The 72,089-nt window shown below is 44.6% G+C and overlaps 1 protein-coding gene across 1 annotated transcript; it reads left to right on the top strand.

Moving 5' to 3' along the window:
• The first annotated feature begins 39,113 nt into the window (after positions 1 to 39,113).
• Positions 39,114 to 71,768, top strand: LOC8042851 (solute carrier family 41 member 1). The gene is made up of 10 exons (XM_002415824.5): positions 39,114 to 39,212; positions 42,391 to 43,099; positions 48,019 to 48,126; positions 52,833 to 52,904; positions 53,929 to 54,073; positions 54,671 to 54,817; positions 58,801 to 58,948; positions 65,746 to 65,819; positions 67,647 to 67,778; positions 70,315 to 71,768. The coding sequence occupies exons 2-10, from the start codon at positions 42,524 to 42,526 to the stop codon at positions 70,686 to 70,688; spliced, it is 1,776 nt and encodes a 591-aa protein (XP_002415869.3). The 5' UTR covers positions 39,114 to 39,212; positions 42,391 to 42,523; the 3' UTR covers positions 70,689 to 71,768.
• Positions 71,769 to 72,089: the final 321 nt, after the last annotated feature.

Raw genomic sequence — 72,089 nt, 5'->3', positions numbered from 1 at the left:
GGAGGGATACAACGTTGTTTGAGTCATTCGAAGGGACGCTTCGCTAATGTAATAAGCATCTTCCGCGTATCATAGAGTACAAAAAAATAACTATCCGGGCAGCGCTGTATTGTCACAGGTGGTACAAAAACCAAACAAAACCTTAATTCAGCGCGTGCGCGACCTCCTGATAACTTCCGAAAATCTCGTTCCGATGGTCAAGGTAGGTCACGGCCGCTTTGGCATTGAACAAAGCAGTTTCATGGGAACTGGATCATTCTGTCAATGTTTATACTTTTTTTCGAGCGGTTCGCAGGCGACGCCTAGTACAAAACATAAATGAGCCGGCGGCGCCGGGAGTGTCTGCAGCACCTCTGTCCCCTCGCAGTAAGCAACAGTCCCACTGCTCACACAACATACAAAATACACGGTGGTCGCTGCAGACATGAGGGGATTATCTGCGGACACGCCTTACACATGTTCGAAACATGTTTGCCTCACACATATGTATGTTTCGAACAAGTCTAAAGACAGTTTTTGTATGAGCAATGTAACAGCGCCTTCATGTAATGTGACAGCCCTATTAGAATAACACAGCAGGCCTGATGTGTTATAGGATCTTATCGCTTCAAACCCCTTCAGCCCATAAACCCCCTCAGCCCTCCAAACCTTTTCAGCCCTTCAAATCCCTTCGGCCCTTCAGACCCTTTAGCTTTTCAGACTTTTTTAGCCACTCAACCCTGTAGACACTCAAGTGACTATGAACAATTGACAAAAAATGCAGTTTAAAACGTTATTGGCATATGCTTTCAGACATAATTTTGCATGCATGTTGTAGCTCAAAATCCGATAAGAACCAACGTTTGCTCAAACCCGGGCGCCATAAGCTGTACACAAAAGCGATCAGCCCAAAAATGGACAACCAAGCTCGTTTTCGCAAAACACATCTTTCACGGTACTCACAATGCACATGGGTAAATTCCTTAGATGTACGCTTGTTGAACTACTGAAACCGGGCAGGTGCACCACACGGACACATACACACTGTAGGTAGCACGTTTAGCGAAAACCACGAATGCGCAACCAACATCCGCCGCCGTTGAGAAATCCTGAGCACAGTCACGGTGTCGTCTGCGGTGCCTTTTCCGCTCGCTGGATGCTTCTGAAGCCGGACGGACGAAGAGGCGCAAGAAACAAGGCATTGAGAGACCTTGATCCGCACACTTATTAGCTGCTCTAGAAGAGAGGTCTCAGACATAGGACGGGAAGCCAATACTAAGCATCCGTTCAAAGTTGCGCATGTAATTTGCAATAATTGACGGACAAAACCGGGCGACCAGCTTCTGCATGCAAAAGGCTGTATTTCGACTGACTAAAATTTGTCATCTTGAAACAAACTGCAAAACGTCCTCCACTCATTTTCCTACCAACCCTTTCTACCTCGTGAGGAAAGACTTGGCGAAGAAAGACAGTGCGAGTGGGAAAAAGCAGAAACTGGGAAAGGTAAACTGAAGAAGAGCCATTTCCTTTCTATAGCAATATTTTCGGGCTCGCCCTTTTCTGCTCCCTATGGCCGCGTTAACCAAGGATTCAGGCTAGGGACGTGGGAACGTCTCCTCAATTTTCAACACTCGTTGCGGTCGCCTGATACAAAATGGCCAAGCAACTTCCCCGACACATATATCCTAAAGGGTCATGTGATCTCTCGCATAAACCCGCTAAAACGATTTTGATGGGTACTGTGTTTTCATAGGAAGGATTGGGACAGACCCCACAGGCCTCTCAGAAAATTATGACAAATTTCTTACACCCTTTGGAAATTCCTAAAAAGTGCGAGGCCCCTTAAAAAACTTCGACGAAAATCTCAAACACCTCAAAACATTTTGAAGGATACGTCAAAACATTTCAGAAATCCTGGTGAACCCAGTCGACGGCTTTAAATGGGGATGATCATTATACAATAAAACTTGCCACAAACAGTGTCTGCACACTGTCTTTTGTGTGACGTAGACGAAGTGTGCACGCAGTTTCAAGAGAGTTTGAGGTGGCGCGGCTGCCAGCACGCTCCGCTTTGTGGGTTTAAAACACGAGACTGCTCTCGCCCGTGCGACCATCACACTTCCTCTTCCAGCATAGCATAGCATCGTCCAAAAGAGCGGGATACGGTGTTCTCGTAGAAACAAAAAATAAAACAATGCATGTTGAAGTTTCACGTTCAAGCTCTGGAAAATGAAAAACACACGAAACGGCGATGAATCTCCCATAGTAAAACTGTTACGCACTGCGCGCTCAATCCAGATAACAGTCCAGTAGTGGCCACCCAGAAATGCAGAAATGACTGGGTTTTCGAAAAATCCAGGGGGACAATAAATGACGGTATATACATTAAAATAGAACCGGTCGGGGGGCCTACTTGTGGACCGGTGTATACTCGGGGAAATTAGGCATGTATGTGTGCCTTCTCCGCAAATCTGATGCTGCGTTGTCTGCCTGCTTGGTTTCTCTCACGAGGCGACACGCCGGTTGCCGCCGATAAAAAGATATCGGCGGGCGTCTCCAGGGATTTTATCGTCTGACTTTTCATGACGACATCAACGGGAAAACAACTATAAATGGAAGCAAAGAGATGACATATATTTCGGCGCTAGCTAAACTAATACCCTAATTACACTAGCGCACTCAACTGTCATTAAGCTAACGATCGTTGACATCTCCCAGCTGTCTTTGAGATCATCAAAGTTGTCCGGTGTTACACGGTACATAGGCCTCACAACCCCAGTTGCAATGAGATGCGCGTCAATGGACAGTGATGGGACCGAAACAAAACTAAACGTGATGCGTATTTTTTTAAGCGATGCAAATGAATTATATGCGCACTTTTCGTTTAATATAAACGTTTCAGACAAAACAACTCATTCTTTTTTTTTTTAACTAAGAAAAAACGACAAGCAGGACGTTTCACAGGAATACAAACAGGAGAGACAAAACGGAAGTCTTATTGGCACCGACATTACAATGGCCGCCCTCGCAGAACTTAAGCTTCTGCGACTTGTCATGGTCGTTCTAACGGCAGCTATGGAACCGAATCATACCCCTTCCGACAATATCTGCTGCTATGATACTTTCTAGGTACCTCCCCCAATATTCCGCAATAGTATTTAACGCTTCTCTGGCACTGGCCATGGGTGGCGATGCGGCGGTCGCCGCCATCTTTAGCTGTATTGGGGCGAACCCCCGTCAGCTATACTCCGTTTCACCTTATGCTGTACTGCAGCAAAGCTAGGAACGTGAGATCATTGCGTTGGCAGCTGTCCTTAATGCACGAGAGCTTGTGCCGCCGAGATGTGCCCTAGAGCAAAGAGCACGCGCTTGAAGCCTTTCCTGTGGTACATCATAAGTCGAAAGAGAGATAACTGAGCTAGGCGAGCACAGTTTAACTTAATGATCGTTAGCTGCACAATTACGGTTGGCGCCGCCGTGTAACTCCGGCCTATTGCGATTGAGTCATCCGCCGTTCTCTTAATGATAGTTAAGTCGCAAGTGTAAATAGGGTATAAGATAGTTGCGCAAATAACTTTGAGTTCCCTCGGTGCCGTGCATACAAAAAGAAGATACATTATGAATATCTTACGAGCGTTTTTGTATCACTCACTATGATCTACACTAGACAGCTGACTGTTATATTATAATCCGTTTTAAATGAGTTATTGAGTTTCATTTACAAGGCACAAGGCGTATTCGTACGTAAAGTTCAATGCAACAGACGCGGCATTGCAAGCATTATTAGCCGAAAAATACCAGCTCTTTTCATTCAATTTTGTCAACACGCGTGGCGCTGCATTGTGTTCGACACATGAGTTTCCCACGACCACTCGGACAAGCAAGCAGACACTTTTCGCGCTCTTGACACGTCAGTACTTGAACGAATTACTATTTAGCCGAGTGGCCGACATTTCGAGACATTCAGTTTTAGCAGCGCTCGGCGGTATCGCAATATAAATGTATCACGATAGTACCTTGATTGTACGCTGAACTGTTTGTATCACTCTACCGAGATACATTTAAAAAATGTAGTGAAAAACATTTCACACGTGTCGATTGTATCGCGATACTCTGCCACAGGTAGGTATTGCGTTACATTTGTTTTCGTTTTTATAATATAATAAACATCTGTTGGATTTAAGAGTTCCAGATGTTATAATATCGAACAGCAATCAACTTTTTATCACAGTAACAAGCATAAAAAAGTCACAGAGATCAACGCAATAAAAATGGTGGTTTAAAGAATTTTACATTGAAGAATAACATGTTAAGGTCCTTTCACAAGGGTCTCTAAGTTTGTTCTTTTTTTTTTCAATTTAAAAGTGCGAACCCTCTCTCAGGCACTGAATAAGCTCCTCTCTCAAAGCTCGTCACTCTTCCCATTTTAGAAAAAAAAAAAGAGAGAAAACGCTGCACAGAAGTTTTGTGGAAAAGAGGAAAGAACAAATTGAAAGTATAAAGCTTGCGGAGAGTTTTCTTTTATTTTCATGGTTCAGCAGGTTTCTTGAAACCAAGGTTTCCATGGTGCGGCCTGGTCAAGCTTTCTTGTCCAGTCTCCGGACTTTGTTTGAAGCGCATAAGACAACAGTTTAACAGGAACCCTCACTACAAAACAGTTCTAATTTTGGGCAGACGCTTTTTGTCACGCTTGACAAGCAGTCATTTTTCTCCAGTAGCTACGCGGTTCACTGGGCGTGACAGAGTTTTTAGAGGCATTAGGTAAGAAAATTCTGAATAGATGAAGAGTTCTAAAAAATTGGAGGTGCTAAAATGACAAAAAAAAAACAGGTATTAATTACCATTTGCATTTGCCATGAACCCACACTCGCTCCGCCCACCACCGTTCGGGAACATATATATTTTTATAACTATCTGTCTCTCTATTCCGGAATATGTTTTGCCATTTTTACAGAAGTATGTCATAAATATCTCTTTACATAGACGACAAATGCGTCTAAGTATTCGTATTCTGGGCTTAAAATGCATGTATTGCTGTATTTGTATTCCCGAATACTGTTTTTAGTATCTCCGACAAGCCCCGAGTTTTAGCTTTACTATTAAAATTAAGTCGTGGTGTCTGGATGTTAATGGTGTAACAAATGGCTCAGGTCATCGATCTTATGGCAATGAGCGGTGTAAAGGTTATCTGGCTTCATTATGTCAGTGTGCACGGGAATGATAACGTTAATACAGCTTCTATTGTGATCAATATTAAAACGCCCAGAAGAGTTGAATATATTTACTCGAACAGTTCAAATTACAAATTACTTTTGGAGATTCCAGAAATTCAGGAATCTCCAAAAATTAAGCAATAAGACTCATTGCAAACATATGTCAGGCCTAGGAATAAAAGTATGCGTTTCTATCTTGTAATTCCTGTGATTTGGTACCCTAAATGTTTTTCCCGAAGTACTACGATTAATGCAGTTGTCTGGCCAGAATGCCAAGAATATATTTCGGTTTGTCTCAAACAACAACAAGAGAAAACCTAGCCTGAATTAGAATATTTTCCCCCAAAAAATATTGACGATTTAATTTGCCAGATTTCGACCTTGTGTATCACAATCATAAACAAAGCATAAGCAGGAATTCTGACAACTTGTGATCCTAATTATAGAGCGCCTAAGCTGAAAGCGGTCGAAGAAAACATTATTTCTTGTATTACTACGTTTTTGGGGCTGCAAGAATGTCGCTTTACACACGACCCATTTTCTTTATCTTGACATAGATCATGCGTTCATCCGTTCAAATTTAGCGACACGTAAGCCTACATGGCAAGTAACACCCAGACCTTCCTATGTTACCCACTATCTCCAGGACGCAGCCACACATGAATCCTCACGAATAGAACGTATACTACGTGTTACAGGATTCGTCGGTAAAACGCACCTGCTGCTCCTGACTTGGTTTTAGAAACACCAAGCTTGGCACCAATTTCGTCTTATTTTTTTATTATTTTCCCCCATAATTTACTTACACCGTTGATATTTCTGTCCAACTTGGTGAAAACTTATCCTTGTTTTCCGTCACTTTGTTGTAGCCCGCACGTGGCCGGATGGTTTCTGTCAAGTCCCGTAGCCCAACGGACGGCAGCAAGCCTGCAGCGCGACTCTGGAGTTGGAGGCTTCAGCTCTGGACGTACCCCTGACATCAGGTAGGTTCACAGATATTTTTTACTATGGCGCGTCCCTAACAGTTCATTTTCATCGTGACATAAGAAGCGTGAAGGCTTCTTATCTCGCGATTACGAAGGACATGCTCTCTGTTCTTTGAAACAGTGTGCTTTATGTCATTACAAAATAAAATTAACAATTGATTATAAAACCCTACGCCACACGCGATTCCTATTCTCTCCACTAAATGGCAATCGCAAAAAGTAATGATAAAAATGCAAGCAGCATACAGCTTTTAGACCTCCCAGACTGAATAAGCGGCCACATGATCTCGTGCCGATTATATGCCGCCAATGTTCATCCTATCCACGCATTGGGGTTGGCAAATCACATGGCAGTTGCTGAGCTCCAGACATTATTAGAATGCGGCTGTTCCCGTCACCATAGCGATTTGACAGGAGCCGCTACCGTAATGAATGTATACTTGGGTGGCATTAGTACCAGAAAGGTTGTAAACAGTTAAATTCATTCGAACCCAATGCCGTTGCAAGGCCTTGAAAGTTCCAGGGACTATATGTACAAGCATCCCAGCCCCCACAACCCCAGATGTTCCGGAATGATCACTTCAGAAAAGATAGGCTAAGGCCCTGGTAAGTATTTAAATTCAATATACTTTAGACAAAATGTTGTAGAAATTTCATTTTTATTCAAATATATTTTGTCTCAATATGACTAGCGCAGTATATTACGAAGGTCAGCTGTAGTTTATACATCGTTAAAACCTGGCGGCACCAGACACCTGGCCAGATGACCTGTGTCTTGGCGACCAATCCTTTCCTATCTTCCTCGCGAGTTGCCAAAAACTTTAGCCGGGATAACGTAGAGATTCACGCCAAAAGAACCACTCAATCCCAGACTGCCATGCGCACCGACGCTGCTATCATCGTCTGCTCGGTCTTTTTGATCTCATCCATACCCTGGCCTGCTTCGCGTCTGCCCCCAGTCAAGGCTCGTTTTTGATGGGATCGTTGCCCCCACAAGATTGCACGCGCAATCAGAGCTGGACGCGTCTCCAGAAATTTCGACCCTGTCTAGTTCGCCGCAATGTCCTTCATTTTTGGGTAGTACCTGACGTCGGCAGCACGCGCTCTCTGGAAAAGTAAACACAAAACAGCCGATAAAATTCCGAGGACAACTAAGATATTCTTATAAGTTGGGAATGCGAAAGCATCAACGTCGTTCTTCCGCTCCCTTAGTTTGTATGCGCCGTACTGGCGTGGGCGGTCGCGTTTCGCTAATACCGAGGTTGCGGCCGACGGCCACTCCCGCGCTCTCCTGAAGTGACCGCGCCGCGCTGAGCTCGGCCGTGCAGCCACTCCGGTGTTTGCCCGTGCCGGCTCTGATGGCTCGGTAGCCAGCCGCTCTCTCTTACCGGCGGCCGGGCCGCTGCGCCGCCAAGGAGCGGGGCCTCTCTGGTGGCGTTCCTTGGAACTACGCCGCGCGAGAGCCAATGGAAGCCTCGATCGTTTCTTGAAACTATGACGCGCGCCAGCCAATGGGAGCTGTTTATCAGATTGCTGCTACAGACGACAGGCTTCGCTCTATTGGGAGTGGGGAGTTTAGGTGCCGTTTGGCGTGGCTTCAAAAGCTAATAACGCCGGTTCGCTCCATGAGACCAGTAAATGCATTCACATTAAAAAGTCCCGCCATACCACTGTCAATACATTGAAATCGTGGCTGGAGACGCACTTTCATGAGCTCCGGAACAAAAAAAAAGAAACAAAGCCGTTCGGAACAAAATGGTCAGATGCCATCACTCTGAGCAAAGTGCATATAAAGACAACCTACCCGGTGCCATTTTCAGCATTCATGCATACAGCGTTTGATATGCTCGCTAAACAAAGTCCCGCTATGACGACCAGCTCTAGACGACGCTACCGTCACAAGTTATAGGGCTTCTGCCACACACCGACTTGCTGCTGGCCAGGCAAACGTTTGGCTCCGAATCTCACCTTCCCACCCACGGTTCAGGCAGCAGTAAACGCCGCAATAAATTTGGGGCAAACAACCGCGTTGTGACGTCAGTGCCATACAATCCCGGTTGTCTTCACTAAATGTAATGACGGCGTCCAATGACTGAGTCGGCTTATTGGTCCAATAAACCAGGGTGTACTTTGTGGTCATTCCTATTTTGGTCAGACTCCGCTGCATCTACCCAAAATACAGATGTCCCCTCCTTCCCGTTTTACCCTCCTTGTTCAAGATTCATGTCCGTGTGCCGCCACGCGAGTCTAACACTAAGCCTCTCCGCTAGGATATGTCTTGCCAACAGCAGATAAAGCAAATGTTGCTTCGCGGTCGGTTCCCGGATGCCCTGTCTTTTACCAAGGACTGAAAACATTTGTCGGAAAAAAAGGCACAGGAAATAGAACTTCTTCTACTCGTCCTTCGTCGGTTTTTCCTGCGCTGTTCCCACCTATTAAGGAAATAGAAGCCTGATCCTACAGTGTTATCGACACGGAAGCGACATCTGCCTCTGCGGCGAGTACGATGAGCCTTTCATCATGAACGGATCTTTCATCTAAGGCATCACAGCATGTTGGTACATTCCAATTAAACCAGCACAGAAAAGGCGTGCCATACTCTGTCGTCACCTGGGGCAAGTAATTTTAGGCAATCTTTTTTCGTTGGTTTTGATATGGCTCACTCTAAGCCTAATTTACCAATGGACGGCGCAGGGCACAGTTAGTCCATTTGTTCGAATGCTAATACCAGCTATATCATATCTTGACGACATACAACGAGTGTTTAATTGAACTGTACCACCATGCTAAGATGTCCCATTTTTTTTTTTACTGGACATTAGTTTATTGTGATGCAAATTATCAATTTACAATATTTATTTCACGTATGCAGTGAATGGTAGCGTTCTCCTGAGCAAAATATTATTTTTTACTGCAAATGTTATTTTCGAAGTGTTAATAGACGTAAGCGAAACACCCCGTATGCATAATGCAACCTGCATACCAAACGATTGGACGGTAAATCAAAGGAGCGCCTTAATGTTTTGCGAAATTTCAATATCAGGCGAGTTTATCGGTTCAATTAACTTGCCTGATCGTTTCTTGTCGCATCTGTCCCTCAAAGCGTCTTCACGATGTCGGTATCGCTATTGGTAGCAGCGTTTATGTATTAATTCAGAAATGTTAGACGGCTCTATCGCTGCTTTGCAACGAAAGTGTTTAGTAGAGACCGAGATGCGATAGCCACGCAAAAACAGGGATGGACAGAATTTCAAGTGCAAGCAATTGAAATACGTGCCTAAACTACATTTGGTATTTTGTATTCCATTCCTCATAGTGATATATGTTTCTTGTTCGCATATATGTACTAAGAACGGCTGTTTTAAGCAAAGAAAAAAGATGGCAATTAAATCAACTAAGGGCGCTGTTAGTAAGATCTTGTCTAAAAAGCAGAGCATCCCTAATTGCAGTAATTCAAGCGGGAAGGTGGTTCCAGTCGTGTGATGTACGAGGTATTCACGAGATCTCGAATGTGTGAGTGTTAGAGCTTAATATGGGGCCAACCTTATAAATGTGATCGAAACGAGCTGGGTGATTAGGTTATTTCAAGGACGCGTTTCTGGCGGATGAATCTGTTATAGTGATAATGGCTGTGGAAAACAAACAAACAGAAAAGCATTTCTATGGCGGGAAGACAAATCAGTTAATCCTATTGTTACTTTCATGTAGGTTACACTTGCCGTACGATGAAAATTGTTTAGGATGAAACGAGCTGCTCGGTTTTGAATGGCTTCCAATGTAGTGATCAACGTTTGATGATAGAAATCCCATTTTGAAAACCCGTATTAAATTTTTGAACGGTCTAGGACTCTAGGCATTTAAACAATTTATTCCAGGTAGCCAAGCATGCGATTTGCATTGCCTGTAACATGCCCTACATGCGTGTGGCACAAAGAATGTGAAGTTCTGTAGACCCCGAGGTAATTTTAAGTTGGTACAGGTTCCAGGATTTTATTAATGTGATATGTAGGGCATGCAGTGTTATAACGGGACACTGCCCAGTCCAGGTCATGTCCAGATCATGCATCTTGTCTCAGTTTGGGCGCAACATTGGTAAAAATGCATTAATAAAATATAAGAACAATTAATGTGGGGACGGGATATAATTGCAAACTTCATGGCTGGGCCACTTCCATTTTTGTGTCTGCAATATTTTGTGTAAAAGACATGTTGTTAGGGAAGGCTACGTCCCTTAGGGGTACTTGAAAGATTATTGAACATTCGCAATTAAGCTGGCAGTGAACTTATATACCGAAAATAAATGGTTTTTCCTCATGTTGTGCACGCACATCCTGCACCGAACAAGTTGTATTTCTAAAACGGCAATTTTGTTTTACGTACTTTATTGTCCAATACATAGGCTCAACTCCTGGTCCGAGTATTGTTCTTTGTAACTCGAGAAAACTTTAAGTATAACGTGTCGAACTATTGATGATGAAATATACTTGGAAAAATATTTCAAGGTGATCAAATACCTCTCATATCTGTATTTAGAATTAAAAAGCTTTTTCTCGGAAGTTTATTTGCCTTTGCAATTAAATTGCTTCTGTCAATGCATTTTGCACTTGTATTTTGTACCTGTATTTTATTATGTTTTTTCAGGTATTTTGCTCATTCCAGCATCATGTCTCATTGGTCATCCTCCCTGCCAACTAAATCAGATCAAGAACAAAGTCATTGAACCGTCCAATTAACGAATCAACCAAATAAGCAATTACCGAAATATCCCGAACGATGCTCCATCCGCAAAGCCCACTACTATTTTTGATAAGTCGAAATATATTTTCTTCAAAAACACCAAAAGATAGCCCACTTCTAGCAAGTGCAGTGCCTTGGCCAATGTTAACATCGGCCGAAGTGGGATTAGCTCTTTATGACGGGAGAGACGCAAGCATTTGCGACTGGGAAGGACAGTTGACTGTGCTCCATGGCCCCTCAATATGATCACAAGTTTGGTAAATTACAAAGTCCAAAAGTAGCGTTTAAAGCAAGTGATCTTGATCGCAAATCCAAAGTTAGCCCACTCCCCATTTTCTTCCCATTCTCGCTTTTAGGAGGGCTGCATATTGCGGTACGTTTTTTTTTCTTTAAATGCAAGGAGTGTTGAGCTGAGGTGACCAAAACCATCTTGGAGGTTCCATTCCCTGTTACAAAATTAGATAAGTCGCAACATGCAAATATTGACACTGTGCTTGAATACACTGATTTAAAAAATGGACAAATTCAACTTACATCTAGAATAAAGTGACGTGATTCAATTATGGCACTAGCCTTTAGTCAAAAGAACGAGAGATAGAAACCACCAATATTAATATTACAAAGTCACTCTACTAAAGTCTAATGTCTTTTTTTAACTCAATAAAGTAAAATATCTAGTATTTCAGGAGGTCAGTTGAACAATTTAGCTATCAAAAAGAGTAATTGTTGTGACCCGTAACTTGTACAATTCTATTTTTAAAATAAATTTCCGCTATAAACGTTATGTTGTGCCCTACAAGTAGATTTCCACTAACAGTGCATCGACATTTTTATCTCATTAAATTACTATACCTATCATCAAGTTATAATAATGTTACATAGTAATAACTAGTGTTCAAAATGAGAGTTTTGTTAATGCAAACATTTAAGTTTTGTATTTATTGGGTAGGCTTCTATTGCAGGGCGAGAACATTTGCCGAATCACACTTGCTTTTGCTTATATACCCACAAACATTAGTATAACTGCCGCTTAAGGAGCATGCAAGAAGTAACTTAAAATTAGATAAAATTCCAATATAGTAGCAAATATTTCAACTTCGAAATCAAACATTTTTTACACTTTGCATCAAGCATTTCATATGAGCGAAAATAGCCGATAATGCAACTTCTAAACATGAAATTCTTGGTACAGTTTATGAATGTATTTTTGGAATTAAAAAGATTTGTTTTTGGGTTATGGGAAACAAACAAATAATCATTTTCTGTTTGTATGAAATTCGTCACCGGGAGATATATATATGCATCCTTTCATTTGGCATGGTTGGTAGACTCAGATGGTTATGATAAAATAAAAATACATTTGTGCGCACCTGACATGCTCCGGAGTTTTTGACAGATATAAAATATGTTTTGTTAAAATAAATAAATAAAGCAGAAATGTATACTTGAAGGGCACGGTACGCAACGGTTTCTAGTTGAGACCACATGCCCTTTTTTAGCGCACATCACGATCGAACCGACTGGCAGCTGCGTACGAGTTCCAGTGCCAACATTTTCCCATTTTTACTTAAAAATATTCTCAATGGAGTTCAGAGGACTGCAAATGTCAAAAACATATATTTTTGCCAAGTTTATTTTGTGTAATGGACTAGTTTTTGTCTATTTGTTCATTTGAAAGCAAGGTTCGGAGTGGGCTCAAACCGTTTTTATTGCTGCTGCCAAGGTAACGGACTCCCAGACCTCATCAATCTCCTCTTTCGCTGTTTTTTGTGTGGAAAAACCTACAGGGTATACCTTGAAAGTGACCTTTTGAATTGGAATCTCAAAAAAGATAATACAATACATGGCAAAAAGAGCTTGTATACGTTTATTAACATGTTTTCCGATATGTGTCAGGAATATATTTTAAAATGTAAAAAGACATTTGTAACCCAATTTTGCTGAAGCAAAAATCGAAATTGTGAATACATTTTTCTAGAAAAACTATTTGCAGTGTTCGGCTTTGTAGAACTATTTGGTTACCCCGTCTAGCCAATACGAATAACTTAAAAGAGGCACAATCTACATTACTTTGAAGAATTATACGATATCTCCATGAAACCACGGAACGAATACCCACTCTAAGGTGCAGCCTGAATATTGGCATTGACGTTTTTGAGCTCGAAGTAATTATCATGTAGAATAAATATTTTGCGTTTCTCGTTTAAACTGGAAGCAAGCGACTCTTCAGTGAGTTGAAAGGCATTCTTCACAAGGACTGTAACGCGGTATTTTTCGGTATTTTCCATCTTTCTACGGAACAAATCAAATGGACCACTAAATAAACGTCATGTGCTCCCAATTACCCTCGAGACTTTACCGTGCCCTTGTCTAATCCGGGCGTCGCTTTCCTCGGTAATGACGTCACTGTGAAATACCGATACGTTCTCTTATCTGTTGGTTGAACACATCGCCAGCGCCTTTCACTTTTTTTTATGTACAACAATAGTTGACATGGAAAACGCTTGTTTTCTTTGGAGAATAGAGAAAGGAGTCAAGCATGGTGAGACATAGTTAAACTTGATTTGCATAAATAATATTATAACATAGCCTCGCCGTCCTTTCTACTGCGCCCTCCACTCCTTGGTAGCTGAAGAAACGAAGGGCAAAGGTTAGCTTAAGCTTCTGTATGGAGGGCAATGGTTCCATTAAAAATCGGAACAAGGTACATCGCCACCTTATGGTATCAATGTACCAGAAATACATCGGAATATATATTTCTACAGAGAAATAAAACACATATTAAAAATATTGTCATACAAAATCAGTTTACAAATATTTTCATTCTATATCAGTTTACAAATATTGTCATATTGGATCAATATAAGTTTAAACTGTATTTCTGAAATACTATCGCCATATATTCGTTTTGAATATTTCCCAACCATGTCTGAAACGTTTAAGTCTGCTTTACGCTGTGTCTTCTGTGTCAAAAAACTTAGTCATTCTAGCATTTTTAAGACAACTAAAGTACGAACATTTCATGACACTTTATTATATCATTTAGCAATCCACGTTTGTGCAATACGCAAATCTTGGTCGTTTCATTATCTTTCAAAGAATACCTAAGCTTAAATAGCAACTCTGCTACATTTTTGTTATTGAAACCATAATACACTTCTCTTCAGTATCACCTAGGAAGACCACACATTAAATATTACGACCTAGTTCTGTCTAAATGTTCCTTAAACTGTCGGCAAAATTCGGAACGCGCCAAGTTGCCAACATCAACTCGCCCTAGCGGGCGAATCGAGGCGCATTCAACAGCGCAATCAAAGCTACTTTGTTGCCACAGTCAACATTGGCCAAACGCCATCAATATTGCTACTTTATGCTTTTTCTTCCTTCTCCGAACAAGCGTAGCAGGTGACGTCTTGGCGTCTTCTCGCAGCGCTCAGCGGTGTTTACGTGATTGGCGTAACGCTCCTGCGCAGCCCACTTCTCTGTCTCGGGAGCCATCTAGTAGTGTCCCCTGTCCCAAACGCCGTCGTCGTCTGCGATTGTCGTCTCTCGGAGTTTCGCTCGCACTACATGCGCAGACTGATGCCTCAGGTGTGCAGGCGTCGTCGGATATCGTAGAGACCAAAAGGGGTGAAGTCTGCGGTGCAGACGACGCTTGCACCTTGCACGGGGCCGCCCCAAGGGTGACCCACCCCAATTCAGCCCGTCGTCGCGTAGAGGATCACGTGACCGCCCGCACCACGTGGTAGCCATGTTTTGGGCGGCCCGACACCAAGGTTTCCCGGCGGAGTCGAAGTTCCGGCGTCGGCTTCTGCTCATATTGAAGGTAATATTTAAAAATATATATTCGATTTTTCGCGAAGGAATTTACGTTGCGTCTTTTATTAGTGTTTTTTTTAATGTGAAATCACTCATAATATTGAAATAATCAGAATTAACCTAAAATATATGCGGTGACAAAAGGAAAAAAAAAGCAGGTGATGAAGAAGAACAAAAAAAGAATACATCGCTTAGTTCGTTATACCTTCAGCTCATCCTCGCCAGCTGCGGTAGTTATGATAACGGCATTAAGCCCATCAATTGCTCCCACTCCGCTTCTACGAGACAGTAAAACAAAGCGGCATACACTTCCGGCGACGCATGTTTTCGTTCTCTCATTGTTCAACTAAACCGATAATGCATCCGCAAGCATATACGATATTAATTCATTCGCTAACTATTTACCAGAGCAGAAGGTACCCCAAACTGTCATTTCATACAGAAAAATTAGGTAAGTATTTTTACTGTATTTGAATCACTTTAGGTTCGTTGTCGTGAAAACTGAATATTACTTTCCGCAGTATTATACAGTACTATTAAAAAAAAGCTCTTCCACACATTCAGATGCACCCTTTTCTTTTTTCTTACATTTGAAGGTGTAGTTTGTTAGGCTGTCGTGTAGACTATTTCTAGATGCGTTTAATAATTTATTTGATAAACTTAATTAACTTACGTTTTAATTGTAATTTGAAGCTACTCGTATTCTTCTCAAAATATAATTGTAGCATTCGATTGAGAGCACATGAACATTTCAAGGGGACCTGCTCCGACGTTCTAGACATTGCGGGGATTCTGTCGTCCATCGTTTGATTCCGCCACCGACCTAACGCTATTGCGCGCAGTGCATTTGTACGCTCAACTACGGCAATTATCGAGTGATATCGACCAACACGCTGTTTCAAAACAAGCCCGAGTTCGCACACACCAGGTGTGGGCTTTGCGCGTGTGCAGAAACATGCCTGAGGCGACCGCATCTGAACATGCGCAGTGCCGACAGCAGCACCACCGGAGTGGCGTGAAGTCATAGAGTTAAGTTGGTCTCTACTCGAGAAACATATATTAGGAACAAGTCACCACGCTGAATGACTTTTCCTTTATTCAGAAGCGATGCCCTCCGTCTGTACGCATGCTCATTGTATTCACTGTTTTCAATCTTACAATCTTGCTGTAACCCTAATCTGCTTGGAAATAAACCATCTGCAGTACCTCGTAACGTGGTTAAAAAATGCGAAGCCATTTTATGGGTATTTAAATATCTTCAGCTGTAAAGGGCTTGACAAATTAAGACTGAAATGAAGTCAAAATTGGAACCCGTCTGTATCAACGAAAACTATAAATAAATTGATGGCTAAACTCTTTATATAGACACTTAAGAACAGAGGGACCTGCATGTGTGTTACTGTAAGTGGTTCCCCAGCACTGTTCTTGACCGCAGTCATTGGTGATTTTGCTGCACCGAACAGAAGGCCTCGTCGCTTATCCTAAACAGTAAGAAAACAAGGAGGGAAAAGGTACCAACGGCGGGTCTTCCTCCCTTCTACTGGCGCGCCTCCAAGTGGACACGAGAAGAAGGGAGGAACGAAACGTTTTTCTCCTTCTCCAGGCAGACGGGAGAAAGCTTTCGCCCTCTCGACTCATCTTCTTTCGGTTTCGTTTTTAAAGCACGTCGCGCTCATCGTTTAATAAATGTTGTTGAGTTTATTGTGCTTCAGCGGCAGCAAAGGCCGCCTGTAATTCCGTCTCCCAGTCCAAATGTGCAGAGCATTTCGGCTGCATGGACGTTTTTACCACTAAATTTATTAAACGAGCAAACGAAGCCGTTAGAAACAGCGAAGTTCCGGAGCGGCGCCGCCAATGCTACGTACACTAAGGAAAGATGGCCACCTGCAGATTGTCGAACGACGTTTCGACGTCGACGCGCGGAAACTGCGTCAAAGACAGGCGGGTTTGGCTGCCGGGTGCCTGTGTGCCTTCAGTGCTGAGTTCGGTACTATTTTCCGATGCCGAATACCAACCAGCAATCAACATGGTTCTGTATTTCTGCTTGTCACCAACATACCAGCAACATTCCGATGGCAGTGTTGAGTGTAGTGAATAGAACACTGGAATTATCGCCGATGTGACCCTGTGTTCGCGTATTAGTAGTGTAACAACAAGATGAGATGGCGTAAACTATCCGCTGGTCGGGCCGTGATCGGAAGGGCGGCGTGTCGCTGGTCGACATTCCGCTTTACATTAAGGAGTTTAAGACCGCTTGAGGGATTACTGTGCCGGCAGTCAACGTGCGGATAGTTATGTTGGAACGCTGGTCTGAACCGTAACGCCTATCGTACAGTGGCCCATGTGACTGTCGCCTGTGATGTCCTTTTGTCTCCTCCCTGAGAGCGATTGCGCTCTGGGGAAAGGATTGAACAGAATGAAAATTTGATGGAAAGTAAGTATATTTACGGTTTGGAATTTTAGCGTTAAGGAAGGATGGTAAGCAAAATCGACAAAAAAAAAAACTATCCTTTATTTGGCTGTGTAAATATACTCTGATTCCTGGAAAAACTGCCTTCTAAGTGGCGCGCTGGGATGAGCGCTAGACGTTTTCGAGCTCACCAGGGTGTAGCTCCGTACACTTAACACCTGCCGCAAGTCGCAGCTTTTACTGCATTCACGTTGATCGAAAAGCAATTTCTCTGCCCGTGAAGCTTCGCTTCCACCTGAGTGCCCCCTCTACAGACAATATAAAACGAGAATTGCAGCTGCATGCGAACAGCACAAATAGAAAAAAAAATACTACAATACAAATACTAGCTACGACATGCCTTGTGGGGAAGCAAACACGTGACTTGAAGCCGCAGTGGAGCGGCTTGATTGATTGACTTTCAAATAATTACGAAATGAGTGTTTACTTTTTACTAAGAGATTCATCCTCTGCGCCGTTCAAAATACTCTCAGAGGTATGACATTACTGAAAAAAGCCAAGATGCTGAAAATATTATTTATTGCTCAGGTGATCACTAAGAAATTTCATACCTTCAAAATTACAATTATAAAAGGCGGAAACGCAGAGCTCAGAAGTGCCGTATCTTCCGGGCTATATAGTCCGTGGACCAGACATGTTTAAAAGTTGAAATTTTAGGCTGTGTGCACTATCTACGTGTGCGGACTATACGGGATTTTTGGTTCTCAATATCGTTGATTATGACGAGACGACGGATTGTTTGAATGAGGGAGAAGGTTAATGATGATTTGTGTATATTATAGGCTTCTTTGTGAGCTAAGAAAGCAGACACTTGTCAATGTGTGCCGTCTATGAGAATAATTGTACATTTGCAAATCACAACACTTAACTACGAATACGAAACAGTAAGGGCAGGACCATATCAGGAGTGACGGAGATGTTGACGTGCGTGAAGAAAAATAGCCTGTTGATTTTTACAAGTTGCCATACGGAACACGACAATTCCTATTTTAGTGCACTCGCTTTTTTTCGTTAACACTGCATGATGCACGGACGCGCCAACCAGAGCCATGCGGTAAGAGCGGCACCAGGGCCGATAGTCCCAGTCACCAACTCCGCCTCCGACCCCGCTCCTCTGGTTCTTCGCTCGTCCACGAGAGGGCGAGCGGCGGGCTGGAGTTGCGAAATAGAGTGTATTCGCCGAAGGAAACCTGATCAATCGCGCGTAAAGTTACATCTAAACTAGACACGCCTGTCCACACACAAAAAGAAAAGGCAAGGGTGTTTTGGCGCAGAGAAGCTAGCCTGTCTGAATATAGCATGTGTTTTATTCGCTCTACGGGAGCTATTCATCAGTGTAGCAGCTACAACTTCGGAAATTTCTGACGAGCGTAATTCGCTATGGATAAACAAGTTTACGCTGATAGACAGCCTATTAACATTGCTGCGTGCCTAGCAGAGTTTTCAGCGCACGCGGCTTCCATGCAAAAGAGGGAATATCAAACCCCAGCAGAAACAATGTTGTGTTTGCGTGTTTTCTTTCTTGCTTAGCTTTTGATCATTCTTAAATTTTGTATGTGTGTTTTAGTTTAGGCCCTTGACCCAGAACGTGTATACAATAGCCCTGGCACGCAGAATCGAGTCAGTTTTATGGTAGCGCTTGAGTCTGCTCTTACGCCATCATCGGCACCCGCATCGTCAATTATTTTACTCTCATTATTGTGCACTTTCGCCATTTCAAGCATTCAGGGTGCTCAGATATTTAACGTTTCGTCCCTTGTCGTTTGTGACATTCCTCGTGAAGATGCGGAGCAACACACCTTATGTTCGTTCCTCGTAGACCGTTTGTGACCCGTCAGCCAATCCCAATTTCAAGGCCAGCAAACAAATCGCTCTGTCAGGAACCCGAAACTTAAACTAGGCGCCGTACTCAGGCACAACATTCACAAATGAGTCTTCTGCCGGACAAGCCGAAGAAGTTTCATCCCACAATGTGAACCATTTGGACAGTTATTCCTTTCGACGGCGAGACTTAAGAATACGTTGAATATTAAATTGGACACTATGAACGTATGGCCCACGATAATGAATAAAATATAAAACAATGCCTGCAAAATATATATTCCATTGGAAGAAACTTCAAGGGACTGGTTCAAAAACCAAAAAGCTCAACTGACATCCTGGGGTGCTTGCAAGAATAACTGCCGCAGATGTTTGTTAACTAATACTGAAAATCCTAATGACTACCTTCCAACAAATACTAATGTTCCGAACAAAAGCGTTACCTGTTTTGTTGCAGATGCCGTGCTTCGCAGCCCCCGCGCTGACACTAAGGCAGCAGAATAAAAGAAACTGCGAATCCTCATGAGCGGAGTTCGAGGCGAGACCTTCAAAGACCTTGTCCGCAACATGCCGAAAACAATTTAGTATTTAATTAATGAGGCATCATACGTTAAATGCGCCCTTCTGCTAAAGTTCAGCCACTCTCAACGACTCCCGATGTTCCGTTATATTTGAGACTTCCGGCTACAATATTGGTTCCAGCTCCCAGGCGTCCGCGACTTCATCCACGAGAAGCTTCTGCCTGCTACCAATTGCTCGGTTTCGCTTTCAATATCCGAATTAATTCGCGAGGAAGTCCGACAGTCATTCCGAAAGGAGGCTTGCGCCAGCCTAGCAGTGCCCGAGGAACCGAGGGTGGCCTACGCCGCAACGGCCGGCAACCGCCCGACAGCTGCCCGTCAGTCCCCGGCACTCTCCCGACGGGGCACTCCAATCCTACTATATGCCCGAAGTCTAGAAGAGCGAGCTCAGTACTTCCACTCAGAACTGATGCCATGGAAGACGAACAGCTAAGCGACGATTATTGTGTTTGCACTGAGGTGAAACCGACCACATCTGCAAGGGGCGCCCATTTTCTTTCTTTCTTTCTTTCCTTCTTTTATTTTCTTAGTTGCCCGATTTTACCGTGAAAGCGCAGAGACTAAAGGCGTTATGACTGACGAGGTCTCTGCCCCCATTACAGTTCTTGAGCAGCATTGCAGAACGTTTTGTACAAAAAAAAAAAAAAAAAAAAACACTTGAGAAAGGCATATAAACTTATATGAAACTTTGCTATGAAAAAGAATATACACAAGATACAAAGCGTTTTAACATAAGCACATACTTCAGAAAAGTATATAAAATTATACACAAACTATTCGATGAAGAAAATATGCACAGCACCCAAAGCCTTTTAACGTAACACTGATATCTCAATATCTCTAACTTAAAATATTGTAAGAGGACACAAATAAATATAATGGCTAGCACTCTTAAAAGGCAAATAAATAGTCAATTTTAAAAACCAATGCCACTGCCCACAAAAAAAAAATGTCTTTACATTTTTTTTTAATTGTAGAAAATTGTAATTAAAGTTAATTTGGTGTTCAATGTTATCTAGAACGTTTGAGACTAAATATTTTTCACAATCTCTAACTAAAAATGCAGAAGTGGAAACAAACAAATATAAGGGTTAGAACTCTTAAAAGGCACATAAATAGTCAATTTTAAAAAGAAATGCCACTGCCCCCCCCCCCCCCCCAGAAAGTGCCTTTACATTCTTTTGTTTTTAATTGTAAAAAAATTGCATTTAAAGTTTAGTATATATTCGATGTTATATTTTATTTTATTTATTTAATGCATACTGCAGACCTTTCAAGGTCCAAGCAGGGAGGGCGGCAAACGTAAATAACATCACAAAAAACAATGGCCGCACATAAAACAAGAAAACAATGGTGTGAAATCTGCTGCACAGAATACAACATATACAAAAAATACACACATCAAAACCCGGCAAATCACAAAGCCGTAACGATGACCCAATCATAAAGCCGGGACTCATACATATCGAATGTATGAGTCCCGGCTTTGTTGTGCTTTTTTTGTTTTTTTTCTCTGCTTTCCGTAATTTGTGCAAATTTTGGGTGGCCGCCTGATTGTATGCCTAAGGTTGTAACTTCTTGTTCCTGGCAGAGTTTCGATCAGTTTTTCATTGTGTGTGACTCATAACAATTTAAACTATTGAATTGTATTTGCCTTCAGTAGGCAATAGTTGTCAAAAAGTGGGTCGGGGAGGAGGTCTCATGCTTTTCCTTGTAATTCTCAAATATCTGTAAAATATTTTTTGTAAGACAAGCAATTTATTATAATTTATTGTCAATTTTGTGCCGCATACCATGAAACAATAGGAGGGCTTGCCGTAAATTAATAAATACTGCAGATTTTTTTTTTTTTATTTAGACACAAGGGTACTGGTTTTGTGTTTTATATAAACATCGCACTGCTCGGGACAGCTCAGAGATAAAACATTTGGACGTGTCTGTTCCAATTTAGTGCTTGATTAAACCATTCTCCATGAAATTTGTGTTCAGTAACTCCTTTTTAACTTCGTTTTTGAAGTATTTTACGATGTTACTCTTGCCGCATTTATTTGTAGGAGCAAAAATTATATACTTCATATTTTTTTTACTTTTAATAGCAATTTGTTATATTGAAACCACACAGATAGCCACTTGCAAGTCAAGATAGCTCTTTGCCCTGGTTTCAAGGACGCTTTTGAAGTTGAAGAAAAAAATGCGTTAGTAACGTGTGCATTCATGTCAAGTTCCGGGGACTCTATAATTATCGTGATATCGTTCACATAAATAAGAAATAAAAAAAGCCCAAGATAGACCCTTCTGAAACTCTGTGTTTAATTCTGAGCGTGTGAGGAAAAAATAGTGTTAATGTATACATGCTGTAAGTGATTTTGGAGGAAGTTGTTTTAATAAATCAGGGGCAACTCCGCGTATGCCGTGCCGTTGGCGTTTAATCATCAGTATGTCATGTTGAACAGTGTCCACATTTTTTTTTAATTGATAAAGAAACTTAATATGTATAACTTATTTTAAATGTTGTTTATTGTCTTATCCTTGATCTCCACAAGAGCATGCTTTGATCATCTCGATTTTCTAAAACCATATTGACAGTTATTTATTACGTCGCGATTGGAAAAATTAAAAAAAAAAATGTCTAGCCCAATATTCATAATGCCCTTGAACATTTTAGAAAAAAAGGAAAAACAGATATGGGTCTATACATAATTTTATCGCCATATGGGCCGGTGGGTTTTGCGCCGAACGTCCCACGTCTTGGGGAGAGGCCACGAGGCATCCAGCACATCTCTGACGACCTCATTCCCGAGTGTCCGGTGTCGACATAACCACAATCTTTCTGCTCGCCATCTCCTCGGTGTACGCCTGGAGGAGGCGTGCCAAAGGAGGGCAGTTAAAGAGCCTCCAAAACGTTAAAGAGCACCCTCTCTAACGACGAAACTCATCAGAACGGTGCATCTGTAAGGGTGTCGAGCGACCAGAATGTTGTCGAATACGCACACGACATGACGGCGCTCGCCAAGATCGCTTCTCACAGAAAGACTAGGGGACGGTCTACAAATAAGAACCGCCGGAGATCGCCCGATAACGCCAATCACGATGTGCACGTACAGCTCGCTTCGAGATTTACGGCAAGACCTGTACGGTGAATTTAATCGTGCAGCAGGACTGCTGCTCTTATTCTTGGAATCGGCGTTTTGTGTGAATACAGCAGCCGGCATACACCTCGGTGATAACACGCACCAGATGACGCTAGTCGGGATGTGCACGTACGGCTCTTTTTGAGAATCACGCAAGACTTGTGCAGTGAAGTTAATCGTACAGCAAGACTGCGGCTATTATTCTTGGAATGCACGTTTTGTGTTAAAACAGCAGCAGTCATGCACGTCAGTGTAAGCAAGCTGACGCTCCGAAAGCGTGTTCCATCACCGGAAAACTTGAAAGCATCGTCATTTTCGTGCGAGTACTTGCCGTTCATGTGAGATAAAAGGGACTATAAAACGATATTAGACAAACTTTTCTTGACCGCATATTGCTTATGGTATCAAACGAAAACCATCATGCGCCAATCGGAACGTTAAATCCAAACTTTTGGCATGACAGTTTGGCAAATAAAAGTGGACTATATATTATACTCTCTTCCTCGAACGTTCGCCGCGGAGCTGAGTGTATGAATGGGTTGATTAATAAAGGAGTTGTGGCGAAATTTTTTGCAATAAGCGGGAGCTTGCGCCACCTAGCAAAGTTATCGCAACCTCCACAGTATCGGAGCCTCTTTTTCCCTTTTCCGAGCACCTATGTTAAATTTAGCTTCCGTATTGAAAACGAGCAGCATATCACTCGAACTGTGCTCGCAAACGATGAAATTTTCGACCAATATTCTCGACGGAAATGACTGAGTTCAAGATCCTGTTGCATAAGCCGCAGCGTCAACGAGATCACAAGTGGTTTCTCCACGAGGTCAGCTCAGCTGCGCGTTTTGTGTTTGCAGCCGAAATGTGAACCTACCTCTTTGTACAGAGTAATCGCCACTTGTCTGCGGCCGGTTCCGGCGCCGAAATTCTACAGTTCTCGTCGGGCGAGTCCTGGTTTGGACACGCGGGCGTCCACGCGTATGGAACATGGCTCATACTTTCACTACACCAAAACGTTTTAAGCTGCACTTGACTCAGCTGCGACCAAACATGTATACGCAACCCATTAAAAGCACCGAGTTAGTTCTATACCTAGTTACTTTTTTCGGTAACGAGTAACGTATTTACTTGCTTTTTCAGGAAATTAACGAGTGACGTACCTAGTTACTTTTAAGGCCAAGTGACGAGTAACGGTTTTTCCTTACTTATTGAGGAGGGATGTATACAATAACGTTGAAACAGCCTCGTTTTAATTGAATTAATTCTAACCCGAGTATGCGTCTATTGCGACAAGATGGGCAACCCGAAAAACAACTAAACGGTATGACTGTGACAGTATAGCAATGCTTATCGCTGAACACGTCAGTCGAACTCTACCGCTAGGAATGTCCTTTACCCAGGCAACGCAAAACGTTTCTAATCATGTCGTTTAACATCTAAAACGGCGGTGCAGGAAAGTTGAAAAAAAAAAAAAAACTTTATGTCGAACGAAGAGATACAGAAGGGAACATCTCATGCTCAGATAAGTGGTTTATTTCATGAAGAAAAAAAAAACAGTTAGGGCGCAGGCGAGCTGGTATAGGTTTACCATTTTTCAGACCACCTGAGACTGGGTGGAAGAAACACGACGACGTCTCAAACACAGCTAACCACTTTATTCAGTGCTCCCTCCTTTTATACATCCTGAACCCAAAACATGGCTGCGAACTTAAGGCGTGTCCCCTTGGTGCCATTGTATGGCACCAAGGGGACACGCCTTAAGCTCGCAGCCATGTATGTCTTTAAGAAGAAAAAAAACGATTTGCTTGGAATAAACAAAAGGTACACCTTTGGCTAAATCGTACTTTTTTTTCCTTTTCTGCACCAAAGTCTTAGGTGTTAAACGGCGTGATTAGCTACCCCCAGTTACCCTGCGCACTCACAGTCTTTTCACAAAAGGTTCGTTGGTTGAACGTTTTTAAGTCGTGTACAGACCGAATGCAAACCCGGAGATTGTCAACGCGGAAAGACACACAACCCGTTGTCAACTCCAAACTTCTGAAGGAGAGACAACAAAAGAAAGTGGGTGACCCCAGATTCATCAGCTCTTCCTCAAGCACAGCACTGTCAGTTATTCGAGCGCGTCAGCAGAACGACTCTTCAGCGTCGCCGGAGATGTATTCTCAATGAAGCGGGGAAACATAACTCACGAAAGCTTCGAGAGGTAGCTGGGTGATTTCAGATAAGATCGACCAAAGGGTGGCTGGTCGACATTTTTTAAATCAACTGATGTTTTTATATGACATTGTCTAGTGTCTGGTATAAACGAATCCACACTTAGTTTTGACCAGGAAGAAAAATTTGGAGACAAGAAAAATCGTAAGGCAGGGAGAGGTGGACAGTTGCAATAACGCGCACTGATGGAGGGGGCAAGTTTGAAAGTGAATAATTAAAACAATAAAATTAGGAGAATTTTAAAACTTTTTACAAACAAACTATGGGTACAACTTGCTTGTAATATAAAGTAATAATATTTATTAAAAATTTATTTAGTTTTCTAAAAATTGCCAAACATGCCTGCTCGAACGACAAATGGCAAACTTTGGAAATCTGTATCTCATGAAATAATTTAATCATTATTACATAACTTGCAGACATTATTTTACTAATATATGGCTATTATTGAAAAAATAAATAAGGTATCTGAGTGACACAATAGTTACAATATATTTAGGCAAACATGGGAAAAAAATCAAACAAAGAAAAATTCCAATGCGAATAAAAAAAAACACCACCTTCGATTTTTTTTAAATTTGGGTACCCTATTATACTCTATTTCGGCATTCATTTCTATTAAAAACATGTTGCATCATTGCACTGTGAAAGAAGAAACAACTACCCAAAGTAGGGTCCTTTTTCAAAGCCTACACTTAGCAGTGTCCTATACAAGAAGTGACTCTGAGTTCCAGTTTCATGAAACTTGCACAAATCTTTTCTATACATTTATTCAGATGAGGTCATTGATAAAAAGAGCGATCGGTCACACAGTAAAAGGGAGGATAAACTATATACAGCATTTTACATAAGCGTACAAAGTGGTATCATATTAGAGACAAATGATTTGAGAAAAGATGATGCAGTGTGAAGTTGTACCTTCCGGTATATTTTACATCTAGAGTAAAATAAATAACTTTACTTCCACACACAAAAACAAAGATATAATAGTAAGATATTTAGGTTGGCTGTGTATTTACGATTACAAACAATTTCAGGTGACGGATGCCATAGTGCCTAACTGGAGCAGCTTCGATGCTCTCGGTGTATGAATGAATCGTGGCAAGCCGATATATTTTATCCTGCTCGAGGATAACATTTTGGGATTTTTTTTATAGTGATCAGATAAAAATTATTAGTAACCACCAACAAAAACAGTAGGTTAAATACCCCGTGAAGAAAAATGTGATAAATAAGATGTCCCTGCATTCAAAATGAGCAGTCCTTGGGAAATCAAATTCGGCACTTTACGCTAAGGTTTTCCTCGCTGTACCCATTTAATAAAGTTGATTCCAAGCAGATCCGACTGTCCGTGCTACATATACGTCACAGGTCCCTTCTGTTGATGACTTGCTGAGCCGCCACGCGTGCCAAGACTGAATGCCAGGGAAGGCGCGCACCGTCAGCCACTCTTCTTTTCTTTGTTCACGATACCGAACAACCTCATTTTCGTCCAGATATACAAGATGCACGCCTTTCAGTTTCTTTGATAGAACGCTCACCATTGTCCTGGCCGTCTGAATTGCGCTTACTGAACGTTCTCTCAGGTTGTTCAGCGTGGCCTGGTGCTTCACGAGTCCGCCAACTCCGTCACATGCATTTTTCCCATGTCCAGATGCAGAAAATAACCACTGGGCTTGTGGGCAATCGGCCTTTGCAAATTGGTGAAGCTGGTAGCGATTCTTGAAATGACTGGCGGCGCCGTCACTTACGCACGTCACGTACGAGTATACCGCAACGTTGTCTTCAACCCACTCCTTCACTTTTTCTAGAGCCAAGCAAGCGTGAGCGGCGTCGTGACACGGGTCCTCACTGATGATGGCAAAGCTGTTTGTAGATTTTCTTGTCGTCACTACACATATAAATATCGAAACTTGTTTGTTTGTTTTTTCCAGTGATATGCTTGCACTTCGTCAGGAAGCACGATGGTCCAGTTTTCAGCAAAGTCAAAATGAAAGACAATGCTCCCGCGTTGCATGCACTGTTTTTCATCGTAGATCGCTTTACCTTGCGTTTGCCAGATATGGTTGTGAAGTACCCAACTTCCAACCGTCACTTGGATGACTTTTAGGAAAGTCTCAGGTTCCAAAGTTTTTTCACAAGGTCGCCGGACTCCCATGTTGCAAGAACAATCTCTTCATCCTCCGGGATATCAAGTTCCTGGAGTGTAAGAAATTGGCCTTTTGGGCAGTGATCACAGTCTCCTTGAAGGCACAGTTCTGTTGCTGGGTCGCACAGAAATGCCGAGTTCATTTCACCAGTGTTGAATGTTGAGCCTGTAACGTTCTCTAGAGCGGCAATACAAAGATAATAATTGGCGCAGCGCACACAAACGCACACTTCCTGGTGTGGAATACATTGGACCCATCTAGGGCGCAACGAATAAAATTTCGTTAGCCCAACGTCGGAATCGGGATGCTTGTCTTTGTATATACGGAAGGCCTCTCGTATTGAGCGTGTCATGAAGCGCTTTGGCACGAACGTTTTCTCTCCGTTGAGCATGACAGAGATGACGTCCTTCTGGTTGGGACTTTGGCGCGAACATTGTAGCTCGTCTTTCGTGAAGTACTCTAGGGCGGCAGACAGGTTCTCAGGGCTCACCTTGCACCTCGTGTAAGGATCCGGCTCATACCACACGCCATGCTTTTCCTTGAGTTTTCGGGATTTACTGATGAGGTACATTGAGGCCTGTGGAATCATCTTTTGAACCTCATTCTTCGTCAGTGTTGACGGCAGGAGTGTAAGCAGTTGACAACGTTCCCGGAGAGAGGTGGCGGTTTCAAAGGCCTGCCGAAAGTTGTCCACCCACTCAGTGCATGTGGAGCATGTTGGTCCGGACGACCCCGATGGTGCGTCCCTGTCGTACGCAATACGTAGCCTTGAGCGTATATTCTTGACAGCAACCTGCTCCAGTTCTGTCTGCTTTCTCTTGACATAGGCAGGCCTGTCCCGACTTCTTACGACGCTTGGTTGTCTCAGCGGCGACACATCTGTAGGTAGTATGCTGCGATTTAGATCTTCAATTGCTTCTTCAGCTGGCACAAATATGTCAGGGCACTGCTCTGAGCTTCGCATCGAGATCTCCTTAGTGATGTGCATGAAGCAATGGTAGCACAGGTAGTCCGTCGCACTCACTTTGGTGGAACAGTCAGGCGGAAGACTTTGCTTCAACGAGTTTAGGTCCAACTCGCCAACACTTCGAAAATACCGCTGCTTTGGTATAGTCTTTTTGTGTTTGCAAAAGTAATCTGCACAAAACACTCGTTCGGAGCTCCAGGATGTCTTCATGATGTATACATAAATAATAGAAATTAAACCCCAACTGATGGCATATAATTGCCAAGTGAAAGAACTACTGGGCGCACAAGTGACAAGTCCGAGGCTGAGGAGCTCACTCACTGCAAACGTACATTTGAAAAGAGAGGTCACAACTGAGGCTGTCGGCAAAGCTTGATCCACGTCAAAGGAAGAAAGAGGGAAAGTCTCCAGACAAAAAATTGTGGTCAGCGGCCTTCGAAAAAGACTTTCCGGAATCGCACTGTCGTCCCTCCACGCGCTGATATGAAAGCACCCGAGCTTATACCACGTGGTTCATGACACAGCCTGAGCCATGTCGGCGACCGGTTCGCGAGGGGTTGGCGGTGGGGTTACGTTGATGGTCACTCGGATTAGCCCTTGCTGTACTGAGCTACCGCCTGCAGTGCCTTATCGCCGGCTGGTGTCAACAACGAGAACACACACACCCTGTCTACACCAAAACTACAAGCGTTCACCGCACGCGCGTCGCCGCCGCTTTTAAGCTTTTGTGAAATTGCTTTCTTTTGCCGCGGAGAACCGCCTTATCTTAACTACGCGCCTGAAATCCTTCCAGGCGGGCGTACACAATATCAAGCGTTTCGAGAAATGCCCGTGGAGTAGAACTATGGGAAAATTCGGAGCCCGCGATGTCGATATCGTCGCCGTTGTGTTAGTACGCCGTCGCGTACTGCAGTCCCCCGTTGGGGGAGGGGGGGGGGCGGTCTTACTACGATAACATGGCGACAGCGTTTACACTCTGTATTTACGCGAGGCTCGAGTATTTGGGGATAATGCTGCCGGTTGGTGTGCCCCTTTGTGCCTGATATTATCGCCCGTGACGCCAGCGAGTGAGATGGCGACAGGCATGACTGCTCAGTAAACAGGCGTCGGCGGCCATGTTTTGCTGGTTGAAGCGAACCCCCTTGTCCTTGACAGCGAGCGGGGAAATGCGAAAAAAAGATTGTATCGGCCGTTTTGCCAGAACTAGCGACGAGTGTCATCTGCGGTTTCCGGCAACTATTTTGCCATAATCGTGAGCTTAGCGAGGAAATGATTTTTGCTAGCCACAGAACACTACCACGCAGAAAGGGAATGCTTGAACATGTTTTTGTTCTGGATATATATCAGGGATATATATGAGAGAGAGAGAGAGAGAGATGAAGGTAGAGCGGAAGGGGGAATAGCATATAGTGTCGCAGGATAATAAAGTAAACAAAGTTCCTAGTGGCCGATGGCTGCATGATCTTTTCTCGGATCACTAGTCCGTAATATGATACCTCTTTGTACACAGTAGTTTCTCCTTAATTTAAGTGTGTGAACGATTTCTTTAGTTATCATTGGCCCATCTGAATAAAAATATATAAAATATGTGTGGAGGTTTCATGAAACTGGAACTCAGAGTCAGTTCTTGTATAAAACACTGCTAAGTGTAGGCTTTAAAAAAGGACCCTACTTTGGAGAGTTGTATCTTCTTTCTCAATAAAATGATGCAACATGTTTTTAATGGAAATGGATGCCGAAATAGAGTATAACAGGTTACCTAAATTTTAAAAAAAATCGAGGGTGGCGTTTTTTTTTTAATTCGCATCGGAATTTTTCTTTGTTTGATTTTTTTTCCATGCTTTACTAAATATATCCTAACTATTGTATCACACAGATACCTTAGTTATTTTTTAAATATTAGCTATATATTAGTAGAATAATATCTGCAAATTATATCATAATGATTAAATTATTTCATGAGATACAGACCTCCAAAGTTTGCCATTTGTCGTTCGAGCAGGCATGTTTGTCAATTTTTAGAAAAATAAATAAATTTTAAATAAATATGATTACTTTATGTTACAAGCAAGCTATACCCATAGTTTGCGCCTAAAACGTATTAGAGTTCTCCTAATGTTATCGCTTTAGTTATTTACTCTCAAACGGGCCCCCTCCATCAGTGCGCGTTAATGCAACTGTCCTCCACCTCATGCCTTACGATTTTTCCTGTCCCCAAGTATTTTTTCTAGTCAAAACTAAGTTTGGATTCGTTCATACCAGACACTAGACAATAACATATAGAAACATCAGTTGATTTGAAAATGTCGACTAGCCATCCTTTGGTCGATCTTATCTGAAATCACCCAGCTACGGCTTAAGTGCAACGACTATGGAAAAGAAAACAATAAACCATGAAACAAAAGCAGTTGTGCAATCGGTCGTCAAAGTAAAGAGAAAAGTAACTCGTTGCCTTTGAGGTAAAGTAACGTGTTCCTTTTGAGAATGGGTGACGAGTAACGTATTTAGTTACTTTTCGAGCGAGTAACGAGTAAAGGTATTTAGTTACTTTTTTGGGGTAACGTGTACATGCCTGGCTGAGGCGTATCCATGGCCGTAGCGTTGATCGCACAAGCGTCGCGGAACAACGAGTTTTAGGAAGCAATCGGCGTTCATGGAAACATAGGTGGGCGACGTCATTTAGACGTCCTTGCGTCGAGGCGTCGACGCAAAAGCGTTGTTTTGACGCAACGCGGCGCTTCACTGACGCGGCTCCCGCGTTCTTTTCAGGTGTGTGTTTGTGTGTGTGAAACGTAGGAAGCAATAAAACGAAAACGGATTCCTGCTCCGGGTTCTATGAACATTGAATAATAATTAGAATCTAAATTTTAAAAAAAATATAGAGAAAATTTTTTTATGGTCCCTTTAAGTGTCCTTATGCGAAGCGGGACAGACGAGGCTCCATTCAGAAAAGCACTGCTTGCTTGAAGGAAGCATCTGACCGCTGCTAGGGAAACAATCGTCGCTGGCAGAATCGTTACAAACTTCAAGATGGCTGTACCACGTATCTTAACGAACTTTCGGAACTAGGGACATCATGTGAAGAAGGTAATGGTCATAACCTAAATCGATCACTTCAGCAACTTAACAGAGGGGCATAAAGAAGCAGAAGCATCTTGTGTGTGTGTGTGTGTGTGGGGGGGGGGGGGGGGGGGGGGGAGCGGAACCGGAAAATAATTTTGTGTGCGCGTCCCGAAGCTGTCATCGCAGCAAAGGTTTGAACGCTTTGAAATGCCTGACCACTTCCACAACTGCTTCGCCGCGCCACTCGGGACCCCTCAGGTACCTATCCCGAAGCATAGAAACATCACCTACAATTCCGTGCACCCAATCAACACCAGAAGATAGGAAACCGCGGTCCCCTGCTAAGGGCCAGCGTGGATCACATATTGAAGAAGAATGCTGTGTTAACGTTCGACTAGGACTCGTGTCCGCACTCATTGAACCCGAGTTACAGCGGAACGCTGACATAGTACTTGTTTCTAATACACGTCCCGCCCGGGTGTTCAGTAGGCTACCTATAAAATTTATCGCCACGTTTGTTTTCGTTTTTTTGCTTTTTTTCACTTGTGTAAACCCACTTCTTCAATATCCTTACCGCGCCTCCCTGAAAGAGAGGGAAGCTATCCGGGTGGGAGCGAAGGCGATTTCGGAAATGTTTGTAGAGTTATTGTCAACGGGTCAACTTTAGCAGTCTGATTGGCGCGTATTTATGGATGTTAGATCTCCTGGTTTACGGGAGTAGAAAGAGGAGGGGGGCCGGAGGTGTGGGTAAACACGCCCTTTATAGCGATTTGAATCTTTTTAGCCGACTCTGAGACTTGCTTACCCGATAAGCGCAAGTAAGTCTACAAACCGGCACAAGGCTAGCGCGTGAATCGCAGAGACGTGTTTAGCCAAGCATCGCCCCCCCCCCCTCCTTCCCGCCTTTCTCTCTCCTCGTAAAGCAAAAGATATGACTTCCACAGCCAGGCGTCACTCAGACTACCGAAATTGGCTAGTCGGCCCACCCTACAGGGTTTTCTGAATGCGCAACTTGGAGCGGGTAAAAAAAGTGCTCAACGGTGCGACATCTAACCTTTAAAGATATCATAGGCTGCCCCGGTGGTATGTCAAGAAAAACAAAGGCGGTAAATTACGATTTTGCGTTGACTACTGGCGAACAAACAAGCTACTAAAGAACGACATCTACCTACTCCCGCGTATCGACGATTCCCTGTTATCGACTTCGCCAAGTTCATTTGCTTTCGTCGGTAAATCTGAAGGTCAGGTACTGGCCGATGAAATTAGATAGGTGAAACAAAAAGGAGACAGCCTTTATCACTCCGAGTGGACCTTATGAGTTCAAGGTAATGCCGTTGACACTTTGTGCGGAGCCGGCCACCTGTCAGGGGATAAATAACACCGTACTGACCGGACTAAAATGGCAGGTATGTCTCCTTTACCTCGGCGATGCCGCCATCTTCTCGTGCACTTTCGCTGAGCACCTCCAGCGTCTGAAGGCATTTCTTCGGGCTATCAAAAGTGCTATCCTCAGCTTCAATCCGAGAAAATATCAGTTCGTTTGTGGCGAGCTGATTTTTCTCAGCACGTCGTCGACAGCTAAAATGTCTGCCCTGACCCTGACAGGATAGCCACCGTAGCCTACTCTCCGCTACCGCCCGACAAGAAGGCTATCAAAAGGTTCCTATATCTATGTGCGAACTACAAGCAGTGTGTATATAACTTCGACAGAATTTTCGGGTTGCTCATTCACCTCGCGAAATATAGCGTTTCTTTTGCGTTGAACGAGGAGGAAGAGGATGCGGTGGACGAGCTAAGGCAACGTCTGCAAACACCTGCGATACTCAGCCACCTCTAGCAGAAAACATGCGTATATGCAAATCGTGGAATCTCAAGAAAAAAATAACTTTTCGAGAATCAATAAATAATAGCTCTAAGTTGTCTGAGCTGTCATTAAGTTCCTACTCTACCTATACGGACGATTATTCCGAGCGGTCAGCAAAAATTAAAACGGTAGTTAACAAATTTTAGTTATCCGACTGATTGTGACGACTATCGACTCATCAAATATTTGCCGAGCCATATATACCTGCAGTAAACATGTTATCTATTATTATTATTATTATTACTTTTGCGGTGCCCCTATGCGCCAACCGCCTCGCCTTCTTTTTTATATTTGTGAATTGGGAAAAAACGCCCGGTATTATTTCTTGGCAACTTTCAAGATAAAAAAATGTTATGCCTATAACTTCATACTTTGCAATACGTAGACAAATAAAATGGTATAATACAAAGTCTCGGCGCAATAGACCCCTTTCGAAAATCACGTGCCGATTATTACAAGGTCCAAACCACTGCACAATGGCGGAACAATTGTCATCGTGGAACGTGCAGTTCGTTCCATAAGATAGCGAACGTCAGAGCGCAGCCAGCACTACGAGCCGACGAGCCAATCAAACAGTGTCAAAAGTGCAACGTCACTGCACTTATCATGTTTTTCTGTAGGTCTGTTTTTACCTTCTAATCCAACCAGACGCATCAAGTGTGTTGTGACGTTGCGCTTTAGCTCGCCATTGTGCAGGGATTCCACAGCTGCCAACAGATTGCAGTCTTTCGAAAGGAGTCTATAAACTGCTTTCTCTTGTAGGCTTAACAATTTTATTAAAATAGTTTGCTACGTCTTCAGAAGGAAGCAGTTCACCAGGTTGAAAACACTCAGTCTACCACTTATTACCACGTATTTCGCTTTTGTAAATAAGCTCGCTTTTACCACTTCTTTATAACACCTTTCGAAATTCGCGTGCCGATTATTAGAAGGTGGCAACTACTGCACAATGGCGAAACAACAAACATCGTGCAACGTGCAAATCATTCCATAAGATAGCAAACGTTGGAGCACGGCCATTGCTAGGAGACGACGAGTCAATCAAACATCGTCGGAATTGCAACGTCACTGCGCTCATCTCCTTTTCCCATGGGTGTTTTTTTTTGTATTCTACTCCTACTCCCATTAAACGCATAAAACGTGCGTGACGTTGGGGTTTTAGTCCACCATTGTGCAGGGATTCCATAGCTGCAAACAGAGGGAATTATCTGAATAAGGGTCTATAGAACATTTGGCTTGATGACGCCGACACCGCTGGGACGATAGATTTTTACTGCTCTTGACTTGAGATACAGGTATGGAGGTGCCAGACTTATCTTGTCCCAAGGACTTCCTGTACTGTGTTTACTTACTCCTTCACAGCTCAAGGATATTTTTGGTGCGTATCATATACAGTCCTGAATGGAAAGCGCCGAATAAGCAAGGACGAAGAAGGGGACAGAGATGAAGCACACTCTTAACTGAAGGTTTATTGAAACAAACATTTACTATTAATACCGTCTATCTGGGTGTTGGCTCAAAAAGAAAAACTCTTTATCTGTTAAGTGCAGTGACGGCGCACTAATACACAGACTCACCCCTTGCTCACTTATGCGGAATGCCTCGTGTATCTCTCGTGCTGTTTTGTTTTCGTATCTGCCCAGAACTGTTGTTTTTTTCAAATTCCGGGCCACATGGGCACCTATCACAATGCACCGCAAGACTGCCCGACGGGAACTGCTTCATTGACCAGGCATGTTCCCTGGCCCTCTCATTTATGCAACGCCCCGATTGGCCCGCATGCGATTTCCCGCAACTCATTGGTATGTTATGTACACTGTTAGCAAAAATAACACGCCCAGACGTGTAAACCGTTGTCCCATAGCGGACACGTCGAAACGTGTTCGTTTTACACGAGGCCATCTGTGTTTTTCGTCTATACATGAGTTGCTGTGTAAACTTAACACGCTACACAGTGTCTGCCTTCCGCAAAACCGTTTCGAGCGTGTTCCTTATGAAGCATGGCGGCCAGCGGCCGAGAACAGGCGAGAGACGAGCCCAGCGAGCCGCGCGCCTTTCAGGCGAATTGAAAGCACACAATGCGCGTTAGTTCTCGTTCGATGTCTTTTATACACAGTAAAGTCTCCAAGCGGCGGACGTAGCTACTTGCAAAGGTACGTACGTGTGTTGTCGGCGGCGTCAATAGCCTCAACGAGCCGCTAGACAAAAAAAGAAAAAAACGAATGCCGAACTCACATGGATAAATAACTTGAGCAAACTATTTACAATCGGGCGGTAACTTGCGCCACCTATCGAGATTTCTAGCAGCCTGTTTTTAAAAAAAAGACGAGTCTGTTAACACTGGGAACGACCACGGCCACACAGCAACCCTACATACAACGCAGGCAACACAGCACACAGCTACACGGCACCGACATATACACAAACACAACAACCGACACAACGCCCGACACTTCCTACTCGATATTCATTTCTCCCCGCGGCGCATATAAGCTTGACATGTGCGGGTGAGCTCCTTGGTCACTGACCATTACAGATTTATAGAAGAATACACAAAACACGGCGCAATGGACAGCCGTGTGTTAGAACTGTTTGCATTTAAAAAGTATGGAGGCAAAATCTATAATGCTAGTCCGTTGCAATAAATAATGATATGTTAACAATAAATCTTAAACCGGTCATGAAAAAGTTTAAATTTTTGTTATTTTCTTGCTTGACCAGTGTTATGAGCAGTCCGACTAGCATGAATCAGATAGAAAAACAAATTATTGGGATTTTGTCATTACGTATACAATAATAAATGAAAATGATCCTTGCGCAAAGCATTTTTTATATATTTTTGTGAAGGACATCCGGACATCCGCCCAACACTTCACTTCCGCTAGTTGCAGCAGTTGCAGTACGGGAGCAGACGCCTTCACTTTTGGGGCGTTTTGATGCAGTTTGTTGTCGTATGTCGCGTCGGTGTCGAGAAGAGCGGTGGGGCTTGGGGGTTTGTGACCGGTGTTATTCGCGAACACTGGTGTGGGGCGCTGATGCGTCTTTTTTTTATACTGCCACCACCCCGAACTTTGAAGATACACGGGCCCGTAGCAGTGTATTATGCTGAATCGCGAGCTCCTTCTCTGTTGACGTCGCTTTCCTGGTACCACTCGTGGATACTGCAAGCGTTTAAACAGTGTGCACCGTCTCGCCTACATCCCCGGTGACGTACTCGACCTGTGTAAACTTATTGCTTCCGTCATTTTAGAGTACGCAAGGCAGTTATCTCGTTGGTCTGGTTTCGGTTATAAAAGCAAGGCAAAACGCTCGTAGTTCCCGCCCTCAGTACACGTTGGACATCTTCCACACTTTGACACCGGATAACTGAATGAACGAGGATTTACATTCACTTCCGAGGTTACTCTCGCCGCTTCCTCACCGTTGAGCAGCAGGATGAGCTGGCGACAAGCCGCGGATGAAAGGCTGGAGCATCAACAGCCCAAGCGCACTCGGTGCCGATGCGGGCGACGCGGGTTTCTGTCAACCGGGAGGCCAGCACAAACCGTGACCATTCCAGCTCTTCGTCATGACACGGTGTTGCAGAGAGCAGGGTAAAATACAGCTACACGGATCACCGAAGCAAACGACTGCTATCTTAAATCTTGGCTTGTGATTGCGCCTTTGTAGTAGATCATCTTATTCGTTTTGCTGGAGAGACGCAAACGACGGGCGTAACAAAATCGCTTGCATATTCCGCATATCTCACAAAAGCATTTACCCTGTCTCCTTGCGAAAAGCGCGAAACACGGAGTCCGCACCGTCCTAAGCTTCCCGTTTTTTACCTGCTTCAGAGCAGTTTGTACCTGCTAGTAGATATGCCTACTGAAACTGAAACAGGGCAGTGCCAGAGAGAAAGAGACAAAGTTGAGAAAGCTTGCTCGCTCTCTAATTTCTCAACTCTCAAGTGATTGTACCATTATAAATGCACCAACGCGTCTTCCAAAATAAAGAAAGAGCACTACGTTCACAACATAAAAAATGGTCTCAGTACATGCATCTGTGGGCAGGTAGGGAACCTTGCCCTTATTTATTCACGCCGCATGATTGCCGCAACAAACTCGTTGCAGGACCGAATCATACTCGAGCGGTGTGCGTCGCTATGCAAACGCAGTCCAACACGAAGCATAAAAAAACGGCAGATTTAAGACAACAATCCGGAGTCCATTATTCAATTAAAACAACGTAATTTTGTTGAAAACGCCCGCTGCTTCTTACTCACGGTATGTGTCGGGATACTTCCACAGTTCGAAACGGAACGAGGGAAGATTTACTTTTAAAAACGCTCGCTGCGTCCTCCCGGACCAGCTGGACCGGATCAGCTGACGACGACGGGACTGTAACCGTTGAACCTCCACCACGCAACAAACAATTTGCGCTCCGTGTTAAAAGCGTGGTTCAAACAGACCCGGAATACAAAGCACCGCACCACACACGACGAATGTTTCAGCTCTTTTTCGCATCGCCGGGTTGCACCAAACAGAACGAGATCGCCGAAGTCAACGCCGCGCTGTCGTGAACCTTGGCTTGTGGTTGCGAACTCGTGAACCCTGTGACTCCCTTCGCTTTCAAAGCACACACGACGATTACGAATGCTACTTTCCGTCTTCCAGGAACATCACAGGGGCACTTCTCCGGTCACGTCTTCACTATGCGCTCGCAAACTCCGAAGCTCTATGCGAAGCTTCTCGCGTCCTGTCAAACCCAGAGCCGTATGCCAAACAAAAACAACGAAAGCCAACCGAATGTACGCTGCTTCCAGCGTACATCGGCGTTGCGCTTGCGCCGTGGCCAGATCGCCAGATCGCTTGCTGTTGAAGGTTGAAGCAAAAACGAAACCAACTGCAATGTCACGTGTTCACATCGAGGACACGCTTTTTATATCCATTTTAACTGTTTGGAACGAATAATTAGACCCATAACTTTATTTGTGGTGTCTAAGAAACTGTTATCAGGACCCCTAAACTAAATACAAACATGGGCGACATGAAGCGAGCCGCATTGCCATCGACCAGAAGATGGCGGCGAGCCCGCTAAGCGTGGGTTTCGCCAACGTCCTGCGACATGGCGCAATTCCTTTTGGTGCATATCTGTCTCCGAGACATGTTTCTTTCCGCGGCATTTGTCTCGACGGTCCTTTCTAAGTGTGTCCCCAAGCATTCCGGTGCTTCGATAGCCGGCAATGCCGCGGTCGTCGCCGGGGGCGGTGCGTGTTTTCGAGGTCGGCTACACGGTTATGCGTGTATGACCGAACCAAAACACGTTTTTTACAACCTCGCATGATTTCTGAACGAATTATCCGTTACTCATCGTGTAAATTTATGGTAATTTGTGTAAATGGCGTGTTTTTCACCCCAAATATTCGCCAAATACACGGGACTTGCTAACAGTGTACCACTGCACGTTGCACAGTTCGCGTATTTCTTAGCGTGTTTCTTTTGACACACTTTACCCTCTCCCTTTTGGTTGTTTATTTTTGAACGTAGATGCGACAGCTTGTGTGGCGCTGAAAACACCACTGGCACTTCAAAATGAGCCGCCACTTTTGTTAGATTGTGAGATAGATGGTGAATAGAAGCAATCACCGCCGGTCTTGTTGATTGTCTGGAAGGAATATGATCGTCATCTTTTCTCTTCATCTTGGAAACAAGGTTATCCGCTACTTGCTCCAAGAAGCGATCGGGGTACCCTTTGCGTTTTAGACGATTCACCTGCGTGAGGAAGCTTTCATCCGCGACATGGTGGCATGATTTTGCCAGCCAGGCTCTTATTACAGTCGAATTAGTCTCGTGAAAACCTGCCCATGTTGCGAATAGAGCTTAGAGCATTAAACCGTGAAACGTGAAAACAACAAAAACAGAAACCGCGCAGAGGTTTATATCTTGTGGACGCTAGCTATCTCGCTAACAGACAAACAAACGCCAGCATAAAAACACTCTACACATTTGGCGCGTGCACACTCCGCATGCGTTCTACACACTTTAAAGCGCTATCATGACCTTCCTGCCAAGAAGGAAGAGATCGATAAGGCCTTGATAAGCGACCGTCGAGTGACGCAACCGTGGGGCCGATACAGGGGCCGAGCGCATTGTGCTCACGGTATCGCAGAGAACGGTCGCCAACACGGGCGCTTGCACAAGGCGGAATTCCAGCTGCATGTCGGCTCTCGAATCGTTCACCCGGGGTGAGTGTAATCGGTTACCATACTGTCGTGAGGAGTGTTGTTCTCGTTACCTTAAACAACTAAATAGCTTTACTCGTTAGATCGTCGAAAAGTCAACAAATATCGCTAACTGAAATGCCTTACCTGCCGGCAAGGGTAACGATATACCGTTCCCGACACTTTCAAACTAACGAAAGTTACTTTTGCGTTAATTTTAATTTTAGCACTATTTGGCAACGATAGGCCGAGGAGAATAAATATGAAAAGAATTCGAATTCTGACCGAGTAATTTCATTCTGTGATAGTAGTTTCTAAAACTTGTCGGATATATATTTTCATTTTTGATTTTATGGAATCTGCTTTTTTTCCTCACGAATACTCTAGTGACTTTTATAACGACTTAAGAGCTAAGCAATAAACTCAATTTCAATACAACACTGGTTTGAACGAACGAGCCACAGCGCGGCGATAAATTTTCCCCTGCTCTAAACGGATGCTCTCCTGAGAGTTAATGTATTAAACATTATTTTATGGGAACGTTTAAGGCATTTAAGTAAACGCGCTCTTGTAAACGCTCAGAACAAAAATCTCGAGCTGAATCGGCGATTTTTTATATCAGCTCGATGGGAAGGCTTTTAATGTCCTGTTCACACGGCCAACATAAAGGTGCCTTTAACGTAGGTCCCTTTGCGATCGGATGGCTTTCGCTGAAGCGAAGGTACCCGTTCACCTTCAAGCGGCGACGGATTGGTGCGTTCTAGATTCTAGACTGAAGATTCTTAGCGCGAAACGCCTGCGTCTTTATGCTACAGGGGAAGTTATCTTCAGTGGAGGTGACGTCCTTTTGGTTTGAAGTACGTTAAAAGCAATCATCAGGGGAAGCTATGGCTCCCCTTCCGTGAGTAACCTCGCGACTTGTTTTGGCCACCGGGTCGGAAAGGTTCGCTTTCTCAGCGAAAGATTTTGACAAAACACCTTGGTGTATATTATTTGTTTTCCTCTTTTTGGCGAACTTTACGGAAAAAAAAAACGGCATCCTTTGTATTTAAGAAATTGGCGATCAAAAGTAACCAGTACCAAATAATCTAATTTGAAAGGCAATGCGCTCTAGTAAAAACGCAAATACGTTACTTCCTACTTATATAGAAGAAGTATCAAGTACCTTAGTACGTTACCAAATAAAGTAACGCGGTACCAGTAATGTTGTTACTTGTAATGCGTTACTTCCAACACCGGTTCGTAATTAAAATGGCCGTGAAACAACCGTCGATCGCGAGCCTTGTAAGTGCGCATTACGTAAATACATTCATTTCCACATAAATCTCGTGGAAATTTCAGGGTAGCAGGCAGCTCTTTCCTAAGAAGGTCGATAGCTCCACGTCTCTTAGCGTAACATCGGTTGCAACACCGAGGTGTCAATTCCATCTCACCACCTTTGAATTACCTGGTGTTATGCACTAAGGTTGTCAAACTGGAAAACGCGTTTTAATCAGTTGCCCTGTTCCCACACGGTGTGCAAGTTCGTCTGCTCTCTACGCACCTCGTGCGTTTGTTCCCCCCCCCCCCCCCCCGACTTCAACCAAAGACGGAGCTTGCTTGCCTGGTCATTGAGCGTTCTCCGTGCATTCTCTATATGCCGAGAGCAAGTCGTCTGCTTCTAGCACAGGGGGTGCCGGTGACGTCAGAACGACGCCAATTTCTGATGTGCTTTGATTGTAGGATGGCGGGTAGACCTCAAAGCAAGCTGCCTTGAGATTTACTCACTATCTTTCAATCAGAGCCAATCAGAGCTCGGCGTTCTGACGCCACCATAACCCCTGCAAAAGAAGCAGACGAACTTGCACACCACATTTCCCTTCGATTTGCGTGCCGCTCCCTGCGTTCCAATGCACCAAATACGCTATTTGTAACACTTGTTCTCCGTATAAATAAAAAAGAAGGTCCAGTGCGTGTGTGCGCGTGCGCGTGCGCGCGTGTGCGTGCGCGCGTGTGTGTGTGCGTGCGCGCGTGCGCGCGTGTGTGCGCGTGCGCGTGTGCGCGTGTGCGTGTGCGCGTGTGCGTGCGCGTGTGCGCGTGCGTGTGCGCGTGCGTGTGCGCGTGCGTGTGCGCGTGCGTGTGCGCGTGCGCGTGCGCGTGCGCGTGCGCGTGCGCGTGCGCGTGCGCGTGCGTGTGCGTGTGTGTGTGTTCTCTTTAATCTGAACCCTCCTTGTTATTTCGGTAACGTCCGACTTCTCCACTATCTTTCCACGTGGCATTTCGTCATTGCTTTCTCTCGAGAGTTAACCGAGGGACTTGGCTTCATATTTTTTGTGAAGATTAAGTGTCACCGTTGCGAAATCACTGCTTTTCCTCCAACTGCCCTGACCAGGAGAATTTAGGAGATGATAGGCTTTCAAAGGAGCATATCTTGTCATTCGGCGACGACATTGCACGCACGACATTATTACCCTGCCTTGAAGAGCCCAATTGTGATCGTTATCTTAGTTTTGCCTCGTGTCGAGTTGAAATATAAAAGTAATGCTCTAGCTCTTTTATTTTGCATCGCAAATCTTAATTCGCGATTTCAAAACAAAAAGACAATATAATTATAGCGTTTCTTCACTTCCTCAAATACCACCGACCGCACGACAATGCAAGGTGCATTCAAAACCCCCATTCCTACGAGGCAGGTTTGCTCAATTAAATATTATTCTGAGACGAACAAAATTTACAACCCTTGACTAGGTCTCGTTGTAACCAAACGTGCAAAAAGGTTACTTTTATATTTAAATATATTTTGATAAATATTGCATTATACTAACGCAGTTTCCAAAGCCGCCTGAAGAATAATGCTTCAGCAGCCTCTGCTGCTCGGCAGTCCTATGGGTTAAAGAGTGCTGTAATCGAGTGCAAAGATAATTCTGTATGCTCGTGCAAATTCCCCGTGATGATGGGGGTATTCCCATATCAAAGTACCGATAAATGATTTCAGGCACTTCTACGCCGTCACCCTCGATACGGCGCCCAGCAAAGCCGCACTTCAAAGGGCGACAGGTTTCGGATTCCAGCCTCAAGCGGAGTTTTTCCCGCGCATTTTCCCGTTGATGTGACGACACCGCTAAGTCCGCTTCTCGCAGTCGTATCGAAATGACGGGACACCTTGCGGGCGAATGAATCGCTTCGACTTATCTAATCGACGCTTCGCTCTTGTCCACTGAAGGAACGCTGGTTGGCCCGCTTCCGCAAAGGAACGACGAGGCCGGGTGCTCATCAGCCACGCGCGGAAGCTGGAGGTCTTCGCAGCACGCTGACCGTCGGGCCTGCGCGAGCTGCGACGGCAGCCGCAGTCCAGGATGCATGCGGGCAGCCGACGCCAGAGCCTGCCGCCGTACATCAACGGCAGCGGCTGCTGCGGCGTCGCGAACGACGCTTTCGACGGCTCCGTGGAACTTCCCGAGCGCAGACTCTCAACGGACTCGATGCCTCCGGACTACGACCACGTCGTGGTGCGGTCGCGACCCCTGGTGCAGCGGTCCCACACCATGGTCGAGTCGACGAGGCCGCAGAGGCCGCATCTTTCCAGGCAGCCCAGGACCGTGTCGTTGAGTGAGGATGCGGCCATCGAGGTCTACTGGAGACGCAGGGGCTCGCGACGGTTCAGCTTCTGCCCCCGGGGGTCCCTTCTTGAGGTCATCCAGGAACTGGGGCCTCCGGAGCACGTCCCGATCGCCCAAAAGGTGCACAAGGAGCTCGACAAGGACGCTGTCAGCGTCAGCGTCATCTCGGGCAAGCCGGACGTCATCGTCGAGGAGGAAGAGGAACCGGAACCGCATGAGTCTCGGCTGGCCATACTCACGCAGGTCTTCGTGCCTTTCCTGCTGGCCGGGCTGGGCATGGTGGCCGCAGGTGTGCTCCTCAATCAAGTGAAGGTATGTACCGCAGTCCCCCACCAGTTACGAAGAAGTCGATTTATTACGAGCAGAGTCCCCTTCGATTTGTAAAACGTTCTTGATTAGTTCGAAAACAACCATTCCTTTCGTCACTATTTATTGCGTTATGTCATGATAGCTAAAATGCATATGTGCCGAGGTCCCAGACGTTAAGTATAACAAAAAGGAGTTAGAAGTGAGCCAGTACGCTTGCAGAGTTGCTCATTTAATTTTTTCAATTGTTTCGAATACCGGCAGAAAATGGGCCGTTTCACATCGGGTAATGCATGAGGGAACATTTCAAGTTTTCACGCAAGCGCAGTCGATATTTGTTAACCAACACATAATTTGTCGGAGCTAGGCTAGTCATTGAAAACAAAAAAACTCTCGTTGTGAACAACGTGTGTATGCAATAACACTCCCTAATAAGGGCAGACAGGAATAATATTCAATACCACTTTACTAAGGTGGTGCTTGCAGTGACTTCAAGAGACCCGCCATGTGCATGATAAAGCTGAAAATGTCGCCAAATGTCCAGGTTAAGACATGTTTCACAAAACATACGCTCTGCTAGATCGGAGTATATGTGCGATGAAAACAGCTCGTGCAATCATTAGTTAAAATTTACCCCTCTGAAAACAACACTACTCCTCCCTTTGTTGATAGATATAGTTGATCAAATCTGTCATAGAAGAGGTTTCTGCCCAAGAAGTCTAGCGCTCCTGATAATATTTTTTGTGAGCGTTGTGTAGTGCTGTGTAAGATATTTGCTTTGGAAAGTGCTTTCCGTACGAGCGCGCTCGCGTGGATAATTATTCTTAATCAAAGCACTGATAAGCAATTCCAGGCGCTTCGTCGCCCTTCCTTTTGATAAGGCAACCCTGTCGCGAACGTTAAACGAATGCTCAAGCACTTTTCAAAAAAATCTGAGTTAGAAGCGGACTTCTATAGATTTTTGTTTCGTGAATTGAGTTGTCGCACTTAGCTTTGGCAGAAGGAACGCGTCGTTCACACACTTGCAACCGAGTACAACCGAGAGAGACAAGACCGGCTTTTAAGCCTCTTGCGAAGGCGGAGGACTGGATGCGCTGTTGCTGAGTAGGTTCTCGGTCGTACTCGGTTGCAAGTGTGTGAACCACGCTTCAACGCAAACCGCATTTATTTTGAAAAATGCGTGCAGTTATTGCCGCCTGGCATTCGGCGATCTCCTCTGCCGCCTGTTATCTGTATATAGTGTCGTGACGTCATTGACGGCATCCCCGAGCCAGCTCAGTGGCGTGCAAGGGTCGGCTCTGACACTTCTGATGACGTCACTTTTGCTAGTTTCTCTCTCCACCCTCTCACTACCCCACTGTCGATGCCCCTCTTATGGGTGGGTCTACGTCGAAACATCAATTGATTACGACGCTCCTACTAATAAGAAAGAAATAAAACTTAATACGCAAAATTTTTAAGGTGTCGAAATTACAACTTTTACTGTCTTTTTGAATTCAAGAACGTTTTCAGCTTCCGCTTAGAGGGCTCGATGTAGTCCGACGCAACGCGGGTGGGCGCGTACGCCCGTCATGGTTACGTCCCGTTGTCGAAGAGCCGGCACTCTCGCCTCGTCGTAGCTACGGCGTAGCCATCGCAACCGGCGGCGGCCGGAGCGCTTCGGCGGCGCCGGCGCGAAGTAGGTCTTGCTCAATTTCGCTCCAGACTAGCCCGACTAGAATGCTCCGCGCACGCACACAGTTTCGAAATAGCATTCGGAGTCCCGGCAAGGATAGCGGCGGACTTTAGAGAGGTGCATCTCTGGCGTGCCGGGACTACCGTAGCTATAGCTCCGACCACCGCTGACGGCAGCGACGTCGGTCTATACCGAGCCCTTAATAAGGCACTAACCTCCCCTCCCCCATATATTTTTTTTTTATTTTTTATCAGGCGATTCAATATGCTTCCACAAGGCTACCCAATTAATATTTTGCAACCGTGATACGTATATTTTTATTCAAGTGAAAAAGCGCAACTGCTCAAAACCGAATCCGAAACTGGACCGGGGAGGAGGACGTCATGTAGAGGGCAGTTTCCGGAAGTCACGTGGCTACCCCCGACCTTTCCTTCGTTTTTCCGGCCGCGCAAAGCAGACGAAAAACTCGCACGTCGCACAAAATACGCAAGGTGCTTCACGTTTGCGCGTTTGTCAAGCACTTGCCTATTCGTAAGACGGGCGATGTCATCAGCCAGGAGAAGGGTCAACAACTAGGCGACGTCTCCGTGCTAATCAGCTTGGTGGTCGGCCGTGTCGCGCGAAATAAAGTCTAATTATCTTAATCGGTAAACGATTTCTTTTTCGAAGCTAGACAGATTCGCCGGTACCGCGAACAAGAGTTCCGAAGAAGAGGACCCATGCCCGCCGTCCACCGCCCTCGCTTAGTGCGTTTCGTTCAGCCGTCCAGATCGCGACTCCCACGATACCACGCCAAGTTGAGAATCACGCAGAGCGTGCACAGGTTGCTTCCGGTTCTCTGTGTAACTTTTCTTCTTTTTTTTTTTTAAATCAGCATATTTGCAGCTTTTTAAAAACCACAAAAAAAATGGGTACCATATTTTTTTTTATTGAGTGTTTGTTCTTGGTGACCCACGACTTTGATTATCTTTGGTGTGTTTGTATAAACGATAGAAAACGGCACGTGACCACGGAGAAGGTATGAGGGCGATTCAAACCGACCAGCTGTCGATCGGTGGCTTTCGGAAGAAAAGATAACGAATTTCGGGCCGCAAATTGTGTTCTTGGTAGTTTGGCTCTCATATGTCCCGTACAAATAAAAACCTCGGCGAGTATAAATGCCCTGTCAGTGTCCCTTTAACGTTGCGCATAACGTGTGACATACACTTTAACTATCACAGCCGTGTCACCACGCAAGGATCTATGGCCCTCCCTAAGTTGTCCTCACATTTCATCGGTTTTCTATAGTCTGTCCTGTAATATTTATGCAACCTAGGAAGTTTGTAAGCCTACGGTCGTGGCCATCCAAAATGTTTGAAATGTTCATCTGTAACGGAAAGGTAACATATACGTGTTAATCGCGCTATTTTTTTTAAACTTTAATTTGATTGTGTTATTAACATACAGGGAATAAGGTTTTTTTTGGTTAGGAGAAAATTGGGTTATGAATTTAACAACATTCATTGTCGGGATTTTCTGGGATTAACCCCGTGTGGTAAGGAGATGGTTAAACTCCTGAAGAAAAAAAATTAAAAAGTTTTTAAGAGCCTGATTTTCAATTGCAGTGGATTAGTTGCACAAAATACCTTTCAAATTTTCCACACACCTTTTTAATCTACGGTTGCATGTTTTTGCATTTTCAGATGCGGAGCGGCTGTTTTACAAAACGCCAATAAAACTTCGCGTTTAATTCTACTCATTGCACAGACAAAAGATTGTTAAATAGTTACCCACAATGGGTACATTTTTTGAAATACACAACATATAGGATAATTAAGTTTCTTATTGGTTTCGCATATCGAAACTTCTCATTTATAGAAAAATAAACATGATTGCAATTACAAACGTACTTGGCACCATCCAAAACCACCAGATCACTGCGTTTTCGAAATATTTAGATAGAGCGATTTTTCCTTCTCGTCCCCGGAAACGCATTAAAATTCCGTTGCTTTGTCTCTTTTGTTTTCTTTTTGTTTTGTTTTTCCTGCCAGCTTGGCGCTTTGTACCCTTACCGATATATTTTATGGACTACAAAGCTTTCCAGGTCCAAGTATTCCTCAAATTTACAGATTTACTTACCTTAGATTACACCCTCCATTATTATAATTAGAACCACGCCCTTATTTTTAACAATAAGAAGTTTTTTTACGCAAACAAAATGAACTCTTGAGTACCTTAGATCTCCTTTCAAGGTGACTATACTTCCTGTCACTTTAAGTTCAGATGCACCCGACGCAACGAACTGATGGGAAAAATCGGATGGCGCGAAACGCGCACCATCACAGTGTCCGCCATGTTTCTGCACGTGTTCTATCGTCCCTGAAGCAACCAGTTAAGGCTTAGCAACTTCTGCTTTTCACGATCCTTGATTAACCCCATTACTGCATAGCGTCGGCTGCTTTTGTGCGCTGGCTGAAACGAAGTATAATACGGAATCAACATGCTTTCTGGGTGATGCCAAGTTTCCCTAGACAAATTTTGCCCAACGTTAAGCGAAACACTTGGTTTTACATTTAGGCCTCAAACAGGTCACTTCTAGGATATCCCAAAATAGTTCGTCCATAGTTGAACATCTGGAAATAGTCTTATAGCGTAAGTCGACTCCAGGGAAACAACGAGTGGTTTCCGAAAGCTGCAATATACAACATGGCTTTTCTAGTCTGCATTTACTCTCCTGTAAAACATGACTGCAACACTTAAAGGAACCTATTGCTAAGGAACTCAAATTTATAATTGCATCATGCCGACAGCATAACTATGCTGGGTGGCGCCGACATTTCACTTCGTCTTAGAGAAAATCGGAAGCAAACCAGATTTTTGACCGGGAATTCAAAATTCTTAGAACTTTTACGTCTCCAGTGGTGGACACTGTCCCGTTTGGCACTCAGGAATATTTCTTAGTGCTTGGAAGCTTACTGCGTGCTGATATCGCTTTTAGCCTCTTTTTTTTTTTAAACAATTGGGCATATCTGGTCTTTCTTTTTTTGTATAATTGAGATATACATTTGTCGGGAAATACTTTTGCAATATGTTTGCATTCGGAAAATTCTTCTTTATTTAGGAACTGGCTTAATTTGACAGTATCTTACCATACTATTCTTACACACATAAATTTTAGAAATGAGTGTTGCCCACCAATAAGATGATGGTTGTGGGCGTCTCTTCTAGAGGCTAACTCAGAAGATTGCTTTCCTTGATTGGTTCTCTTCAGGATTGGAGAGTGTTCCTGGAGGTTCCGGAGCTGATGGTGATGGTGCCTCCGCTGCTGGGACTCAAGGGCAACCTGGAGATGACCCTCGCCTGCCGGATGTCCACACAGGCGCGCAGGTCTTTCTCGTGCCGTTAAAAAGGGCCATTCGCGCCGTAATCCGCTGGTGTTAAAGGGGCCCTGCAATCATATTTAAGCGTCTACCTTTTTTTGCGGCTTCCACGTCTCTTGGGGTTCGGGCAAGCCAGCGGGCACGGAGAGAGTAACTAAATATCAGTGCGTCATATTTTAACCGGACGGCGCGGAAACCTCCACCGACGAGGGCGACCCGCGTTGCCGAAAGCGCGCAATATGTGACGTCTTTGGTCCTGGGCTTACTACTGGTCAGAACCGCTCAAAGCTTTTTTTTTTAGTCGAAATACAAAATATAAGTGTCGCGAACCGTTTCAATTATGTATGAAAGTAGGTTTTGTTCGGTATTTTAGATCAGAAAAGAAACAAATGCAGTTCATAAAGTACGGAAACAAGAAAAGGCTCGTCGACAAACCCGCCACCAAGCGGCAGAAAAAACGGCGCATACTAGAAAAAGCTAGTGGGATAAGGCTCCGACGAACAGCGAGCGTAGAAAGGTCCCGGATTAACGCGGCGGCGCTGCGGTCGTATACCGGCTCGAGGATCCGACCAGTTCCGAGCGTTCCGAAGGCTTTCGGCGCGGGCTTGGCTGGCGATTTGGCCATTTGGTGATATGGCAGCGCGAATTGGCTCCCGTTCTGAACTGATCTTTACACCGTGTTTGCTGTCGTTTGTGGCCAATGATGTGTTATGCCAAATTAGTCCTTAGTCACGCAGCAAATGCAATGCGAGACGCCCTGGCAGCCCGCTTCATACAGCCTATCCAACACGTGCTTTAGTGGCGCCCTCTCGAGCCGTCGACACGGAGTGCGGCAACCGTGAGCGCTCGATGAGCTCACTACTCCTCCTCTAGTTCACGGCCACTCAAGCCAGGACCTACGACGTCATGTGGGAGGTTATTTTTTGCTTGTTTTTGCAATTGTGATTTGTCTAACTTTTAAAATAAAGCGAAATTTGAGAACAGAAAAGTTTCTTTAAGTTACTACGTTCAGTGCGCTCAGGTTCGGCACAGATTAAAAACCAGTCAAAAAGTTGTTGCAGGGCCCCTTTAAGGCGCATTCCTTCCAGAAGGCGCTGCAAACTGCGATTCATTTAAGGGTTGGATGTTCCGGGACTTACCCGAGTACTGCCATTTTATTTTTAGCCTGACGTGGGCGCTCCTACTAAATGTAGGTAGTACGTGCAATTTCTTTATTCATGGTATGTACATTCCACGTCCAAACGCGTTCTCTTATTTGCCCGCCGTGGCTGCCGACGGCGCGCTGCCGGCAACCTACCGCGTTGTAGTCCACACTTAGTGATTTTCAACTTAAACGGATCCCACTATGCATTAGCTTGGGAGTACTTGTATACCTGGAGAATTATTCCAGGGTTTACTCTTTGTCAGCGCCTTTTGAACGTGAATGAATTTACGTTATCTGCAGAGAGATGTAACCTAACAGAATGATCTAACGTGATGAACGGATGTGACCTCATGTGTGAAGATTGTTGTCATTTTTATCAAAAACGGGGCGTTTCTTCCTAGAAAAGATGTGTATACCCTGTTTTTAATTTAAAGTTCGGGGGCTGAAGCAGGGAGGCTATTACCCTCCCTCCCCCCATAAATTCGCTCTTGATCGGTAATAAGCTGTGCAGCACGTCACTTCTTACATTTCCTTCATCAGTGCCTACCCAGTGAACACCGACTTCCTTCGCACGCATATTATATCCATCATTGCTCATTCAGGCAATGCGCCCTTGTGCTTCGCGTTGCGCGACGAACTGTCGTACTTGACAAGTCACATTCTAATCGAGATTTTTCCTCGCATGTCGCAGTCTCAGGAAAGACTCCGGTGTAGCACGCACACGCGCATCCTTCCGCACCTGGGCTAAGTTCTTTGAAGATACCCACGAGGATTTTCCTCAAACTGTTTCGACAGCTTGCGTGTTGAATGGCCATCACCTACGAGCAGTCCCTCCCAAGCAAAGCTTAAACGATGCTCCGCATAATAGAATCTGCCAGTGTTTGCATGCGAATACATCTTTTTGCGTCTTTAACACTAGCTAGCTGAAATCTCCGACATCAATGAATAATCATTCTCTACAGGTCATTGCGTTTGCACGATAACATAAAAGATTTGAACACGCGACGGAGTTGCACAATTATTAAATTCCGTGAAATCCCAAACTGCGGGTTTTACGACTGAGAAACAAAGAATTTGTACTTCAAATTTTCCTAATACTAAATTTTTCTAGATTCTAGCGCTGATATATTATGATTTTAATCCGCCTGGCCTACTGAAATTGTCTTGTCTATTTACAATGATCGATACCTTTAGGAAAACGTTGGGCTCGCTTTCTTCACAAACGTTTAAGAGTCTCTTTAGTTTAATAATTGGCAGAATGCTGATGTTAAACGTGGGTAAGTAAAGTTCGTCACATGCTCGCATTGAGTGTCGCGTTCTCGTTAGTGTACTACTGTTGTCAGTAGGTGTTCATTCTCCTCCTCCTCCTGTAGTTCCTTTTTACCCGTCATATTCGTCCCGTGCTTTTTAAACAGTATATATCACTAAAGTTATCTCAGAATAAAAAAAAAAAGAAGCTGAGCACCCGTGAATATTTAAGAACTTTGTACTCGTACGTGTAAATGTAAAGTGTGTGGTATTTAGCTTGGAAAAAGCATAAACTATTCTCCATTGTACCACCCTCAAAACTATCCTGTAGCAGAACCTCACCTACCCTTTATTGCTAGGAACAAACGCCAGCAATTGTCAGCAATTATCAAACGATGCCAATTATGAAACCATATCAATTTTCGGCGAGTTGAAATATGTCCCGTTGAGTTTTGGAATTCACTTTGGGGCTCGCCAGATACAACATATTATCGAGGTTATATTCTTTTTATTGTTGACCATTTCTGGTAGTTACTCCAGATAGGCAAATATTAAAAATGGCGAGGAAAAGAGCGTGGTCAATTAGGATCCATTGGCCATAGGTAAATCATTGTCCTTTACGAAATGGGTTTAACATATAAGCTGTAGCTATTAGCTGCCTGAACGGAGACCTTTATATAGATTCCACACAACCCCCTGCTTTTGATATTGTCTGACTGTGCGTGCACTCTCAACGCTCATGCAAAGCTCGATGAGCTTTTAAGGAAGAAAGCTCGAACGGAGTATATTTTTTTTCAATTAAAGCTTATAAAATGAGTTCGCAAACGATCTACGTCTCGTTTCAATTACAAGCGTATTCGCCTTGTGAGAAATATAAATAATAAATCACAGATAAACCCTCTGACTCACATCTGCGTCCAAAGAACAGCAACATCGGATTGGTACGAACTGGAGCAAACCCACGATATGTTTAAAGCTCGCATTTTAAACACGGCATGTGCATCAAAAGCTCATAAAAAATAAACTCGCCATAAAAGTTACCGATGCTCCGCTAGGAGCGCGTGGCTGAGACGGCAGATGGTGTGGCACTGCTCGCACTTTGGGAATTTTCATAATTCTCTATGAGAAGGGGAGACACTTAGTCAGTGCCGTCCATTCAGTTTGGATGATTTATCAAGTTTTGCACTTTTTTGGAACGGTATAAAACTGCCCCCAACAAACACTGTCCAGACGTAAAGGCCCTGCTGCTGGAGTTTCTACATCACTTATAAGCGGCCAGCCCAGTGCACAGATTGCATACGATTGCTCTGTCAGCTGTAGACTATAGCTCGTGTTAATTCGGTTAAAATACTATTCCCAGTCGAATGCTGGAGCCGCATTCATGCCCAATCTCTGCCCCTGATGGCCGCTGGTAGTTAAGAGAATACCAAGCACTGTGGCTTAGATATCTAGAAAGTGTTGACATCACACGCGCGCCCTCGCCAGCCAGAGAATCGGCCAGGCGCATAAAGTAGATTTTGGATGTTATGTAGACCGTACACAAATGCGCAAGTATCAGTGCCTTGGATGCCTTTATGGTCTGGTTACATTCAAAGAGGCTATCCGGGCTGCCTAAAACAGTTACCATGGTGAAAGTAGGTCCCTCCCAAACATTTACATATTTCTTAAAAATATAATGGAGCTTTGTTACTAATTACTGAGTCTAAACGTAACTATGTGGCTAAGTTCGAAGCTCTTTAGTGACGTTACACAGCAACGCGTGACTTCAACTCAAATGTATCCTTTTAGTTTTGCTAACACGTTGACGACCAAGCCGGTGTTTAGGTTTCAGGATCGTTTCTCCTGATGTGCGTTTCACTGAAGCAGCAGCTGCCTTTTGGAGTTTACGTCCGTAATGTATTCTTGCTCTTTTGAACACCTTTTTGGCGGCTCTGAGCACATGCTCTTCTTACATGCTCGATAAACCCTTCGTTGGGCAAATGGGAAGCAGATTCTCCCTTCCACACTAGACTATATGTATCCCTACCAAGAAAACCCAGGTTCACGCCATCCCTGCGTTAATGGGATTCTTAGTTTGAGGTTGGTTCATTTTAGCTTTGTGTTACATTATGTAAAAATTAGAACATAAAAAGTTGTTTTTTTTTAGTGGTCTTAACGAGATTAGGCAAGCGTAATTTTCTAGGTTGTGAGTTCGCATTATATAAGTATGTGCTACTCCAAGGAACTTCTGTGATTTCAGTTATGCACTTGTTTCTCGAGCGTACTTCAATACGAGCATAACTGATCTGTTGTGCTTTCCGCGTTTTTCAACAGGCGAACCTTGGGCGCATGGAGACGCGATCGGCTCAGCTGAGCATCGCCAGCGGAAATTTGTCGCTGATTCAGGTGAGTCGCATCTCTAATACCTATTTTCTTCCTTTCACTTGACCGCTCCCAAGGACCGCTTTACGAGTGCGGTGCCAATTGAATGTGGAGTAGCGCTCGCAGGAATTTTCCGAGCTTTATGCAAGTGTCAACGGGTGTTGAGTTACTAATTTGTTTGTGAAAAAAGAGAGTGATTGCGTTGCAGCGCAAATAAGAAAAGAGAGGAGAAAAGAAGGGCTGCACACACACCAGTTGCGTAAATCGCCGGCCGACGGATCCCCAGTTGACGGGTTCGAATAACAACCAAGGTACCCGATATCTGGTACCTTGGTTGCACAGGTTGCGCCCTTTAACCGAGGTGCAGGTTGCTCGTGAAAATATACCCAGGAGGTTGAAGTCAATCATCCCTACACCGCTGAGACATGCCAGGCGCCCATCGTTGACTTTACACGTCTAACTTCTAGATTTATCTTACACACTCGTTGCTCTATTGTGCAAAAAGAAATCTATATATCTGATAAATGAGTCACACCAGTTTATAGCTGTTAAAAAAAGCAAGTATAGCGCACAAAGTAAAAAAAACAATAGTCTCGGTTGCCTTGCAACGTTAATTACTCAAAAGGATGCACTCTGAGGAAGGAGACCCACCAGCCAGGAGAGAGACGGGAGATCTGAGACTGCCGACCAAATATGGTGACCCTTAAAAAGTGACCTATCGGAGAAACCTACACGAATGTGCTGATTTTGGTTCTTAAATTGACACTACTATATTTGATATTCTGAAAATTATACAAAAATACAGAACCCTATTTCATAGACCTCCAGTTGTACAGATTTTCAGGATACGCTGTAGTTCTGAAAGTTGGTTTTTCCGAGATGATGCGAGGGGAATACGGCGCTTTGCAAATGCATCTGTGTCAGATAGCCTCTACCTCAGTTTGCAACCTGCGAACTATATTTTTGTTTTGTGTAACGACACGCATGATACGTGAATGTTCAGATGATACCATCTTGGTCATTCAGGGCACTATCTCCCCCGACACAGTGTCAGGCAACAGTGGCCGGTCTGGTGGCCGCACTGCTTGCCATCGCCAAATCCTTTGTGTCGAATGGAAGCATGGTTCCGGCTAACGTGCTCACGCTTGCAGCCGCCGCTGTGCTAACGGCAGCAATCGCCAGCATTGTCCTAGGTAAGCGAAACCACAAGGGCTCTCAACTGTCCGTAACATTGGATCGTGACGAGCAACGCCGTACGGCGCTGCTCTAGTGCACGACGACTGGCTTCCTCATCGGAACTATCGGATTCGTTGACTATTGATATGCGAGACATCATATCAATTTAGCGATAAATATACATCTTTACCGGCGAAACTTTTATTGCAGGCCCCCAAAACTGGTTAGAAATAGCAAGTTTTTTTGTTTGTTTTTTTAGATTGGCAAGTTTTACCATCGGGATTGAAAAACGCATTACACGTGCCGTCCTTATTTTCAGTCATAACATTTTGTGTACACGCAGTCACTGCCAACTCAGGGGTCTTTCTGATGATTCCATTAGCTTGAAAAAAAAATCGCTGCGTTTCTATTGTCTATTATTAATTTATTTTTCCTAAAATATTATGCACCTGTTCTTGCTCTATAGTGCAGCAGCGCGCAGTAGCCCCGCTAAGCCCGTATGCTTTTGAGGAACCCGTGTTCCCTTGGCTTAGCTCAACAACAGCTGCGCTGAAAGTCTCAATGTGAGAGCCGTGACGTCCGTGAAAGACGCGTTTCTTCCGCGGTGGGTGCAGCGAGCGTGATGGTGCTGGTGGTGGTGGTGTGCCGGAGGTTCCGCCTCAACCCAGACAACGTTGCGACACCCGTGGCTGCGTCGCTTGGAGACATCACTACTCTGGCGCTGCTTGCCGGTCTGGCAACGCTGCTTCATGTCGTCCTGGGTGAGCGAGTGCGCTGACAAGCGGTACTTTTTTTTATGGAAAACATAAATTTCCGCTCGAATGACTAGCAGAAGTTTCGTGAAGCGGACAAACACCAGGCCAGTACCATGGTCTACATAAACTACTCACTGACTTAGCAATTTCGATAGTGTTTGCCCTGGTAAGATGTTGTTACGAAAAGTGGCGCTGATTCATATGTTAGTAAAATAAATTAAAACACATTATAAATATTAAAAGTTAAAAATTAATTTTGGAAAGCTTATGAGCACCTTTGACGTTGCGTCTCAATTCTCAAATAATGTAACCTTTAAGTCTCAAACGTAGATGGCGCTTTAAATTTACCGTATTATTAACGGGCCTGTGGGGTATTGTTGGAATAAGACACCTCCAGTGACATTCTCCACCGCAGCCTCTTCGAATTCACCATCCGTTACGTTCTCGCAGCGATCTGGTTCGTTCGCTCTTAACGTCGGCAGCGCGCCTACACCTCAACTTGATGCTAGAAAAATATTTCCCATAGCGTGAAGAGAGGGTTCTAAACCAGGCAATCTAAAGATTCTGTCCGTATACACACATGAGGGTTCACCAAGTGCAGCTATGCTCCATTCACCTCTTGTCTGACAGTGCAGTGGGAGCTATTCTCTTGCCGGACCAAGCAGCCGCTTCCTCTTCGCCACACCGCCCTGCGCGTGTGAGTGTGGGCGGGGCCGTGATCACGGGGCCAAAGGTTGAGGTAGCGACTGCTTAAAGGAGCTCGCAGCTTCCACTGCATTGTCAGATTAGGGGTAAACGGAATATATAGACTAATCAAAAGCTATTTACATCCTGTCTTCATGACCGGTCACTCTTAGGGAATCTGCAACGTTTACTTTACCGCGAGGCACTCGAGTAAGCTAAGCGCTGCCGCCTTGACCATGACGACGCTCAAGATATGTTTAAACTTAAAACCATAATTCTTTTGCTGTGACACTTGGCAAAGGCAAACATCATGCTAAGTGTCATAGAGCAGACTGTATTTTCAGGCTATTTTTTTTAGTCTCCAATCGCCGAGCTCACTCGGAAGATTTAACCATTGGCTCTCCCGGGTGTTTTGCAGGAAGTCAATACTCCAGATTTCCTAGAGTGTACGGCAGCATCAACTGGGGGATCGAGGCCGATCCCGGCGCCTAGCGTTCCTCCACTAGGTGGCTAAGCCGTAGTGCTGGACTTCCTACAACACGAGAGCTGAATCAGCATTCGGTTAAAACTCGTGTTTCCAATTACTGAGCACGAGCCTCAACCCAACGCTAAGGCAGGACTCGTGTCCACTATCAGCCCCACGTTGAATTTGAGTTGGTAATGTAGAAGGTCCATCACATAGGTGTTGGCACAGGCCCTAGTGGCTAGTGTTCGTTGAGTGCGCGCTGCTTGTGTAATACGCATTATCCCAACATATTGCGGGTTAGATCCGGTCGTCTCATGTCCAAAGCCCCGAACAACCGCACCTGACCACGCGAGTCACTTGGCCTGGTGTTAAATAGCTGTGGAAGCAATCTTTTCCCAGTAGCTTCATTCGATAAGGTGAGGGTGATCTCGTTCTTTCTGAATTGCCACCCGAAAAAAAGCCCTTTCAAGTACGTTGTCGTTAGCTGCCACGTGTAGCTGCATGACGTTGTAAATAAAAGTAGCGATACTAGCATCGGAACGAAAGTTAAATCACTGTGCTGGTAAATGATCTGATTTCTTACACAACCAGTACAAAATCAATAAGAATGACATATCTCCTTGCGGACATCTTAAGTTCTAGCATCGTGTTATTTCATTGTTTATCACGCCTACATACCACTCCTGGTGTCAGTCGGTCTTGACAGTATGTTTGACAGTCCAAATCTTGTCACCATATCTGGAACTATTGTATAGATTTTTGAGGAAACACTTCTCTCCGCCACATACCCAACCTCCAATACGGCTCTATCCTTATTATACACACCTCCATAACAAATACGGTCGTGAATTAGTAATGGCAATCGATCTTTCATGGGTTCCACTGGTGTACAGGGCATTCGGTGACTTCTGGCCGCCACTACAGGGTACACAAATCATTTCCGTTGTCCTATATTTACCTTAATTCTGATTGGCTGCGCGATGACTCCTTCTTTAGTAGCGGGAAATTGCCAATACATGAACTTTACGCTGTAGAAATTCCCAATGTAGTGCTTTGGGGTGCCCGATACATACCGTCAAATACAGAAGTTCCTAAGAAACGTTTATTATTATTATTATTCCGTAACAAGGGACGCCGCCGATCTTGAGATATTGCAGGACGGCGGCATTTGGCTGAAGGTTCCATGAATTCCGGGTTTCTTGGTGAACAAATTCTTCCTCCAGACGTTCCATTCCCTTAGAGAAACCGACATAGAAAAAAATATATAGGTCGCGGTTGTTTCCGTTGCGTGGTGGCTCTAGATTCAAAGCCATGGCCGCAATTGATAATCATCCTCGTCATCACTCTTGTTTGTGGCTAGCTTCCCGGACAGTAAAGATTCGCTCGTTTGGCAGGATTGGTGGACGAGTGGGCTAGCACACACTAACTAGGAGCACGTGGAGAGAAAGCTCGCGCTGCAGAATTAAGAGATCCTTAAAGCCCCTTAATGTTTTAATAGTTGCGCAAGGTGTGCCGACGCAAGGGGCACGTGCTACGTGCAGCCCTTGGGAAGATCATGGCGGCACACGCAGCACTGAGCTAGACTTCAGACCCCATGTTCTTCCCAGAAGTGGCACTCGGAATGGCGCCACTTTTCCCGGCCTTTTCGATCTGGATGAGAATCGTACCGCTTTGCGGTCTTGTATCACTACTGCGTGATGTGCGTTAAAGACCCCAGGTTAGAAGTCGTACTGCACTGGATAAATTCTAATCAATAGTGGGCAACAATGTGTCCATGTTCTGGCAGACTAAGCTCCTGCTCTATAAACAACTAATGACTTTTTTTTTCTTTTGCGCTTGTTTGCACGATTTATGGGCGTTGCTTCTCACCACAATATCTTACTTTTCAAGATAGTGGCTGGCTAAAATATAAGTGTTCATTTCTAAAAAAGCGGGAAAGATGAAGAATGAGCGCACACGTGATTGTTTCCAGAGGGAATATGTCCTGTCATATTAATAAAAAATAGACGTGGTCTTTCAATAACGCCCTTCAATACAGTTCCTGGTAAAAAATGCAGTTTTCGTTTAGGTCAGCGTCGCTTGTCTTTCGCAGATTTTCAGTAATAGCTTTCACAAAATTTCCTAGACGACGATCCTCGGCAGTCGTCCTTCATGAGCCCTGAAGAGTAAAAACTTAAAGGGAAACTGAAGCGGTTCTGTATTTGAGAAAAAACACTTCAATGCCCTTCATTCTAGCTCCAGGATCAGGAATATCGAGATTACTTTTAAATTTGGTGCACGGAGGCTTCAGAAATTAATTTTTAAAGTACCGCCGAAGCCCCTCCTCCCCGGGGCGTGACGTCACACTAGGAGTTTTCGGAATCTCTGCTCTCGCGCATCTTCATCGCCTGTCAAAGCTATGCACGCGCACTCTTGCTATTTTCAAAAAAGGTCAGAAAGGGACGTCACGACAGCCGTGAGTGCGGAAAAATATACCTGGCAAAGCTTGCCATTGCACGCGCTACCCACACGAGCGACACGCGCTTGGCGGTCTAAAGATCCTAGTATGACGTCACGACTGGTGGGAGGTTTTTTGCGGTTTCTCGCTTTTAGTTGCATCTTCAGGGAAAACGAATGTGATATTCAAATTCACGGGATAAAAATGCGTCAGAATTCACCTCTAACTCGTTTTTTTCAAGAAGTGTTTCAGCTTCTCTTTAAGTTTCACATGGTATGAGTAGTATATTCTGCTCGATAGGTTTTGCGTCATATATAACTTCTAATTTTGCCAGCAAAATAACCTGGGGCCAGGAAGCTCAGTATAGCCTTGTCTAATGTTGCTTTCTGTTTATTGTGGCAGGGAACCACCAGTGGGTTTCCGGCGCCGCCTTGGCCCTGGTCGTAGCCCTGGCACCCCTGTGGGCCCTGTTGGCACACCGGAACCCCTACACTCGGGAGGTGCTCTCTCAGGGCTGGGTGCCCATCCTCCTGGCGATCGTCATTTCCAGGTATGTACGCACCCCGCTTCTCTTTCAGCATATTCGCATTATGTTGTAGGAATGAAAACAAGGAAACATCTTTCTCTGCGATTCTTCTAATGGTTCCGGCAGTAGCGAAAAACTCGTAGATTTAGAGAAGAGGCTGGACACGGGGGTCAAAACCCCTCGCTTCTACACGGGAGATAAGGGGAGAGCGCAGTTTCAGGAATGCTGACATCTGTGTTACCACCTGTCTTCGCAGTTCAAAGATGTGGTAATAGGTATCTAATGAGCCGTATATTTTTTTTTACTATGGACAATGAGCAAGCCGGATACAGATGTTGCAATTTCGCCTGCTATTTCTCGGTTGCGACGGAGTGCATCGCAGTTTACATCCTGCTTATTTTGCAGTACAAGCTACGTTGCCACTGATATATAGCATTCAAAAATGCGCTTTGTGAATCGGGCAGTAGAGCGTATGCCGCACCAAAATATTCAATGCCCCAGTTTCTTGATTGTTATATAACACAGAACTTGAACTAGCAGTGGGAGACAGGACTGAGCACCACTCAATATATCTCGAATATAATCTTTTTTAAGTTTTATCATTCATAGCTTTTAGAAAAACACAGAAATTTAAAAACATATTGTTTTTAAAGGGCATAAATTGGGCACGAATTTTTAAATTCATTTTCCACGAAGTAAAAAGTATATTTTAATATTTACGCCGTTAGACATAATTTATGTGGAGGACAGAGCCCGCCCTAGGCTCCGCCCATTACTACTGAATTGGCTTTGCTGCAGAGGCGTAGGCTTTCCATTTTCCCGGAGGGGGCAGGCTAAGAAGCCTGCCCCCTCCTTTTCGCCAGAACTGGAGATTGAAGCTAACGACAGCACGCTGGGATTCCATTTCCCATGCATTTTGTCAATAAACGAAGCGTCGGCGTTATTTTGTTTACCTGCCACTACTAGAGGCTCGTTACATGGCACGTAAACAGCGTGTCGGTAAGGATCATGGCCCTGGCCGGGGGCGGGGGGCAGAACCCCCTCCGCCCCCTGGATCTCACCAGGGGAAGCACGAGCCCTAATGCCGCCCCCCCCCCCCCCCCCCCCCCCGAAGTCTACGCCTATGCTTGGCTGCTCAACCGAAGGTGCTCGGAAGCCTAGCGTCTCCCTTTCCCGACATTCGGTGCGTCTAGTCCGTCATCTGACAATACTGCCCTGCGTCCATACACGCAGCAGCCTCCGGCATCGTCTGCTATTCCATCACTGTCTATCGTCGTCTGCAATGTCCAGATGCGTAATTGAAATCTGCGCGTCGGCGTCCGTTTTCGGCTTCGTCCGATATTCCGCCCTCGTGTGAAAACTTCTCCAATGCTCAGAAAATGCGATCATGAAAGCGGCGTTCGAGCGTTGCATCATGCACGAGCCGCGTTCCAATAAAAGCGTCTGCTAGCGTCTGTCGATGTGCAAGGTGGTGAGCGTCACGACGCACATTTAGAACGTCACCTAAAATTATTTTCTTCGGCAGGCCAGGTGCAGCGCAAAACTTAAAAGCTACTTGCCTTCCAAAGCGAAATGATGGAAACAAACCTGGATGCACCTGATGTGAACCGAACGTCCTATTGCCTTTAGCCAAATGGCTCGCAATGCTTTCCTGGCAGGTATCTTCTCGACATTGAAGCCAAAGTCGCAAGCACGACGGTTGCACACTCCGAGAGGAGCGGGGCCGCTTTTAAGAGAATCAACATCTTCATTCAGTATCAACACGCAAAGACTAACAAATCAAGGCAGATCAAGCAAAATAGAGTTGACGTGGGACGCTAGGATTAGGCCAGTCCCACTACGAGAACAAGCAGTCGCACAGCGGTTCCGAAGGCGCGCGCTTGCAACAATTGTTTGTTGCGAACTACGTCGGTTGAGGAGATCTTCGAAACACCTTAGAGAACACAAAACGACTTGCACTTATAAAAATAGAGGAACTCGACAAGCTGCTCTCGTTGAGTACTCCGCAGGCGCGGGCGGCCATGTTTGTTATCGTTTCACACCAATGCGGAAAAGACGATCTTGGGATACTTTTGAAGATATTAATGACTCTATTTATAATATTTGTTTCTCAAATATAAAAATATTGTCGATACAAAAACTATTACGGCACTGAGAAACGATTTTACAAGGAACAATACACGCGTCAATCATCCCTACAATCAGTGAGAGCCAAGAAATGGAACGCAGTTATCTACGTTCCTAGGAGGGGCCTAGGGCAGGCTGCCTCCACCTAAATTGCTACTAACCGCGTAAATATAGCTAAAAATCTTTTTTGCGTGTGAATAAATTTTTAGAAGAAATTATATATCCCATTTATGCCCTTCAAGAAAAATTAATTTCCCTTTTTCCTGAATGCAGTCAGTATGTCGTGGGGCAAACTGAATTTTTCACTGCGTCGTTTTAACTTATGCGTTTCTTGGTATGCGTTTCTTTTGCGGCCCTTGGCAGTTACACCTTCTTGCAGAGAGTAACGGTTCAAATGTTTAGATACTTATACTTGCGTTAGTAATGGCAGTACATGAGAAGTTACACTTTTACGTTAGATTCGCAAGCTGCTTGGCTCGCGGGGGAGATTAACAATGATCGGGAGACGTATAATGTTGTGAATGCCAGATGACTTAGGTCGCGGCTGACTTTACTTAAACCGCTTAGGACACAAACGAAAGACTTGCCATTATTATAATGCAATTCGATGCGAAGATGCAAGCGAGCCGGACAAGAATGACGAAAAATAATTTTCGTTATTTTTATTTTCATCATTCGTGTCCAGCTCGCTCGCACCCTTTGCATTTAATTACATCATAATCATAACCTTAAAATTAGCGCTTTCACCCTTGTTGGTCTTAGACTGGTGGTAGCTGATAAAACCTGTTTGCTCTACTGACGTCAAACCCCTGGTTAGCTCAGTTGGTAAAGCGCTACACTGGAAATGGAGAAGTCCCCGGACCAGGTGGGCGGGTTTTTTTCGGTCGCGCACCAGTCACCTCGCTGTGTTTGGAGATTTGTGTTTGTCCTGTTTCCTTCTTGTTCTCCTTCTCCAGGGATTATTTTCGTCGAGGCATACTATGTCGTTTGTTCTATTACAATGAATGTTTAATGTAAATATAAATTCCGACCCCGTCAGCGATTTACTTCTCGTAGTCACTACAAAATATTACCAAAGCCTTGACCTGCTCAGCAGCGCGACTGATTGGTAATTTAGAAGCCAATCGGATGTCACAATGAACCAACCTGCGCATTCATCGCGATTGTGAAGCGGGTTGTTTGACTTCTCCTTCGAGGTAGCACGCCGTGTCAGAACGAAACCGGTGGAACTACGACAGAGATGATTAATGCTGACATCCAGAGCCACATGGCTTGCACGTGACGTCAACGCACCGTGATTCACCGTGCTGATATCGCCCCTCCCCCCACCCCCTGTGCCAAAAAAAGAAAAAGTTCGATTGTGCGAACTGCGTGCAGCTGAAGGTACCCGCTCAACAGCAAGGCCGCCACTATGGTCGCTAAAGTGACGCCAAAACGAGTCATGGACACGAAAGAGAAGGGCTATGAGTACCTATCGAGGATGGTATTATCAGCAGTCAGAGGAGCCCGATTGTCTCACCTTGGTTATACATATTAAAACGTGTAAGACAAGCATTCAGTTTTCTGCGACACATCAAGGAAACGCGTGGCACACAGAGTCTTAGAACCTTACGAAAAAGTAAGTTCCTCATAAATAACAACCAGGGTAAGAGTCAGACGCCAAATTTGTTTATTCAGCCATTAGATACGCGCGTTAGCACGACATCAGATGCGCCGCTTTTTCAATGCCCAGGAGTTGCCATGTTGTACTGCAGTCAAGATGGAAGACAAAATAGAGGACGCTGCCAACTTTTGACGTAACTCAGCCAGGCAGGCTGACCTCGCATGTAGACATCGCACCAACAGTAGTCGTGCGCTACTAAGCCACCCGTCATGATAATCCTTATCATGGCTATGTGAACCCGGCAAAAGGCAGCACGCTCCACCCCCCTCGATAACAAAAACAAAAACTTAAAGAAAAAAACTCTGTCACGCTTTCGATCAAAACTATTTGAGGTTTCTGAAACAAACAAAAAAACAATATCTGAGGATACCTAAGCACTTGTGAGTTGTGAATGCGAAAGCATGAATGTCGAATCGAACGCCTCTGAGTGCTCCTTCGAGTTTTGCGGTGCAATTATTGAGGCGCTGCCATGTTTTCGGCGTCGAGAGGAGCACCCGCACTCTCCGATACGCCCCGAATTTCCAGTGAAAAAGGTACTCCGAGAAACCCCGAATTTTTACTGAAAAATAAACTCTGAAAAACACTTTCTGAACTTCTCGAATAATAAGCTCCGAAAACACGACAAACAAAAGAAACCTTCTAAACTGCTTGAGCTAAAACGAAAAAAAAAAATGTATACAATGCTTTAATGCTTCAGTAGGATTGTATTTTTCTTCTTTTTCTCTTTTTCTTTTTGTTTAGTTCATAAGATTTTCCCTTCTACGTCCATGGCAATCTGAATGGAAGTTACCCGATAATAATAAGCTTCATGCCATCAAGCCAGAACTTGGTGCATGGGAAACCTCCTATACTAAAAATCGTTTCCACGAAGTACTCCTGTGCCGCTTGAGAATTGGCCACTCGTTCATTACTAATCAATAACTGCTTATAGGTGAGGAACCGCCATTATGCAAGCACTGTGGAGAAACATTATCTTTTCTGCATGTTCTCTTTTTTTGCCGTGGCCTTCTACAACAATACAAGACCTTTTCCCCCTAGTTTTTCAAGTACAACATCCCCTTTTCACGTTGTCTTGGTTCTAGGGGAGCCGCCTCTCATATCATTTGAACGTCTTTTAGCTTTTTTCAACATTACAGCTATATTACACAAACTATAGCCAAGTTCTAGTCTAGTGTTAGTGTACTTTTACCAATGCATTTTTAGCTCACCTAGTTTGGCGCAGTATGGCCGTCGGAGCTCTTGCGCCATAAAACCCACAAACAACGAACAAACAAAGAACATTTTTGTTTATTTTGTATGACATTAGTCAGTTTTGAAGGTTTTTTGTCTAAACCGAAAGGAGGTTGAGTTTTGTAGGGTTTTTTTTTTATTTGTTTTGGGATGTGTCTAAGGGCTGCGCGCGACCTTGAAAATAGGTGATTCGGTACTTCTGGGGCGGTTGTGGTTCTGTATAACAGAAGGGTGGTTCAGTGAAGCCATCAGCTGCATTAGAGACGTTGCCTGTCCCTGTTACTTTTCCTTCCTCTTTTAGACATTCATCCTTCTTCTGCCCCAGTCTTCGTTTAATGTCATTATGGCAGACGATAATCCCCGGCTGTCTACTTCTGCCGGCCCTTCACACTTCACCCTTAACCACCAACAGACAGCCAACAATCGAGCGTCTTGGCACGTAGTACCGTACTGCGCGGATGGAAATATAGCATGAACGACGCCGCTTGCAGACGCCAGCGAAACGGAGTCTTGCGCTTCAAGTAAAGCTGACACGGACTGCATTTGCGCCATCTTGTATTCACATGTCTGCCCAGTTTTTCTAGACTTCCACAACACATTCTGTGTTACCACTGACTTTGCTAAGCTGCTACGGCAAAGGGGTGATTTTTTTTTTCACCTCTGCAGTGTAAGCTTAGAGCGTTCTTCAGGTAAACTTCCTACCGCTTTCCTAGTGCGCGGGTGCTCATCCGGCTACCGCTTTCCTAGTGCGCGGGTGCTCATCCGGGAGAATGCCTACGGGGACATTCCTCCAATGGTCTTTGAACGATCCGAGAGTATTCCACCCTCGTACCTTTAAAGCTGTAAATTTTAATAAAAACGGAGAGATGCAGGCGAGATGGTGAAATTTCGACATCCTGAACACCGAAGTTTGAACTAAAAGTTGACAACACTCACAGGTATCAATGGTGTGTGTTATTCTTTTTTTCTCACTAAACTTGGGTGTTCAAGATTCTGAAAGATTCTAGACCGTGCTTCTGTGTGTACAAAGGTTAAAGAAAATTATACAGGCGTGATCATGCTGACAAAGACTGGTAGGCACAGGATGCGTGATAGACCTTCCCCTAATCGATGTCGTCTGCGGGGTCCCTGGTATAAGCTGGACCTGCTACTTCCGCCATTTCTTACGTTCTGGATAAGCTCGCCGCTCTTCCACCACAATGAACGAAAAGAGAGGCGATCGATAGCATCGCCTCGCTACAAAGCAAGTGTGTCATAGATTCTCTCCAATTTCTTCCAATCGCTGTGAGATGGTGCAGCATGACGTGTCGAAACACTTCCAAGGCAGCGAAGCGCGCGACCGTGACTGGGCGCACGTTTTTCGAAAGGCCCACGAAAGGGTCTACACGTCGAGAGCAAATGCCGTCCCTCAATAGCTTTGTCAAAAAACTTGGCTCACAATCATTTCAACTCCTGCCCGGGTGACTCGAATCTTTTCATATAATTCCTCGTTGCATAACGCTCTCGGTTTCGGTTCTTCGTTACAGCGAAACGTTACATCCAAAACGTTACATATCACTGTAAAAATTATTTGAGAAAATGCATTTTGTTTCAAAAACCATTACAATACCTCTCCAAATTTATTCGCGAATTTCCTCATAAAGCCGTACAAAAACGTTCAGTTCGTCCTCGCAGCTCTCGCATCCGTCGGGAAAAATAGCTCAAACGAGTGAAGTATTTAGATTCTAAGTGTGTGCCATTTCTGATTCGTATGTTTGACATTAAAATAAACCGTAGCTCCATTGTCTCGCATTTCGTGCAGCGGTGGAGGTTATATCCTTGAGTATGCCAGCGAGAAGTTCACGGGCCTGGCAGCATACCAGCCAGTCATCAACGGTAAGTGACACTTTCATCAGAATACTCCCAGCAAGAAAGGGAGTATCACGGGTCTGGTCGTGACTTATGTGACTTCCCAGCGACCATGTTAAGCCTGACTAGCAAGTTGGTCCGCTCCTCGTGCAGACGGTGCAGTGGCGTGGAATTTCGGGGCGCACAGCCAATACCGCAGTGGCGTGGAATTTCGGGACGCAATTGCCGGGTCGCGCTCAGAGAGCGCCGACCCGGCAATTGCGTCTGAGAACTACGCAGAGTGTCCTTCGACGCACCGAATGGATACTAAGCCCGGCCGAAAGCTAACGCAGCACTCGCGTACAGTATGTGTGTGCACTGGATCTCATTGCGAGGACGTCTAAATGCTAGTGGGCTTTGATTAGACGGCGTTATTGGCAGAACTCTCGCGTCGTCTGCTAGTCGTAGCTGTGGCTGCCTCGTTTTTGTACGACTTTCGGCGACACACCAGTTCCTCATAACCGCAACTCAGCCTTCGAAAAAAATAAAAGAAAACGCTACAAAGTGTACGTACATAAAATTGAAAGAATAAAACACGGAGGACAAGCACAGGACAACCACTTCCTTTCAAAAAAGTGGTTCTCCTGTGCTTGTCCTCCGTGCTTGTCCTCCGTGCTTGTCCTCCGTGCTTGTCCTCCGTGCTTGTCCTCCGTGCTTGTCCTCCGTGCTTGTCCTCCGTGCTTTATTTTTTTTTTCAATTTTATGTATTCATGTTCAACCCGCTCGCCTTCACCAGTCCTAGAGTGTACGTAGTTTTCATCGAGAAACATGTACCAGAGGCGCTAAAGCGAACGCGGAACTCGTGGCCGAGATCTTGATTGCCAGCCGCTGAACGGAATGCGGAGCGCAAGTTCGTCTGCTTTGCCTGCATCTTTTGCAGGAGTTGTGGTGACGGCACAACGCCAAGCTCTGATTGGTTCTGAATGAAGAATACAGGCTAGACCTCAAGGCAGCTTTCTTTGAGGTCTACCCAATCTCGTTCAATCGGAGCCAATCAGAGTTCCGCGTTGTTCTCACAACTCCTGCACAAAAAGCAGACGACTTGCTCTCCGCATGGCGTCTGCTGGGATGAAGCATCATCGCAAACGTGATCGCTCCCTCTGGTCTTCTCGCGCATTTTTTGTCATGTGCGGAAAGTTTTTTTTTTTTTTTTTTTTTTTTTTTTTACCTCCTCTCTTATGCGCGAAGGCGCTGGTTTTTGTCTACAGGCTCACCAACGTGAGCGTCCGACGTCATGCCGCGACCGTTGCGCTGCTGTCGGCGCGTGTGCAGACGCTTCACTTGTCGCAATCCAACTTTTGCGCACGCGCAGTGCCCACACTTGGAAACGCCAGCGTGTTTGGAAACACCGTGTTGCTCTATAGAAGTTTGCCAAGTAACGCCGGTGGCGTCGGCTCTTGCTACGACATACCCAGCGGGTTTCCGGCAACGAAAGAATTAGCGTGGCTGCTTCGTTCGAAGGAACTGCATTAATTACGACACGCACATTTGTTTTTTTTTTTACCCGAAAGTATACAAAAATAATACGAGATTTATAATTTAATTGTGGATTCGATTCTCGAAAAACCCCTAAGTGTTAAGGTCAAGTTCAGTCTGTAAAAAATCGGAATTCCCACTATGCGAGTATTTCGTTGTTTTCTGTGCTATATTCGTATACCAAAGCAGCAGAACGCAAGAACGACTGCAAAACTGAATCCATTACTGGCTGGCCGATTGAAAGAAAAAACAAAAAAGAGTGGCATAGCGTGTTTGCAGCTTGACTGTGTTTGTCTCGGAGCTCTTGTTCCAGCGCTGTCGACGCTCGCTGCTGCGCAGGCGTGGCCGGGAACCTGGTGTCGGTGCAGGCGAGTCGCATCTCCACCTACCTGCACCTGAGCGCCCAGAAAGGGAGCCTGCCTGAAGGAGAAGCCCGCTGCGTGGGGCCTTGGGCGGTCTTCTTTGGACCCTGTGAGTAGTCTTTTTGACGAACAAAGGAGGAGGGTGATAGGAAGCTGGGGAAGAAGTGACATACCGGTTCTAACTCAGACATGGGTTTCACAAAAGGATGACACAGGCACTAAGAAGTCTCAAACGCAGCCGAAGTTTATTGGACAGAAGAGAACATTAAAGGGATACCCTTAACAAAAAACAGAAAGGGTGACACGCAAAATTCTTTTCACAAGCATACGTCTACGTACAAGCACAAGAGAAAAAAACGTTCCCGAAACTTGCAACTTACTTTTCAGGTAGTAAATCGTAAGGTTCCGGAACGTTTTCTTTTTTGTGGACTGTTTGTGAAAAGGGGTATACTTGTGCCAGGAGTATTTTCGCATCGCCCCTTTGTCTTTTGTTAAAGGGTTACTGACACCCCCCAAAATATATATATATATTCTTTTTATTTTTTGCCAGGCGATGTGTTATAGTGTCAGAAGAGTACCGAATCAATGTTTTGCTACAGCGTCACGCATATTTTAACAAAATGAAAAAAAAAAAAAAAACTGAACTGCTTGGAACCGACACCACAGGTGGACTTGGGAGGAAGAAGAAATATAGAGGAGGAGAGAGTTTTCGGAAGTCACGTGGCTGTGCAATTCTTTTATTTTTTACCAACGTGTTCCCAGCATTTTAGAAGACACAAAAATGGGTATCATATGCATTTTCTGTTTTTAATATTGAGTGCCTGCCTGCAATAACCCACGACTTTGATTACACTGGGGGATTGTGTCTAAACCATAGGAACGGCACTTGAACACGAAGAAGAAAGTGAGCGCGACTCAAGCCGACCAGTTCTCGATCGGCACTTTCCGGGCAGATAGAAAAAGAATTTCGAGCCGCGAATTGTGTTCTGGGTAGTTGGGCTCTCATTTGTCATGTTCAAGTTAAAACCTTCGCGAGCATAAATACCCTCCCAGTGTCCCTTACGGGTGCCGATTTAAGGGCCTCTTCTTTCCCATAAGCTTCACCTGTGTCCGAGATTTTTGTGTGTTTGTGTTGTCTTGTCGAAAAAGCCCAGCCTCTGGTAACGACACTCTGGTTTGTTTACTCCTTTATTTGAATGCTTCCATCGCCTTGAGAGGCAATGGTCGAGGTGTACCACCTCATTCCTATTCTGTGTCCATTACAACTTCTTTCTTCACGCAAAACTGCCTTTGTAGGCTGAAATTCGGTGTACCCCTTAAAATTTCATACTTAATATTACCAAATTGGTGTTTATTAAAATAAGTACAGTAAAAACTAATACATATTCAAAAAGACAGACTATGCTGAAGAAGCTAACATAACAAATGCAGTTCCCCACGTGTCAAATAAGGTTTTTTTATTGGCACAATGAAGTCACATTCGCTTTTTTTATTGGGTGGTCAGTGCGATGATGCATTGCTTAGTGCTATTGTAAATCAAAATTTTGTTGATAACGATTTCTAGCATCGTGCTCTTCCTTTTACCTTGCCCATGTTATTTTGATGTTTTTGGTTTTTATTCAATCATGAGCGAACTGTATACCCAATCACTTTAAATTGGCAAAGCCTTACTTTCCCTCTGCGTATGAAATTCACTTAATTCCGTCGAGATTTACTCACTGCTCAATGAATCTGCAGCTCTTTGAACCGCGCAATATGAATAGCAGCGTTACATCGAAGTATTATATTCAGCGATGTACTACATTTTTGTCGAGTTGTTGAGTTGGCGCAATAGCGTTTTGTCACTGCACTGTTTCAGTAAGGTACTTTTTTGTAGAGGTGCTCTTCCGTCGCTCTGCACCTCTGCCGCTCTGCACCTCTGCCGCTCTGCACCTCTGCCGCTCTGCACCTCTGCCGCTCTGCACCTCTGCCGCTCTGCTCCTTTGTCGTCATGTTGTTTTCACGTATTTAGTTACATAATGTTATATAATAACAAAAAGCTTTATTTCCCCTTTCAATACATAAATGCGGAAAGCAAGGGGAAGAAGCTGACAAAAAAGAGAGGCCTCATAAATATATTCATTCTATTCCGTCCCACTTTAGTTCATTTCGTAAATCCCACTATATAATAGAAATAAGGTCACTGTTCTTGTTTTTATCAAGGCGTTGAATACTGTAGGGAGTGTGAGCTTGACTGATTGCATAAAATAATTATGACAAAGTGTCAGTGTCCAAGGAAAATATTTTCTCATCAACCGTTTGGTCACGTGTTCAGTTGTCATGGGATGCCATGTATTATACTGGTTTGGCACGTCCTATTTGCAGCATGCCATTGTGTCCACCCTTAGCGCGATATATAGCCTATGTCGATTAAACACTGAGTTAAAATTGAATGTAAAAAACATTATATTGCCACTCGCGTCCGTGAGCAAGCGCGTCCGTGGCCGAAAGGTTATTGTGCTTGCTTTGGAGACATGCGATAATATTGATAAAATTAAATATGAGCCAAAATAACGCTTTATACATCTTAGAGATTGCCATAACTGGAGCCAAGGACGCTGACGTATCTGGGTTGTAGTACCTAAATTACCTTCGCGCGGCCGCAGGCATGCACGCCCGGACTGCCCGCCTGCTTCTCCTGCTGCTGGTCCCTGGTCAGCTGATCTTTGTGGCGGTCATCGACCACGTCGAAGGGCCCGGTGACGCGTTCCGGGGCCCCTTCGTGGGCCTATACATGGCCGCAGCCATCGTGCAGGTCTGTCTGCTGCTGTATCTGGCTAGGGTACTCGTGTACGTGCTCTGGACCAGGGGACAGGACCCAGACAACGCCGCCATCCCCTTCCTCACTGCGCTCGGAGACCTCCTCGGTTCAGGTCTGCTGGCCCTCGTCTACTTGTCGCTCCTGCATCTCTCACCCAACGAGACCGTGGATACCACTCCCGGTGTCCTGACAACGGCTCCGAGCAATCACACCACCTAAGTGCTACGGTTGTCTTGAGTGCTCCGGTCATCTCACGCGTTGTCCGGCAACATTGCGCATCTGCATTTGTGTCTCGGGTGGTTTCACCTTCCTCGGATAACCGGAGTGTGACTGTATCGGAACTTCTTTGGTTCAAGCTACTCGACGTAGCGTCTTCCCCTCTGGCGGATGATCTCTGTATGTAGCGACGTGGTCCCCATTTTATAGCACTTTTCGTGTGCTACTGAACGTACCACCGGTCCTATTTCTACTCAATCTCTCATTTGCAGCCAAACGTTACGACGGATTGCAATCACCGTTCCACAGCGCGCAGTTCAGCAGCTATCACGCGCACATGCAAAAGCCGTCAGGAGAGGTCCTGACGGGTTTAGCTTCTGTTTTATGCCGAGTCCCTTTGGCATGAATGTGATGTCTGCGCAGTCGGTCAAAGGAAGGAACCTTTTATGACTGTTTCACTAACTTCTCGCTAATGGCAGCTTCAACCTGGAAGAAAGTGAATGCTACGCACAATGACGATTGAACCCGTGTTTCTGCGCGCGTTTGGCTCTAGTGATAACGCGGTGCAAGGCGTTTCAAGATCAGGATTACTCTGTTTCAAAATTGTCATCGTAAGACGTCTGAAACCCTTGAGGGTGCTGTAAACTTTTAGTTCTGAGCTCGCGCTCCAGAATTGCCTTCATGTGTTAATTTCTTTTTTTACGGGTGACGTCGCGGTTTAAATAATTATTATGATAATAAACACATCGTGCGGCTAATATTTTACATTGTTTCATACGTGTCTACGATTCCTCAAATGCATACTGTGGCCACGTTGAACATTGCTTCTCCTACGAGCACGGTGCCCTCATCTCAGGCAGAATTCTGTGAACACACGATTGCTCGTGGTTATCGCCTGTGTAACGGACCGTCTGAAGCGCATGTTTTTAACTCACGTTGATTGCATAACATTTTAATAGTTTAAGGGTGATCACTTCCCTTTTTTGTACAGTTACTGTTTTATATAATGTACAGACCCGAAATATGGGTACCCTGTGTAGAGTTCGAGTTCTTAAAGTAAATTAATAAAAAAATATGTTGTAATCCAGCCTTCAAGTTTCTTTGCCGTTCAAATAGTTCAAACTTGTGCAACTCCGCTCCCATCTAAGTATCAGTAAAAATTAGTTTTCAAATAAACTTTATTTACACACAGTTACATATTTAAGTAACACACTTTCAAGCGGCTTGGATTAAAACTGCGTGTTTCTCTTTGCATAAATAATAATAATGATAATGATAATTATCACAGTAATAATTATGATAATATTAATAAGGTGTGTATCCGAGAGTTAATCAACCTCATTGAACTTCTGGTGTCTCACCTGTAGAGAAATTTAGCCAGCGCAGTACAACCGCTAGCCTGGG

This window comes from Ixodes scapularis, unplaced genomic scaffold, assembly GCF_016920785.2.
Source record: "Ixodes scapularis isolate PalLabHiFi unplaced genomic scaffold, ASM1692078v2 PGA_scaffold2__306_contigs__length_199485367, whole genome shotgun sequence".
In the NCBI taxonomy this organism is placed as follows: Eukaryota; Metazoa; Arthropoda; class Arachnida; order Ixodida; family Ixodidae; genus Ixodes; species Ixodes scapularis.
The sequence above is the reverse complement of the archived record's forward strand: the minus strand, read 5'-3'. Positions and strand labels throughout refer to the sequence as shown.

Excerpts from the sequence above, each read along its gene's own strand:
- LOC8042851 (XM_002415824.5), top strand. The coding sequence starts at position 42,524 with ATGCATGCGGGCAGCCGACGCCAGAGCCTGCCGCCGTACATCAACGGC. Across the intron at positions 52,905-53,928 it reads GAAATTTGTCGCTGATTCAG|TGTCAGGCAACAGTGGCCGG; the intron begins GTGAGTCGCATC and ends CCCCCGACACAG. Across the intron at positions 54,074-54,670 it reads AATCGCCAGCATTGTCCTAG|CGAGCGTGATGGTGCTGGTG; the intron begins GTAAGCGAAACC and ends CGGTGGGTGCAG.